We start from the raw sequence: 71,017 nt of genomic DNA, 5'->3' as shown, positions 1-71,017 counted from the left end.
GACAATGACCCCAAAGACAAGGGGTTTTTCTCTTTTATTATTCCAGATGGGGCTATGTGCTCTAGATAAAAGAAAATAGAGTAATAGGGTAGAAAGTGATGGGGCAGTGAAGAGAAAGTTACTGAGTCGAGGCCTAAAAATAATAATGAATCAGCCAGGAAGATATCTGGAGCAAGAATGTTCCTGGCAGAGGGGACAATAAACAGAAGGGCCCTGAGCCAAGGACAAACTTAGGAAGGGTCAAGAGCAGCGCGATGGTCACAGTGGCTGGAACATGGGGAAGGAGGGGCAGGTGGTGGAAGAGGAGGGAACCAAGGTCAGCAGAAGCAAGAGCCTGGTAAAGCTCAGAAGTCCTGGGAAGCTGGCTGGCTTTTAGAAGGAGCCATGCAATCTGAGACTGTGGATGAGAAACGGACCAGAGCCCTGGGCCTCAGTCCACGCTCTGTGTTGTAAGGACAATCAGCCCTCACCTTTGGTCTCTGGCACTGGCCCCTGTTGGAAACAAGAGCTGACCGGGGCCCCTGGTGAACCCTAGTCAAAGTGCGAGCTCACGGTGATGGCAAATGCACCCCCCCCCCCAAGCCCTCGACGCTGCCCTGGCAGGACCCAGCCGCCTCACATGGTCTTTCCTCTCTGCAGTGCCCCTGACTCACCCGACAGCTCTTTGGCCAAGGCCATTCCCTCTTTGAAATCATTCCTGGCCGGGAGGCTTTCATGCTTCTCCCGGTGGAACACTTAAGGTGAAGATCAGTTCATGCAATCTCAAAACCCTCTAATAAATTTCCAGCAACATAAGACCACCAGATAATCATTTTGGTCCCCAGGGTCACTCAGAATTTGCAGCTCAGTTCCCTTAATTAGCATTTCTTTTTATGTGGGGACCACTGTATAGGCGTGAAGAGCCCCAGTGACAATATTTTACCTGTTTCAGCTTTAAAAGAAGGCTCTAGATACAATCAGGTACTCAGGCTGCTTGCACAGGAGCTAATAATACCAGCAAGGGCGTGAGCGTCCCATGCTTTCACAGTACAGCTACCTACTTGGCTCATTTGAAGGTAAAAGTATACCTTTGATTCACCCCCCTTTATCTACTTACAATAGTAGCTCCTCCTCCTCCTCCTTCACCTCTCCCTTCATCATCGTCTTCATCATCATCATCTAACCCTTTATTGGAAAGCACTTAGCTCACCAACAGTAATTAATACTTCCCTCACAATGTGCAAATATGTGCTTCTGTTTCACCTCATTTTAGACATTATTCAGAGAACAATTCCCAGTGTGGCTCTCTTCCAAACCATGCTCTTGAAGCACCGGTTCTTTATCTACATCCTTAGAGACCTTGAGAGGGGCTGGGAACACCCTGAAATTCAATGCACAAGTTTACATCAGGGAGTTTCATCAGCTACCCAACGTGTTCTCTAACGCCTCACCCTCCAAATGAAGAACTATTGTTTTAAAGATCAACCGTTGGCAGTTCTCAAAGGGAAACTCAATTCTAATTTAAAACATTGTGTCATTTATTTACTATGAGTTAGATGGACTGTGGGGAACCCTTCAGACCACTGACTTTGCATTCAATAGTTCAAACTACTTGTTAGCACCTCCTCCCAGTAGTTTGCCTCACCCCTACTGACCTAATTGTTCTTCTCCCTCTCGTGGACCATCCCTACCTCCTCTCTCTCAGCCAAGTGAACCCCTGTTGCCCCGCTAGTCTTTTGCTTTATATGTAATTAGAAAGGTGAATGTTGGTGGGATTGGAACTGGGGAAACTTATTCTAAAAGATGACATGTGTTAGGATCCATGGAACAAGTGGGGTTGGTAGCCACTTCATATGAACCACTCCTTTCAGATGACCTGAATGTCTTAAACTCTGCTGATGACTACAACTCTTCTATAGCACCCACTTTGTTCCAGGCAGTGCTTCGGTGCCTTATGTATTTTAACCCCTAATCGTCGTAACAACCCTAAAAAGTGGGTGCTCTTATTTAGCCTTGTTTCCAGATGAGGAAACTGAGGCATAGAGAGATTCAAACCACAGATGGAATCTGCACTCAACATTTCAAGGTACTTAGCAGTGATAGATAATGTACCTTGTCAGGCTGCAAATCATAGACCAGTCTAATAATCACATTGGACATGCCTGAGGGGTGTCTGTGTTGTAATCCTGATGTATTTGTCTAGTTGGGAACAGGATTCCTACTGGTGTCACACTGGTTTTGTCAATCAGAATAGTTTAGCAGGTCACAGGAAGCCAACTGACAATTCTGCTTAATTAGAATTTTGCTAAGAGTCACTGTGGGTTAGATAATTGGTAGAAAAATTCACTAGTGTAACTACCAAGAAATTGCACTGTTTACAAGGGTCAGTCAAAAAAGTATTGCCGCAAATTCACAGAAACCTGTATTACATAAAAAGAGCAACATGTGAAGCTATCGTTTCTCCATCAAGATCCTAGGCTTCTGAAGGCGGCTTCTCCAGCTCTCTGATAAACACCACACCAACATGGCAGCCTGAGCATTCTTGAGGGCCTCAAGCACTGTTTTTGGTTTTTTTAAGTCCTTTGAGTTTGAAGAGCTAAAGAAGGATGAAGGGGCAAGATCACAGCTTTAGGGTGCAAGGGGTAAAGGGTCTTAATAAAATCCCGTAGGACAGGCTTTGTTATCCTTTAAGAATGAATGGGTATGTTGTCGTGCTAGGAAAAGAGAGTGAGTTCTCAGTACAACTTTCCTGGCCTTTCCTCCCAGATGCAGTTTTCAACTTCCTTGTCATAATGCCCCATGATTGTCCTGGGTCCTTTAAGAACATCGGTGAAAACGACCCCTTTGGATTTGTAATTGTAAAATAATTTTGATAATGAGAGAAAGCATTTCACTATCTCTTAAGCACAATTACGTGTGCAACAGGAACGGGGAGAGGTATACATTTCCCTATCTGATTGACGAATGGGATCCATGATCCAAGCAGCCAGTACCATACCAAAATGGGGCTAAAAGAGGCATTATGCCAGGTGGTCCTCTACCATCTGGGTTCAGGTAGGCTTCTGCATGAGGCTCTCTACTCCTATAAACATATACTGTCTCAGAACCCCTACATAGGGTCACTGTGACTTGGAATCAACTTAATGGTAGTGGGTAAATATATTTTATTATAGTCAACTTTCATCTGTGGAGGTCATCTTTTAAATTTATTTCAAATATTTGATGGAATAACATGAAATTCCATTCAAATATTTTATGGAAAAACATGAAATTCCATAAAATATTTAGAAACATTTGGGCTAAAGTCACAGTCTACTGTTCTATTCTTATTCAATGTTGTGTTAGACCAAATAATTTAGATAATTGGAAACTGGCTTATAGAACACTCTGTTTTGGAAATCTCTCCTTTTGTGTAATCTGCATGTCAAAGGATAGCGAGACCGTTATAAGGTGTCTATTCAGAACACCCATGGGGTTCCATTTTCAAAAAAGAAAATATTCATTTTCTATCATGTAGTGGAGAGTCATAAAACTAAATTTCTTTTAAAATATTGTCAAAATGAGCCTGAATTGACCTTAGATTGCTGTTTCTCATGATTAGACTTAACGAGGGCCTACTTTACTCTGAACAAATTAGAAAAAAAAACTCTAAGTGGAAAGTAATACTACTTTTCTTTATTCTCTTCATGAAAATTCATTCCTTTTTGACAAAGATTGACTCAACAGGTGAAAGCAAATAAGCAAAACCAGCAGTCTGTCTGCAGGCAGGTCTAGCGTTCCCATTGCAGTTCACCCTCGCGCCTTCTTGCTGGTCCATTGCCTGGCAGATCTCGCTTCCCTTGTTCTTGGTATGCAGCTCGGCTCCATGGGGCTCACCACCCACTGCACTGCGGGTCTCCACTGACCATCTGGACCCCTATTCTCGCTGGGATGTCTGCTCTTCTCATGACCATGCCCGAAGGACACGAGGCATGGGAAACCTGCTTTCTACTTTTTGTCAAACTGGGATACATGCTTTCAGCATGACCTACTCAGCCTGGGTCTCCCAAATCCTTCAGTTCCCACTTCCCCCCTTGGATTCACTTTCTGTTCCTAAAGTTGGTCTAGTGCTCTTGAAAGTTTTAATGGCCTCTCCCACTCCTCTCAATTAATTTGTGAGTTAATCAGGCCTGATAGTTCAACCTTCAACACATAGATTTCAGTATCTGTTGTATGTAAGACACTATTAGGTGCTAGGGATACAGGGAGAAGGGAATGGGAGAGCGACGTTAGAGGGAAAGGCTGACATTAAATGACTCATTCTCTAATGAAGCATTCCACCATGCACATGATTAAGTCACACGAGGGAGAAGCAGGTAACAAGGGGCCTGCCTTTGCCTGAAGGACCATAAAAGGTTTCATCAAGCGAGGATTCTGAAGCATGGGCTGCATGAATGAAATGGGGCATGGTGGAGACCATTTCAGGCAGAGGGACAGCACACACATGGGAAGGTCAACTCCTGACCTTCTTGGGAAGCTCAGGGGGAGATGAGGATGGTGAGAGTGCCCAGGTAAGGAGAGATGGTGCCAGGCCTTCGAGGCCACGTTAAAGATTTTAGTCTCCCTCCTATCAGCCATAAGGAATGGCTGGAGTAATTTTAACTAGCTGGAGTGGGCATGAGGTAGGAGGAAGAGGAGGGATTGATGTGTTTGACATAATCCGTGTTGCAGTTTTCAAATGTTTATCTCGACTGTGGTGAAGGGCGATGTTTGGGCGGATGGTGAGTGCTAGGAGACAGCATGAGGAACCAGGTATACCAGGTAAATCTATACCTGTTAGAACAGGCAAGTGGTGGCAGCTCAGGTCAGAATGGATAAGGGGGTAGAAAGAGAGATGAGTGGATGATGGATTTCAAAACAGCAACATGGGCAGGCATTCGTGTTGCAGTGGACATGGAATAAGTAAAGTATGCCTCTTCAGTTCCTGACCTGTGTAAGGAGAGAGTATGCAGTAGGATGGAGGATGGCCTGGTGCCAGTAAAGGGTGCCAAGAAAAAAACATTCAGGGAGGTAGAAGGAAGTCTGAGGTTGGGAACGCTGAGGAAAGGCCTTGCTCCCTCTCCCACAGAGCTCAACAAGCCATCCTCCAATGCCCTAACCCACCACCAGCAAGTCCATTGCAACTCACAGAAACCCCACAGGACAGAGTAGGCCCTATTCCATAGGGTACCCAAGACCCTACACCTTTCGGGGAGCGGACAGCTTCATCTTTCTCTCAAAAGCAGCGGTTGAATTTCAATCATCAGCCTTGTGGTTAACAGTCAACACATAATAAACCACACCATCAGAGCTCCAAACAAGCCCCCAGGACCCAATCCTCTGACATCGGTAGGAAAGTTCTGGTGGGTGGAGTCTGTGCACGCACAGTCTAGTTCACGTGAGGATCCCTCTTCTAGAAGAGAACATGTCTTATTTTCACATCAGACCAGCCAGCACCTCAGCTCCACATCTCATTTGGGGGCAGTGTCTGCCAAGAAGCAACAGGGATTTTTCAGGGCAATGGTTTTAAGCAGTATTTAGCGCTCTCTCTCTCTCTCTCTCTCTCTCTCTCTCTCTCTCTCTCATTCACTCCTGTGGAGTCCATGCTGACTCATAGTGACTCCCTGTGGGTTTCCCAGACTGTTTTCAGGACTTGAAAGTCTAGTCTTTCTCCTGAGCAGCAGCTGGTGAACTGCTGGCCAAGTGGATAGTAGCCCAATGGGTAGCCACTATATTACCAGGCCGCCATAAGCAATATTTAGGAAGAAAGAAAAAAGTTTTCTTAAGAGGAATATAGTCGAAATTCTGGGTACAACAGACTAGCTGCTAGGATGTCATGCAAAAACAGATGACCTTCTCTTTCTCTCATGGAGTGACCGGTGGGTTTAAACCACTGACCTTGCAAGTAGCACCCTAATGCTTCCTCCACAGCGCTAGCAGGACTCCTATACCACCACTAGGGCTGCTCTTGGATTTTTAGAAGCTTCTAAATCTCTCAATTCCAGACGAGGACCTTTGCTTTACCCTAGCCCAACCAGAAGCTTCACGGAGGAGGCTCTGGTGGTGGAAAGAGTGCTCATAAATGCTTCCTTCTATTGTTGGGATACGTGACGGAATAACACTTGCTTATCCACTTGGGTGTGTAAACCTTCATAACAAAAATTAGTGTGTTACAGGGGTGACAGGCGTGATGGGTGGGTGAAGAGCCATTACGCAGTTCACCACATGCTCTTTTTCTGGCTGCCACCATCAAAGCATTGTGTTAGGGGGACTGTCTAGCACCCTATAAACCCCATCATCTTGGGGTCCATTCTGACTCCTTGCGACCCTCTGGGATAGGGTCAAACAGTCCCAGAGGGTCTCCCAAGCAGAATCAGAGGGTCCTATCTTTTCTTTGCCAGATGGCCGGCAGTCGCCTGCATTTGACATGTTGCGTGCATGAGAAATAAACATTATTGTTTTAAGACCCTGAGGGGCTTGTTGCTGCATCCCAACCTAGCCCATCCTGACATTGGGCACCATGCGATACACACCCCAGGTAAGGGAAGGAATGGGCCTGGCACGGGATCAGGTAGTCCGGGCTGGCCTCTGTCAGGTGAAGCAGCTTAACAGTGGCCTGCTTGTGGGAAGCAACGAGCCTGAAAGAGCCCCGAGCAGACCTTTCTGAGAAGGAACAACGTGTACCAAAGCCCCATGGGAGGCAGAGAGCTGACGAAAGGCCAGCGTGCACTGGGGCCAAGGAAGTCAGGGGGCAGGGGCAGGGTGGAGCGTGGAGCCAAAGTGCAACGTTTGGAAAGAGAAAAATAAAATTATGATCTGTGTCCAAAGTATCCGGGAGCAATTTAAGAACACACTCGTCTGCAAAGACAAGAGGAAGGTAAATCTGACCGCAAAGCCGGTCTCTGGACTTGGGCACCCAGGAAGGAGCAGAAAGTGGGCAGGGGTTTGGGAGCTGCAGTGTACACAGGGCTCTGGCCAGAACCAATCACAGCAGGGGGTCAGGGTCAGAGGCATGTGAGCCTGAGCTTCAAATACCGTTGATGGAGCACTTGCCGGGTGCCAGGGAGAAAGACGGGGCTCTGCCGTCTGAGAAACTCACCCAGGAAGCTCTACCCTGTCCTACAGGGTCACTATGCGTCGGAATGGACTCAGTGGTAGTGATTTTGGTTGGGGGTTTTTACGGTGTGCCAAGCACTATTCTAAACAAGCATGAGCTCAGGGAATCCTCTCTCTCTGGGCGGCCAGGAGAGTAAAGAAATTCAGTCCCCACGGTCTCCCACTCATTTTCAACTCATGGCCTCTCCCCGGGTGTTCGAGTGGAAATGCGGCCGTCAGGTTTTCTTGACTTTAATCTCCGTGGAAGCAGTTAGCTGGGACTTTCTTCCGTCGCTCCACTGGCTGGGTTTGGGCCCTCCACCTTTAGGTTTGCTTTAGAGCATGTGGAGCTCCGTGGACTGGGGTTGAACTGTCGACTCCGGAAGACCACCTTTGACAGTCTGTCCCGGCCCCTCCTCCCTGCAAGGACTGTCCAGCTGCAAGGCCCTGCTCAGCTTGGAATTCCAGGCAGAAGCGGCCCCCTCTGAACCCCGGTGAGCCAGGGGTGGCTCCCACTTTCTTCTCAGACAACTTCTCCCACCCACCCTATCCAACTTGATTCCAAAGGAAGAAGACCCGAGACAGGCAGCTTCTCTCATTTTTAGTTTTTTTTTTTGGGGGGTGCTCAATAACAAAAAGGTTCATAATTGTAATTACTCGGCCTCCCTAAAGGGCTTAGGAAAACTCGATTCAAAACAGAGCCAGCTACACTCTTGGGAGAAGGGGGAAAAAAACCTCTTTTCTTTCTTTATATTGAGATAACACTTAAAAAAAGACATGCTAGCCAATTTCTTAATTACCTTGCTCAACTAGTTATCCAGGTAGAACTGGTACCCTGCTCTGAGGCACAGCTGGTGGCCCAAAGTCTGAATGCCTACCTGTGTCTTGTCAGCCTGCCTTCCTGGTGCCTTGTGTTTTCCCTGTCCCCTGTCCCAAGGGGAGGCCAGCTCAGACCTCCCAGAAGCTGGCCTGCCTCCTCCTTGGCGTTGGTGTCTTGGATGACCATGCTGAGGACCATTGGTCTAGCTCCCCTTGTCACATGGACCCTGCTGGTCGCAGTAGATATTGGGGTTGGGCATGCGCTTGAAGCACTCTTTGGAGATTGTGTCTCACGATTACTGGCTTTGGTATCCATGGATGTTTCTTCATCTGCATTCCATTGGGCTCTTCCCAACTCAGTCTCCCCACTAAGCTGAGTACGAAGTTTATACCACGATAAGACATGAGGTTTGGTCCCAGTTTGGTCCTCTTTAAGACTTGGAAGCAAGAGAAGAATAACACATATTTCAGCTTCGGACCAATAGCTTGGGTCTAAGGAAATAGCTGTTTGAGCTGGGTCCTTTGGTCAAGAAGCATTCCACATTCTCTAGTAATGTAGGCAAGCGATTTCAAAAAGTTCATGGCAAATGGAATTAAACAGATGCGTTCCACAAACTTTTAGAAGGGCCCTCTTATGCAACGGACAATGTTACTTTGGCGATCTGAAATGTCAGGTGCAGGTAAGGGCATTTCCAGCTAGCATCACACTTGAATGCCAACCATTCTTTGATGTTTCTTAGTTGAAACTTCCAGTGTGATCTACTGGTGAAAGAATTTTCAGGCAAATTGAAGTTCTTTGTCTGCTCCAAGTGGAGAAAAGCAAGTCAGAGATTCCATTCTCTCCTGGCGCAAGGGCTTTTCCAAATGGCAAGATCAAGGTCATTTTCATTGCCATTGACATTGTTGGGGCCAAGTTCTCTTGGTTCTTATATCTTTTTGAGTTATTCTAGCAGCTCAATCTGTGCTCAGAATGAAATATGAATCAGGAATGCACTTGAATACCAGTGAGAGAAAACACGTCTATAGTGTTTAAACAGATAAAGTTTTAATACCAAGTTCAATGTATGTGATTGATCTTGAGATTAAAGCAAAACATAAACGACTACCAAAGCCTATTGTTGTGTGTGTCAGCAAGTTGATTCTGACTCAGAGGGACCCTATAGGACTGAGTAGAGCCGTCCCGTAGGGGTTTTTAATGATAGAAATATAGATGCCAATGGTCACACATTTCTTCCCTGAAGCAGCCGGTGGCCTCGAACCACTGAGTTATGTTAGTAGCCAAGAGCTGAACCACTGCATTACTATGGCTCCTTGGAATTGAGCATCAAGTTCTGATTGAAGACAGAACTGATAGAGAAAAAAGAAGTAATTCTGGTGGACTTATTCCTATTTATCTGGAAAGCACAGCTTCTCCAGAAGTTCTTGAAGTAATATATTTTTTAATTCTCATTACCCAGAGCTAGGTCATATGGTTACCTTGGCTGCGAGGGTAATTGGAATAGTAGGGAATAATATTTTAATGATTGGAATAGATACCTTGACTCACTCTTGCTCAAGGTGGGGTAAGAATCACCCTGAACAGTCGGGTTTCTGTGAACCAGGAACAAAAGGGGAGGAGATATTGGGAGATTAGATCCCGTGCCCCCTCCTTGTCATTTGAACAAATACAGAAACCCACAGGTCAATAAACTTAAGGTATTTTTGAAACTTTGGGGGATTGATTACAGTGAAGCCTGTAACTTGATAGGACTGCCTTGTTTTTCCAGTTCTTGCAAGCTCTCTGCCAATGGCAAGGTGTAGCATTTCTATTTTTCTATCGCTCACTTGAGTGGAAACCATTTAAATGTTCCTTCTCTGTCATGTTTCTACCTTAGGTAGGTCCCACTGTCCACAGGTTGCACTGCATTAAGCAGGGGTGTTATAAACTCCCTACACCGAATGCTCCAAGGAAAAAGGTCTCATGTCTTCTAGCTCAATGGTGTATCTATCGCAGAGCCTGGAATGTAGTGGGACTTGTGCTTTTGATTTTTAAACTTTTTCTTGTAAATTGGGTGAAGGGTTACATACAGATGACCCATAAGTCATACACATTTGTCTCCTGTCACCGATTGTAAGCCCTTCAATGCACCACGACACGACAGTCCAGCTCCATTCCTCATTTCTGTTTCAGTTCCCCATGCCCAACCTCCCACCTAACCCTCTGCACTGTGCTCTGGGCTAAATGCTGCGTCCTTGATTGCAAAAGTACTATTCTAAGGTGTGTGGGTACCTTAGTAGTGTTTTGTCCCTCCTGTAGACCTAGACCTCTCTGTTATTTGGCTGAAAAACTGAGCCACGCGGTGAGTTCAGTTCTAGATCTGAAGGGTCACAACAGGCCACAATCTTGGGGCAGGGAGGGAGGCGGGGCATCTCACTTGTCTCCATACAATCAATGAGCCAGGTCTCTTTTAGGATTTTGAGTTTTGTTCAGCATTCTACTTCCGCTCTATCCAGGACTTTCTCATGTAATCCCTTTCAGAGGCGTTGGGAGGGGAAGCCTGGCTCCATCTGGTCTCCAAGCTGTAGCGAGTGATGGTCCCTTGTTCAATGAGTCCAGTGGATGGATTTCTCCTGTGTACCTTTCACTTTTTATTCACCCATCTTTCCTCTGACTGGGGGAGGCTAATAGTTTCACCTGCTCAGCAGTTTGCCTCCTCCTCTTCTTCTTTTTGAGTTTTTTCATTGTGAATTAGGTGAAGGTTTACAGAGCAGATCATATGTTTTACATGGAACCATTTGTACACATTTTGTTTCAACCCATACATTGCAATCTCCACAAGGACCATCACTTATCCCATGCCGCCCTCTGTTTCCATTCCTCCCCCTTTCTTAACAGGTGGAACATTGTGGGCAAACGCTGCCCCTTTCAACTTACATAGCTGATTATTCTAAGATGCAAGTGAATTCAGTTCCAGACTTGAAGGGTGACCAAGAGCCATAGTCTTGTGGATCCTACCCATCTCTATCCAACTAGTAAATCTGGCCTCTTCTAGGAGATATATATATATATATATAATTGCGATCTAATCCACATATCATACAATTTGATAGTTCAAACACTGAATCATATCAAGAAGACATATAGTAATTACCACAATCAATTTGAGAACCATCCCCCCATCTCCCATGCTTAAATCGCCTTTAAAATGAGTAGTACCACCCTCCCCCCAAATTCCACATTTTTTTTCTCCCATTTTATCCAGATCCTTCTAATGTATCCCATTCAGCACAGTTGGTAGTGGTAACCTGGAACCATTTAGTTGCCTTGTATCTTATCAGGCATAGAGCATGCCGGGACCTCAGCTTAGTGGGGAGACTGAGTTGGGAAGAGCCCAATGGATGCAGATGAAGAAACATCCATGGATACCAAAGCCAGTAATCGTGAGACACAATCTCCAAAGAGTGCTTCAAGCGCATGCCCAACCCCAATATCTACTGCGACCAGTAGGGTCCAAGTGACAAGGTGAGCTAGCCCAATGGTCCTCAGCATGGTCATCCAAGACACCAATGCCAATGAGGAGGCAGGCCGGCTTCTGGGAGGTGTGAGCTGGCTTCCCCTCGGGACAAGGGACAGGGCAAACACAAGGCACCAGGAAGGCAGGCTGACAAGACACAGGTAGGCATTCAGACTTTGGGCCACCAGCTGTGCCTCAGAGCAGGGTACCAGTTCTACCTGGATAACTAGTTGAGCAAGGTAATTAAGAAATTGGCTAGCATGTCTTTTTTATTTTCTAAGTGTTATCTCAATATAAAGAAATAAAAGTTATCCTTCAGTTCTTATTCTCTCAAGGGGATGGAGAGTGATATTTATTTATGTGTCCACTGGATTAATTGTTCCTGTATGTCTTGATTTTATCCACTCTTCCTTACTCTGGACAGGGAGAGATCAATAGTTACACCTGGGGTGGCTGGCCTTGAACTTCTAAGATCCCAGTTGTAACTCACTGAAGGAGGCTTTAGAACTTTGTCTTTATGGTCTGTGTCATGCTACTTGACCTTGGCGTTACCTGAGACTATGGTCCCAAGCACCCAAGCATAGGGATTCATTCTCTCAGGGTGTTTGTATATATGTTTACAAAGTTGTCATGCCTTGGCCCCTTGGGGACTGCACCACCTTCATGGAAATAATTGTAACAAAGGTAAATATACTCACAAATAACCCCTGCCAGATTTATATCAATATATGTGTATATATTTATGGGTATATTCCTCCTACACCTGAACGCAGCTTGTATGTCTATCCTCGGATCTACTCCTATCGCAGTTTAAACAACCACTAACTTCCCCTCTGGACCCCTTCCAACCCTGGTAACCACAAAAATATAGTTCTTTCTTTACTTCATTTTTCCAATAGTGGATTCATACAGTGTTTGACTTTTGTAATTGACTAATTTCACTCAGCACAATATCCTCCAAGGTTCATCCAAGTTATGCAGTACTTCACAGAGTCATTGATAATACTAAATTGCATAATATTCCATTGTACATATGTATCATAGTCTATACGACGGGGTACCCCACAAAAAACCTGGCTTCCACCCCCAGAGCTATGTATTTAGTTTCTTTTACAGAACAACATTATAACCCACAAAGTATTCTCCATTATACTTAATAGCTTTGTCAAATCTACGATTCCATTCTTGGAAACATTTTTCAGACTCATCAGTTTAGATGGCTGACACACCTCCCTCGTGTTTTTCTTCACCTCTTCTAAGTCGTCAAATCACTGTCCTTTCATGCCCCTCTTCATTCACAGAAACCAAAAGAAGTCGCGCAGAGCAAGGTCAGGGGAGTCAGGTGTGTGGGACAAGAGAGAGATGCTGTGTTTTGCCAAAACCTGGCACACTGGGATGGCTGCGTGAGCAGGTGCATCGTGGGGGCAGTCGGCCATCTGCACCCTGTTAGGCAATCTGTGCAGACCCTCTAAATACAAAGCTTGATTAACAGGCTCACGGGGGTGGAACAAACTCCAACTGCACTAGGAGGCAATATTTTAGTCCATTCGGGAAGTTGACAGACCTCCAGAATGAGATTTGTCATCAATCGACATTTCACCCTTTTAAAATGAGAAAACCACTGGTACACTTGAGTTTTTCCCCACAGCACTGTATTGTGAGCTGTGTTCAACATCACAATAGTTTCTACAGCATTTTCCCCGAGCAGGCAAAAAAAATTTCAGCGCATGCTATTCTCTTAAATTGGCCATCACAAAAAATGAGGTTCAAGCGAAACTGCTTTGATGAAAAAATTCACTGTGACCAGGGAGAACCTTCCCAGGCAATGCCACTGGGTGCACTAACTCGAGCGAGTTGCTCAATGCTCGCCTAGTAGGGAAAAGTGAATATTATGAAAGTTCCACTTGGCTCAGCATAATGCCAGTTTGAGGGGGGGGTACCCCTCATAAATCCATTCTTCCACTGATGGGCACTTAGGCGGCTTCCGCCTTTTTGCTACTGTGAATAGTGCTGGCATGACGATGGATGTGCACACATGTATTTGTAACTCAGCTCTTATTTCTCTAAGATGTATACCATGTAGAGCTATTAGGGAGTGTCTATTTCCAACCTTCTGAAGAAATGGCATACCCTACCCACAGCAGTGGTGCCATTTTACATCCTTGTCAGTAGCGTCTGAAGATGCCGGTCTCACCATACCCTAACCAGCATTGTTTTTTTTTTCCTATTTAACTTTGCCACGAATGCTGCAATGAGATGATACATCATTGCTGTTTCGATGTGTATCATTGCACCAGCTCATGATTGTATTTCTTCATTTCTTGGCTGTGTGAATGTTGGATTATCTGTCAAGGCACTTTTGCAATTGAATGTTACTGCCGTTTAGTCCACTGCCGAATGCAGTCTGAAGGAAAAAATGAAGATTAGGAAACAGAAGGCAGTTAGAAGGAGTCAAGTCAGAACTGTAAGGTACCCTGAATGAGAAGTATAAGCAGAAGCACTATTGTGATGAGAAAGAACTCTCTCATGAAGTTTCCCCAGCATTATTTTATTGTTTGTTTGTTTGGTGTTATTTTGTTTTTAACGAAAGCTTTGGCTAACTGTCTCAAAATACTCTCATAAGAAGCAGATGTTATCCTTCTTTGGCCCTGCAGAACACCCACGAGAGCAAGCCTGAAGCAAACTTCCACAGGGACTTTTCCCTGGCTTTCCCTTTGCCTGGACCGCATCCACCCTTGGTAGTCGCTGCTTTGTCTTCAGGATTGTCTGGATGAAGCCATGTTTCATCTCCCGTTACAATTCTTGCAAGAAATCCTCTAGGATCTTGATCCCACTGTTTTGAAATTTCCATTTGTAAACCCTGCTTTTACCTACAGCTTCTCTGGGTGCTACCTTTTGGGCTCCCATTAGGGAGAACAACCTCCCCACCCCCCGCCCCGGTAAGTTGAACTGTTGGAGATGTCTCTGGCGTCAGCTGCTGCCCCCGTGCTGAATTGTCCTGTTCCAGTGGGTCACAGACAAGATGGATTTGATTTTCTCTCAAATTGATGTGACTGATCTGTTGTTGTGGGCTTCATTTTTAATTGTCTTGCCCCTTTTAAAAACGAGCTCTCCACTTTCAAGCTGCTAATGTCTTTAGGGGGCGCTGTCTCCAGGAACTATTGGGAAAGCAGCAATGATCTCAGCATTCTCCAATGCAAGTTTCACCAGAAGTTGGATGGTTTCCCTCCTTTAAAATTCAGCGTGGCATTCTGGTTGGGGTTTCTTTTCGAATGAATGGCTTTCCCTTTCTCGGTGCCTCAAACTCCCGACCAAATCAAACCAAACCGAACTCGCCACCATCGAGCCAATTCTGATTCACAGTGACCCTATCGGATAGGTAGAGCTGCCCCCGTGGGTTTCTGAGACCTTAACTGCTTAAGGGAGTAGAGAGCCTCGCCATTCTTCTGCAGAGCGGCTGATGGTTTTGAACTGCTGACTTTGCTGTTAGCAGCCCAACAAATGAGATTTGTTATTAAAAATTAGTATACTTTTGTTTTGGGGTAATTTAAAAAACATCCAGGTACAGCTCTTAAAAATGCATTTTCTAGAAACGGTAGCAATTTGAACACATGTATCCCCATAGGTTTTGACAAATGAATATGGGCCACTGCCAAGGGAAACCTGTAGGTGGCAGAGCAAGGACCTGGGGTGTTAGTGGGATACACTGGGTGGTTAGCTTCAAGGTCAGCCATTGGAAACCACCAGTCCCTCTGAGGCAACAAGATGAGACTTTCTGTTCCCATGAAAAGATTTACAGGCTCAGAAACTCACAAAGGCTGTTCAACTCTGTCCTTCAGAGACTGTAGGAGACAACACTCACTGGGATGGCAGCGAGGGCAGCGGAAGGAGCGTGTGTTCTTTGTGTGAATGTGGGTGTGATATAGGAACAACCTGGGTTCAAATCGGTTCTATTCAACCTGCTATCTGGGTGATTTGGGCAAAACATTTACTTTCTCTGAGTCTTGGTGGTGCAGTAGTTATGCATTGGGCTGCTAACTGAAAGGTCAACAGTGTGAAGCTGCACTGTAGGAGACTTACTATAGGGGGCTTGCTACTCCAGTTAAGGGTATGGTCTTGGAAACTCACAGGGGACAAGTTCTACTCTCTCCTACAGGGTCAATATGTGTCGAAATGGATTCATTGGCAGTGAGTTTGTTTTTGTTTGAATGTCTCTTATGTGTAAATTGAAGCTGTTCGTGTTTCGCATATCATGAAAAAGCATGTTAAGAGAGTAGGACTGCCCCGATGGAGGATGACTGAAAAACAAAGATTGAAAAAGGTCTTGAAAGCCTGAAGCGTGGGAGGGGGAAGTGAATGAAACAAAGCACAGTGTAAAGTGTATGGAGAGTAACAGAAGAAGCCAGGACTTCCGGAAGCTTCGGTGCTGGGCAGTCAGCAGAACCGGCTTGTCACAGGGTACAGACTCAGACGTAGTCTCATCTTGAACATGATCGGACATCTGTCACTCCCCAACAACAGACAGCTAGTCTGGACCTGGGCAGGCTGGCGCACTGTACACGTTCCGTTTGCAGGGATGTCCGGCGTGTCACTTTGGCCATTCCTGAAACTGCTGTGTTCTCTCCTTTTCCAGACCGATCTGGCTTTTCGGTTTTATTTCCTCTGAGGATGAGCTTTTAGTTCACATGCATTGCTTTCCAAATGCTTTTTCACTTTGAATTAATTTCTACCCTTCATTATTTGTTCTCTTTTGTTTTGGCTTACTTTGGGTCCAACCTTTTCTTATTCGTTTCTTAAGGGGATGATTTCAGAAATGTTTCTTAATAGGTGTTTTTGGCCAATAAATTTCCCTCTAAATATTACTTAAACTTTATCCCTGATATTTTTATGTATTGTATTGTCATTATTATTCAGTTTTTTTTCTTCTTTTGTATTTTTACTCATTTTATTGGGGGCTCATACAACTCTTATCACAATCCATCCATCCATCATCCATTATGCCAAGCACATTTGTACATTTGTTGCCATCATCATTTTCAAAACATTTTCTTTCTACTTGAGCCTTTGGTGTCAGCTCTTCATTTTTTCCCTCCCTGCTTCATGAACCCTTGAAACTTTATAAATTACTATTATTATTTCATGTCTTATACTGGCCGATGTCTCCCTTCACCCACTTTTCTGTTATCTGTCCCCCTGGGAGGGGGTTCTAGGTAGATCATTGTGTTCAGTTCTCTATACTTTCTAATTTCCATTTCTTTTTAAAACTCTGCTTTATTTAGAAGTGTATTCAAACTTAGACCCACTGCCACTGATTTGACTCCAATTGACAGAGATCCTGTAATACCGAGGAAAACTGCCCCCCCGGGGGGGGGGGTTTCTGAGGCTGTACCTCTTCTTCCCTGGAGCAGAAAGCCTCTTCTCCCTCCCACCCTCCCTCAGCGTGGCTGCTAGTTTTATGGCACTGACCTTGTTAGCAGCCCAGTGCCAAACCACTGCCCCATGAGGGCTCCTGGAAGTATGTTACTTTCTAAATATTTAGGGATATTTCAAATACCTTTAAGTTCTTGGTTTCTAATTCCCATTGGGGTCAGCTGCAGCATTCGAAGGGAATATTTTTCATATAATTTGAATATTTTAAATTTTATTGAGCTGTGTTTTATGGTCTAGTTTCGTAAGCGTGTATACTTGAAATTAATATGTATTTTCTTGTTGTTAAATGGAATGTTCTATAAATGTCAGGTTGATTGTTATTAAGATGGACAAGTCTTGTGCACCCTTACTAAGTCTCTGCCTGCTTGTTCTGTTCGGTTTGGGGCGGGGGGGGGGGGGGGGTGCTGACAACGCTGGCCAGGCGTGTGCATTTTTGTACTTCTCCTCGGAGGTCGGTTAGCTTTTGATTCATGCACTTCGAAATACCGTTCTTAGATAAATGCATTGCTGTGTCCTCTTGATGAATGAGCTCCTTCATCACTCTGAGATGCTCTTCCTGGTACTGGCAAGATTTTGTGTCCTGAAATCTGCTTTCGCTGATACTTACGTAACCATCCCGGCTGGAGGGGCAGCGAGAGGGAGGGAATCCCTGCCCAAGACGGACTGACACAATGGGTTAGAGCATGAGACGGACGGTGAGGACGGCACGGGACCGGGCAGTGTTCCTTCTGTTGTATGCACTATTAGTATGAGCTTCTGCTTGTAAGCTTGGACATTTAACCTCTCTGTGTACTTCAGGTGGGTTTCTTGTAGGTTTATAAGCTACACAGATAATCTCAGATCATTTGAAAATATATATTTCTTGGGGACGCATACAGCTCTCATCACAGCCCATCCATCCATCCATCGTGCCAAGCACATTTGTTGCCATCATCATTCTCAAAACACGTTCTTTCTACTGGAGCCCTTGGCACCGGCGGCTTTCTCATCAGGGCGATCACTGGTTGGATGTACAGCTGTCATTTTAAAGTTGTACCCCATCGGCTCTTTCGCTCCATTTTCCTCATTCACGGTCTTCTTTTGGATTGGGGACTTTTTCTAATTCTGTCTTCTTGTGTTGCTGTCGTCGTCGTGCCAGCTTCAACTCTTGGTTTTGCTGATTGTGGCTGTGGAACACAGGTCTCTGAGTCAGAGCAGCCATTGGTACGCTACCACCATTTCCATTCCGCTCAATCACGCTACTGCACGTGTAGGATGAGGGTCTTATAACAGAGCAACGCCTTCCTTTGGGGAGATCATGCCACATAGTTTATTTAGGCATGTTATAAACCCCACAAAACACTGCTATTCCTTTTTCAGTAATACATCAATTTTTGAAGGGTTTTTGAAAACAAGAACACATTTTTGAGTCAGAATTGACTCAAAGCAGTGAGACAACATATTTATGCTTTCTTGTGCCCCTAATTCTCTTCTGTTCCCACCATCCAGCATTTTTCTTTCTGCATCTGGGACTTCCTCTAACATGTCTAGCATGTGGGGTCTGCTGGTAATAGAGTCTGTCAGCTTTTGTATGTAAAAAAAAATGAAGCACCTAATTTCACTTTTGTTTTGAAACACACACATAGATAGATATGTGGGAGCTTCAACAAAGTCATAGAAAAATTTCACTCTTTTAATTCCATTTTCCATACATTTTTTTCCAGCTCGTGTGTGTGTCTGTACATGTGCGTTTGCACATGAAGGAACTTCAAAAGGTACATGGAAAGTGGAGTCTCATGTATGTGTGTGTCCATACAGACAGTGCCCCCCACCTCCCAGTCTTTTCAAGATGCTACATCACTCTGGCTCGCACTTTCCTCACGAGAAACCAGCTCTCATTCTTGTTCATCCTTCGCATCTTTTCTTTGTGATTGTTTTTAGGATTTTCTCTGATCGCTTGTTTGAATCAATTTGATTATGATGTGTTTTGGTATAGTTTTCTTCCTATATCTACTTGTTGGCAATTCTGGGATTTGTTAGTTTATGGTTTTCATCAAAATTGGAAAGTGGACAGCCACTATTTTTCTCAAATTATGTCCTTCCTGTCCCTGTCATCTCTTGCAAACCCTTTAGGGATGTCAATTGCAGGTATATTACCTCGCCGATGCTCTTTGTCTTCTAGGTTTTATTCTGGAGAGTTTGAACTGCAATGCCATTAACGCTCTTAAATCTGTTCAAACAGCATACTGATTGTTTTATAAATCTAGCTGTGTGTTTTTTTCCCCCATCTCTATGCAAGGAGCTCACAGGATGGAGGGGATGGGGAGCTGGGAAGTGTAGTCTTAGATTAAGTTCCTGCTGACCTACCTACTGTCTGAGTGTAGACACTTGATCTGGAAGTGTTTCATGCAGGTCCTGATGTTGGCTGAGGTCAGGCTGCTTGTTCTCAGAAAGGAACTCTGGCAGGCCCAAAGGACAGCTGGGGGCAAGGAGGCGACTATGGAAGGAACTCTTGCCTGCCCAGGCTAGCTGGTGACCGGCTGCTTCTCCAGCACGGAGTTTCCACTGTTCCGATGAAGCAGTGTGCATGTGCTTCCAGCGTGGTGGGGTGCACCAGGAGCTGATCCACAAGGATACAACTCTGACCTCAGGCAGAACCCGGTCTGTACAGGGAGCTTGGACCTGGCTGCTGGGTGGGTGCTGACCACGCCTCTGGTCATCAGGAGGCTGTGAGGGATCAGGGAGGATGCAACCCTCGTGTCATCCTCACAAGTGTGAGTGCTTATGCTGCTCTTGAGCAAACAGAGCTGAGGACGGCCAGACCACATCAGGCCCATCTTGCTAACCCACTCTCCACTGTGGCCAGCTTCTTCTCCTTCCCAGTACTCCATCCCTTTCTCCATCCTTTCCTCTGAAGCTCAGGGCTCTAGATTTCTCATTCATATCTGCTTCCCGGTCTCTCGGCTCCTTGTTGTAAAGGATCTGCGTCTGCCTGGTCTTCTATCATGCCGGAAGTCTGACTGCCTATCAATATTGCCTTATTTCATTCTGGGGCACAGTGAAGGTACTTGGAAACACCTGGATCCTTTTGAGCAGGGGTCCTAAATTTTTTAAAGCAGGGGGCCAGTTCACTGCCCCTCAGATTGTTGGAGGGCCGGACTATAGTTAAAAAAAAACACAAGCTATGAACAAATTCCTATGCACACTGCACGTATCTTATTCTGAAGTAAAAAATCAAAATGGGCAAAACACCCGGCAGGCCGGATAAATGACCTTGGCGGGCCGCATGTGGCCTGCGGGCCAGCTGTAGTTTGAAAACCTCTACTTTTGAGGCTCTTTTACCCTTTGTTGGTCAAGCCCAGAGCAGCATTTACTTATGGACAAATTTTGCCTCTACCCAATGCCCATGAATTAGGTGACTTTCCATTCCGGGTGTGGGGATCAGGAATAATGGTCGGTTCTGTATGATCACTGGTTACCTGTCCACTGTGGTTGGTGGGAGGAGAATCACTCTTCTACTCTCGGCAAGTGGCAGCGATTGTTCTCTCTGTTCTTCCCGGGCAGATCTCCTCAGGCCTTGGCACTTTCCTCCCACGCATGTGCTGATTGGTACACCGCCGAAGACTGGTGTGATAGTCTCCCTGCAGACACTCTCTGCTCTACACAAGCCCACCTTCCCACTTTAGTGACCTTGGCTCCTTGGTCTTCTGTTTCCACCCTCGCTCAAGCTGTCTAGCTAACTCCTGCTGGGGGACCATTCTTCTTACTGCAGTCTGGCAGGTCCCTCCAGGCAGTACAATGAGGCAACGATAGGGTCTAATGCGACCCTATTCTGATGATTAAATAGACCCTTGTTTATTTCCCCTCCCTCCAGGACCACTGTGCTGTGCCGCGGCCTGAGGTCCCAGGACTGAAAGCCTTTGTTTCAGCGACTGGGACTGTTTTAAGTCATTTTCGATGGGAGGGTAGACCCAGGTCTGATTGCTTCACCTTGGCTGGCTAGACTGGATACATGACTATGGTTCTGTTGATCAAACAGATAGCTAAGGGTGTCACCTGTTTCCCAAACCACTGTCCTTTAGCAATCTGAAATACTCCTCACTGCTATCTCTGTCCGCACCAGGTGCGGCAGCTCTTGCGCAATGGCTGTTACAGCAGAGCTGCCTGCAAAAGAGAGCTCTTCAGAAGACCAACTGATTCCGTACTCTGGCCTCCACGCTGAGGGTGAAGACACCCGTAGCCTCCGCTGTTGCATTTCTCATGAATTTCCCATCCCAGTGGCTGCCTCCCCTAGGACCCTCCCCCCTTTTCTCTCTTCTTTCTTCCCCACTCTATGTCAGGGACCAGTGATCTGTTCATGGGATTCATCTCCTAGAGCTTCGGGATGAGGCTTTCCCCTTGCTAGCTGGCTTATATTAGGTCTGGGGTTGGAGCTCAAAGGGCTTCGTGTGTGGAACAAAGACAGGACCCATGACTTCAAGGAAATGAAAAAGTGTTTTATCTGCACCACCAGTCCTGCTGTTTTATATGGCCAACCACTCCGCATGTTTCAAAAGAGGAGAATTTGCGAACAGAAGTGGAAAACTGCAGGGAAGGAATTGTTTTTCTTGCTGCTCTTCAGCTTCTTCGAGCGTTGATGGAGTGCTTCCCGTAATTAAGGCCAGGCAGTCTTCCTTAGGAAACAGACCAGCCAATGACAGCCAGTGGGTTGATACTTTTGTGGACGACTGACACAGATTGATGCATAGTGAAGGTGCCCACTGGCAGGGACTCTTTTAGACATCGCAGGAAGATGACTACTGAGGGCTGGAGAGTTTAGGGAAGGGTCCGGGAAGGAATATGGAACTGAAGAGAAAGATCCATGCGCAGAATTAGGGGTATGAGGGCTTGTGGCTTCTCTAGCAATAACCCGAGAGGCACTGAAGGGATTCTGGTACAGAATCATGGGTGAGAAGTTGAGCCCTATCTATGGGACAGTCCTGTGCCAGTCTAAGGCATCTGGAATGTGGGGAGCTATGGGGAGCTTTTGGTGGGATGCACACATACAAGGATTTATTTGGAATAGGCAGGATGAGGGTCAGTGTATAGAGAAGGGCCAGAGATGGTCTCTTATCTGTCTCTGAATTCCATTAGCCCGGTTCCGGCTTAAGGAAACCTGCTGGGGCTGGTGGACAATGTGCTGGACTGCTAACTACGGGGTGCAGGGCTCACACCTGCCAACTGCCCGGCGGGTAGAGGCAGATGAAGCGATCTATTCCTGTAAACACGTACAACCTCGATTTCAGCGGGTTTGAGGTTTTAGTTCATTCGCGGGTCCTCTGCACCACGGTGGGCCGTGCCAGGGGCATGAATGCCTATTTTAAAGATCCACTTCGTGCTGAGGTCTGAAGGCAGACCCAAGCTTTGTGGCTTTCCTTTTGAATGCCTCCTTTTCCAGCTCATAGGAGAAGGTACTAAGCCACCTTTGCTGAACTGACACATGATTATTATCAGTCCCTCCCTATCCTGAATAAATTCCGAATTGGCCTACCAATCTCCTAAAAAGACCCCACATCCCCAACAGAGCATGGCAGAGATGGCACAGCGCACACACTGCAGATTTAAGTGTTCTGTCTGACACGCGCACGCACGCACGCGGCTGGTGGCGTGGGCACTTGCAGGAGTGCGTGCGGGCATGGGCCAACTAGACCCTCCGCGGTGGCACCTCCAGCAGCCGCGGGGCCCCGCGCCTAGGCCCCGCCCAGAGGCCCCACCCCTCTCCTGGAGCACTCCACTCCCACCCCTCCACCCCCGCCCCCCCGCCATCCCGGCCCTCTCCAACCGCAGGGCTCGGCGGCGCCGGCGTGTCACCGCCGCGCCGTTTGGGCATTTGCGTCATCAGGGCGCGACCTTGCAGCAGGCGCCGGCGGGCGGCGGAGCCTTGAAGTGTGAGCCGCTGCTGCAGCCGCAGGAGGAGGCAGCCTGCGGAGCGAGCCGCGGGCGGCGCGGGCGCGGGAGCGGGCACGGGCGGCTGCTGGGGGCCCGCAGCGCCAGGACAGGTGCGTGCTTGCTCACCCTTCCCCGCAGGACGTGGGCGCGACTCCTGCTAGTCGCCCGCGCTGTCCCTGTCCCCCTGTCCTTACTCCGGAGCAATGCTCCCCCAGCCCCTCTCCCCCAGCACTGGGTCTGCTAGTGCCGGAGTCGGGGGCCCGGGTTGGCCACTCCTCGGGGAGCTCCGGCTGGGGCTCCGATGTCCCCTGGGGAGGAGGGCAGGCTTGGGGACTCAGTAGCCTAAGCACCTCAAGGTGCCGGTGCCCCTCACTCCGGGTCCTCGAGGCATGGGTTTTGGGCATTAAGGCGGCAGGGGTGCTCGGTGAGGTGCTGGCACTGGGTGCCATCCCAAAACGACAGCCACCACGAGTTGGATTGGGCGCTCGCTGTGTTCCCCACTCTGTGCTGGGCGCTCTGTGTGTATGCATTCTTCCCAGCAACTCTGGAGGGAAAAAAAAAAATCTATCCGATTCCCATTTTCCAGACGGAAACCAGGCATAAGAAGTTGGCCAACTTGCCTTCAGTCGCGCAGCTGGCCTGTGGCGGTGGACTGGTCGGATCTCTCCCTGTCCCTTTCAGAACTCACCCTTGTCTCACCGCAGCCCACGCTGCCTGGCTCCCCGGAGTTTTTAATCTTTTTTTTTTTTTTACTCCTTGACCTTGGGTAAACTCTGTGGGTAGAGGGGCGGAGCCAAGCTTGGACTTCCCATTGGTAGTCTTTTCCCCCGCCCCCTCCCTCCAATCTCCCTGGGCCCTGCTTTCCGCAGCAGCGGGCTCCCTCTGTCGTGGGGACGTTTGCCTGCACTGGAGAGGGAGGGGTGAGTGCTGAGGTTTTCCTTCAGGATCTAGCAGGACTTTGGAGCCAGGTGTAATGCTTTGCCGTTCTGTCACTGCAAAGCAGTGAGATTGCGCACGTAAGGTTGTCTGTGGTTACGCAGGTGAAGTTGTCAAGGGTGGGTAAGTTCTGCTGCTTCAGAACAGTCGCTGCTGGCCAATCTGCAAAGAATCCGAATAAACGAGCCAGGGGGCTCTTCATCTGGACGGGAACCTTTTGGAATTACAAAAAAGGTAACTGAAGATCATCAGAGGATTGAGGAAAACGCACAACAACAATGCGACCATAGAGGTTATGTTAGAAAGCATTTTGATTTTAGGTTACGACCTGCCCTCTTCAGGGGGATTCGCGATGAGTGAACATTTTCCTTAGGAAAATAGAGGATTTACTGGAAATGGTTCTAAGTACCTTATCACTGAAGATCGTATGCTTTTGCTTTGGAGCTTTAAGGACTGCATTGAAAGTATAGTGTTTCAATGAAACATTGTTATTTTCTATGCCAATTGAGAGCTTAATTCCGTTTGAGAGGGAAACTTTAGAGGAGCCTTAGTTGCCTTGGCTCATTTTGCAGAAAGAGACCCTGAAAAGGATCTGCTTTTGTGCCTCGTATGTGATATGTGCTCATTTCAGGAAACACATTCCCTTATTTCCCATGGAGCCATCAGCTGGTAACACAAATGAAGAACATCCTTCAGCATCGGCCCCAAATAAACCATTATTCACAGTTGCAATCTCTGGGGCAGTGCAGATGGCTAACACTCTTGACTGCTAGCCAAAAGGCTGTAGGTTCCAGTCCATTCAGAAGTGCCGTGGAAGAAAGGCTTGGCGATCTACTTCCCGAACCAAGCCGGCCACTGACAACTCTATGGAATCAGCTCAAAGGCACCTGGTGTTTGCACTGGTGCCCTTGCAAATGATGATCACTAGCTACTTTGTTTGTTTAATCTCTGTTCCGGAAGCTGAAGGCTACAAATATCTACTTAGTTTTCCATTTGGTTCAGGGCAATGTAAGTACATCAAAGCCAGTGTTTACACTTGGACTGCATATTGTGGAAGTTCACTTAATTACCTCCTGTGGAATAAAATTATGTAGAGCTTACTTAGAAATCCAAGATTTATCCCACTGGGCGACACCATTAATTTCAGGGGTGTCCTTTTTTTTTCTTTTGTAGCACACGATTTGGGAGTTACAGTTTGTGACATGGACGAATCTGCACTGACTCTTGGCGCCATTGATGTTTCTTACCTGCCAAATTCATCCGAGTACAGTGTTGGTCGGTGTAAGCACACAAGCGAGGAATGGGTGAGTTGAGTGTAAAGTGTTACAAGCCTGGACAGATGTTAATTTAAATGTTGCTCTTGCAGGTGCAACATTGTATCAGAGTTTAGGAACTATAGAACGGGTGGGCATTGCATCCCATTTAAAAAATTCATTTGCTGTGTGGGCAGAGTTCCAAAAAACCTCACCATCGAGGCAATTCTGACTCATAGCAACCCTAGAGGACAGAGTCAACTGCCTCTGGGTTTCTGAGGCTGTGAATCGCCACTGGAGCAGACAGCCTCCTCTTTCTCCCACGGATCGGTTGGTAGTTTCGAACTACCGGTCTTAAAGTTTAGAGCCTATCAAGTAATGCACTATGCCAGCATGGAAAAGGTAGGACATTTCAGTCTGGTACTTGTGTTGGAAAGCAGGACACTATTGCTTATGGCATCGGGGGAGGGGCAAAGCCAAACCAACCACCCAGGATGCTGCTAGTAACTGTTTCTAATGGTTGTTGTCCAACTCCCAGGAACCCTGAGCTTCACCCAATGAAACACTGCCTGCATTCCTTCCAGCCGCAGAATTGTTCCTAAGTTGGAGCCCATCGTTGCAGCCAATGTGCCCATCCATTGGGCTGCTCTTAGGTCGTCTGATGATTAGGCAACTTCCCCCCTTTTTTCTCTCAGTATTTAGTTTTCTTCGGGTTTTTCTTTCTTTTAAACAAGCAAGGATTTTGTAATGGAAATCAATGTTATTTCAGCTCGCAAGTCGTAAAAGCATATCAAAAGGCCAACGAATTAAAAACAATTTTCAAAGAAGTAAATAAAAAGTAGTCAGTTGTAAAAATCGAACAAAATTCCAGTCGATAGAAAAAAGAGTACATGACAAGTTGGAATCACTGCAGAAAACAGGCATGTATTGTCTCCCCTGTTCCGGGATAACGAAAGAGCAGCTTCAAAAATTCTTGGAAAAAAAATGGAATTAAAGGAGACCGTCACTTCTCCGGGAACATTTTGAAGTGCCCTCACCTGGGACATGCTTTAACCATTAGAGATGTTCTGCTTGGTCTAAAAAACCAAGATGGTGTGGTGGTTGCCCTGGCTTGTGCTTGAGGAGCTTGTCTCAGTGGGGTCTGAGCCGCCGAGGAGCAGGAAGTTAAGAGAAAGATTCAGAGTGTAGAGCAGGGTGTGACTCGAAGTGGACAGTGGCAGCTAGTGTTTCAATCCAGCCAGAAGCTGCCCTGGTGAGATCAAGCCCTGTTCTTGGTATTTATATTCCCCTGGGTTTTTATCGAAAGTGAACTATTTTGGGCGGCTCAGGACATCAGAGCTTGGTAGTTCCATCATGGGGACCTAGCAGGGAGGAAGGTTGACTCTCAGCACCAGGAGTTAGTCATCCTGCTACAGCCGGGGGGGTGTCGTGGCTGAGAGATGGAGTGGGCCAAACTCACCAATCACTCTGGGAGAAAGAGGAGATTGTCTGCTCTGTAGAGATTTAAAGTCTTGGAAACCCAAAGGGGCAATTCTGCTCAGTCCTATCAGGTTGCTATGGTCAAGGTCCACTTGCTAACAGTGGGGTTGGTTTTGGGTGACCACAAGTCTGTGTGACCTTTACAATACTTGTTAAAGCTTTGAGTGCTGTTTTGAATGTGCAGTTGTTATGAGCAGGTCACACCTCTGTTAAAGGGGGAAGTGGCTACATGCTAGGCTGCTAACCACAAGGTCAGCAGTTCAAAACCATCCGTGTTCCCTGGGAGAAAGGCTTTCTACTCCTGTATAGATTTACAGTCTCACAAACCCCCAGGGCAGTTAGACCCTGGCCTGTCGGATTGGTGTGAGTTACAACTGAGTCGGTGGCAATGATGGATGATGAGGTCCCTTTCTTAAACCCCAAATCCACTGCCATTGAGTCAGTGCTGACTCATAGCAACCCTATCCAGGGTTTCTGTGCTCGTGGCTCTGCATGGGAACAGATAAGCACATCTTTCCCCTGGGAGTGGATCCCGACTTTGTGGTGACCAGTCCAGCACCTAGGTCTCCATGCCCCCAGTAGGCACTCATGTTTTGGCTGAAGTGCCAGGCTCTGTTCTAAATGGTGAGTCTCCTGAATGACACAACCAGTTATCCAGATGTCACCAAGAGAACACCGATGTAGCACGCTTCCCGCCGCCCTGACACACCTTTGTCTCCATGCTCAACTGTATGCTTGCCGTTGAGACCCTTTTTTTTTTCTCTCCTTTTTTTTAAAAATTAGGGTGAGTGTAATTTCAGACCCACAGTCTTCAGATCTGCAACTTTAAAATGGAAGGAAAGCTTCATGGGGCGGAAGCGGCCCTTCGTCGGCCGCTGCTGCTACGTCTGCACCCCGCAGAGCTGGGTAAGGCTGCTGCTGCTTTCGACTTGCGCCAGTCCCCGGGACTGCGGGGCCGTCCTTCAGACGCTGCACCTTTGTTACTGCGCCCCTCAAGGGACTTACTTCGTGTTTAGAAGCGAGGCCTGTTAGAATCCATATCCTGCAAGTCAAGATGATCTCTTTCTGCTTCCCTCCATTCGCTTGTTCAGTCACTATTGGGTCCTGGAGCTGACGCGAGGGACGAGGCTGGCTCCCGTTTAGCTCTGGTGTAGCTCTAGGGGACAGTGGATTGTACGTTTAGTTCCCTTCCCCAGAGCTGGCGGGGACCTGCCAGGTTACTTCCAGATGTGGGACAGCGTTAGCACTTCCCATCAGGATCCCAGCAGGATGGCGAGGACCAACTGGATGGCAAAGCATGGAAGACGGTGGCATGGCTTTGCTCTTCCTGCTCCAAAGTTCCCTTCCTGGGGGTGTCGGCTGACTATGTGGTAGCAAAGGCTGGCCACTGACATGTTAGGTGAAGGTTTGCTGCAGAATATGTGTGTGTGTGTGTGTGTGTGTGTGTGTGTGTGAGAGAGAGAGAGAGAGAGAGAGAGAGAGAGAGAGAGAGAGAGAGAGAGAGAGAATGTGTTGTGTACGTGACTTGTATTTTGGTCAAACAAACATAGAAGACAAGCCATGCCAGCACTTCCATGTATCGCTTTGAGAAGCATGGACTGAAAGCTGAGTGTGCCGTTGAGGATGGTTCAGGAGAGGAATGAGTGCAGAGTCCTGACCCAAGGTTCACCTGAACTGTACAAAGGTTACCTGTGATCTGTAAGAACAGCTGGTGGTTCTGCCTGGATTTTTCTCCTCAGGCTTGGCTTGGCAGTGGGCAGACTCTTTACCTGGTATAAAGGGATTTACCTACGTGGGAAAGATTGGTCCAGAACCCAAGCAGTCCATGTGGAATGGCCAGCTCTGCCCAAGAGTGCCTTGACAAAAATAAGCATGCCTTCTTGTGAGACGTCGGTTGCTTTGAGGGCTCATGGCAGTTTCTAGTCTAGGAGCCAGGCCAGTTCAGAGGAAAAGGACAATGGAAAGAAGGACTTAAATAGTAGGTCATGTGGCTCTTCATTTTAGACCTGACCTTTCACTGAATTCTAATTTTGAAGGGTGTAAACAACCGAAAGAAGACTGCATCAACTCTAAAGGGTTCTTAAGTCGAAAGAGAGAAGGCGAGATTATTGGTGGTGGTGGTTCGGAGTGAAGTGGGTGGTTAGTAGAATAGATAACTGAGTTTGGCTTGTGAAAATAGGATTTGTTCTTAAATTTCTTCAGTGGCTGTTCATAGAAAATAGTTTGTACCAGCAAATATTCTAATTATTAACTTAAAAATGGAAAAAAAATAGCTTCTAGTGTATGGAAATCCTACAGGCAAAACAAATGGGAATAGTGATTTTTAGAAATATTTTGTTGCCCTTGCTTTGAAAGCCTGTGTTTTTCTTCTTTAAAGAGAGTTCCTTAAGTCATTTTACACTTTTATTGAGGGCACCCAAGGCTGTCTCAGCATTGATCTGTGGCCCTCTGAGCCTGCTGCCCACCTGGACAGCTGTAGGCTTTCTCTTTCCGCAGCACTCTCAGATTCTTGTTCAAGGTTACAGGGAGAGAGGGTGACCTTTAGCCAGCCCCATAATCTTGTGCGGCAGGATCATTGGGGGAGTGATAATCTCATGATAAATCTATGGCTTTTAGCATAGGGCCTGCTATTGTGGGAATGCTACCATCTCCAACATTCCCACCACGGACTTAGTGCTCCCTGTAAGTTCAATGCTTCCAAGCTTGGCCAAAGGGCAAGAAGGGGAATGCCCTCTAGCTCCTGTAAAGGGCTTTAGGATTCATTTTGATTTGTGACTTTTATGAAAGGGTAAAGAGTACTTTTTAATTAAAAACACAACAGCACATCCCCCCCCACCCCCAAATCACTTAGGTTGGTGGAGCACCATTGAATTTTGTGTTGTGTGTTTTCAGAGCCATCGAAGAACTGGTACGCTAGCTCTCTGTTACTAATTCAGCTGTATGCTTCCATCTTTTTTTTTTTTTGGTGTGTTTTGTAGGAGAAGTTCTTCAACCCCAGCATCCCGGCATTGGGCCTGCGGAATGTTATCTATATCAATGAAACGCACACGAGGTAAAAGGCATTTCTATATGTTAATCTGTCTCAAAGGACATACTGCACGATAGGCCATCCACACACTGGGAGATACGTTTCCTTTATTTCTTAAAAGTTACACGCATAGGAGCTGTTGACTCGATCGAGGCTCTGTATGAAGGAGCCACCTGAGGGCCCGATGACTGTTATGCTGTAGTTATTTCACACAGACGTTCCTAACAATGCAGCTTTTGCTCGCAGTTTGAATTTAGTCACGCGTGCATCGGTTATGCATCTGATACATATGCCAAAATGTGGTAACGATTTGTGGGGAAAGAGATGTGAGCTTGAATGTCTTGTGACCTACAAATGGTTGTCTTATCCGTAAAGAAATGTGTAAGTGATTTATGTCTGCCAAATCTACATGCAGGGTGTTAGAAAATGTTGTCTTCTCTTGAGCACATGTGCCTTCACTTACAACTTCCTCCAGGAGCCCTGGTAGTGTAATGCCGACGCGTGGGGCTGTTAACCACAAGGTCAGCAGTTTGCAACCCTCAGCTGCTCCACAGGAGAAAAATGAGGCTTTCTACAGACTTGGAAACCCACAGGGGCAGTTCTACCCTGTCCGGTAGAGTCACCAGGAGTCAGCATTCAACTCGATAGCAATGAGTGAAGTTTTTGAAGGTTTCCTAGGAATTCTTCCTTCTACCTTCCTTGTTTATGGGGACCAGGGCAGTTGGCCCCAGAGTGAACTGCAAACAGGCCTAAGAAAGAGCGTAGGGAGGCTGTGTGTAATCTCTGGCAAGACCACCGACTGGTAGTCTAGTCCCTTTGTGTCTAAGAGATGCTTTCAGGAGGTAATGAATAGGCTAAAGTGATGAACAATACTAGAAATTCGCTGAAAAAAATTGGACCCAAGAAATCAAATACTTAAATTGAAGTCCTTTCTGATGTCGCCTCTTTGCTTTCCGGGGATACTGCTGCTGTTATGAGGTGCCATTGGGTCATTTTAGACTCAGGATCTCATATTACAGAGCTGAGCTGCCCCCAGGATGGGCTTCACTTTTCCCTGGAGCAGATCTGCAGGCCTTTTCCTCAGGGAACAGCTGGGTGCACCCAGCACCCTTTCTGTGTCAGCCGGGCACTTCATCATGTGTACCAGTCTCCCTCTTGGTTTTGATGACAGAAGGTGGTGGATGAGTGTTATGATACCTGCACGTATAGCATGAGTTAACTGGCTTTGGCTTTTATCCAACCAATAAATACACTTTTGCCTTCCTTTCTAGGCTACCTTTGTCTCACTTGTTCACTTTCTCTTTGAACTTTGACACTGAAAGAGGAGACTGTCTCATTGATTCTCCCGCCACCCTCCTTGTTCTGGGGTGATCTGAGTACAATGCTCAGAAAAGGGGTCCCAGAAAGTGTCTTCTTTTTTACATAAAAAGACACTTTACATATAAAGCCATAGGGTTCCTTTGTTGCCTGCCTTGGGCAAAGAGCACCCGCTACCTTGATCAGGCAGCCGGAACCTACCGTGCTGGTGAGTGGGCTGCACAAGGCAAAGCCTAGACATTTATACAATCTCTCTCTCTCTCTCTCTCTCTCTCTCTCTCTCTCTCTCTCTCTCTCTCTCTCTCACACACACACACACACACACACACACACACACACACCCCTTTAGTCTTCCATTGCAAAGGGACTCTATCGAGAGCTTGGCCTTCGTACATTCTAGTGTTTGTTCTGAACATAGAACGAAGTGCCGACAGTATGAGAGAGTAACAGGAAGGAGAGTCAAAGGAACAAGTTGTTCTTCCAAAGCACTTCTCCTCCAGTGAGGGCCCTTGCCTCTTTCCCGAACCAGTGACTTTTTCTTAGCAGGTCTTGGTCAGAGAATGAGAATGAAGCTTCCGTGATTTTCCCTCGGGGTTTCAAATGATTACGTGAGGAGGGGCGGCAGCATTCTCATGCCTATTTTGACATCTACTCCCCAGACCCTCATCTAGATTTCTCAAGACACCACGTACCTGCTGTCACCAGGGAATAGGTATTGTCCCTGAGCGATGTTCAATGTGTTTCAAACTAGGAAAAAAATGCCAGAAAGACTTCCTGGAGCCAGGTGCTAACTAGCCAGATCTCCGGCTAGTCCTGGGCTTGTCTCCCAGCTGATCGAGAACCTCAGAGACCGAGAGGAGTTTTTCATAAGGGAACAATCAGACCTTCATGCTAGGGAAAAAACTCAAACCAAGAAACCAAGCTCACTGCCATCGAGTTGCGATTGACTCTTAGTGACCCCACAGGGCAGGGTAGAACTGGCCCTGGGGGTTTCTGAGACTGAAACTCTCTACCGAGCAGAAAGCCTCATCTTTCTCCCCAGGAGTGGCTAATAGTTCCGATCTGCTGGCCTTGTTGTCAGCAGCCCAAATGGGTAACCCCTCAGCCACCAGGGTTTCTTGCCGTGCTAGGACAAGAGTTCTAGACTTGATCTTTGGAGGCTGCAGTACACACTCTACCCGCCTTTGCCATGGCGTTAACAAAGCCAGCGCACAGTCTTCCTTGTGTTTTTACATTAGGGCCGTTATTTGCCAAACACCTCTATTCATGTGTGAAACCACCGATCTCAGGTGTGAATTCCGTGCACGTGGAGTGAAACTGTAGGAGCAGTGAGGGGGTGGCTGCTGCAGGACCCCAGCCCTCAGGAAGAGGGGAGTAGGCTTCACTCCTACGGAGGGAGAGCCCGGTGTAAGTGCACAGCGGGCTGTGGGTGACCTGACAGTACGTCTTTGCTGAACCGTTTTCTCTTTGCAGACACCGAGGATGGCTCGCGAGACGTCTTTCTTACGTGCTTTTTGTCCAGGAGCGAGATGTCCATAAGGGCATGTTCGCCACCAACGTGACGGAGAATGTTTTGAACAGCAGCAGGTAAGGGGGCGGATGCCGTCGTAAAGGGCAGGTGGCGGGACCTGGGTGGTGGGCATAGGGGAGGGTAGGATCCTTTTATTAATTTTTTATTTCTCTGGGCCTCTGGCTCTAGTTGGTTTCTGTTTTCTAGCAGGGGAGGAAGGAGAGCCTGTGCATGGCTCTGGTGAACAGGCTGGGGAGCAGCTGTCTTATTTCCTCAGCTAACAATGGAATACATTTCTAATACAGGAAAAGTGAGAGGAAGCTCCAAGGTGCACCAATTTCCAGGGTTCTTTGTTCCGTTTTCTATAATACAACTGCTTGGCCTGAAATAAATGCTACCTCCAGCGATGGGCTTGGGGTGTTACCTATTCCCTGTGGAGTTTGCCTTTTTGTGTGTTGACATAGCACCTGGCATTGTGGAGTTTTGCTGTACTTCAGAGTCTAAACTCCGAAGCTGACAGAAGGGAGGAAGCAAGTTATTTGAAACCCCCTGGGATGTGTATAGATGCTCTTTTCTTGGTCAACAACAAAAACCACCCTTCAGTATGTTTCTTTCTATCCAGATAGGTTGCCGAGTAGCCGGGCTCATCAGAGGTGGTGCTTTATCTCTGACACCAGATGAAAGGTTTATACAACTGGATTAAACCTTCCCATTTACCTCACGAGGAGCCCTGGTGGGTTATGCATTGGCCTGTGAACCACAAAGTCAGCAGTTTGAAACCCCTAGTCAGCCTGAGAGAAAGATGAGGCTTTTGCTCCCACTAGGAGTTACAGTCTTGGAAACCCACCGGGGCAGTTCTGCACTCTCCTAGTGGGTCGTTATGAGTCAGCATCTACCTGCCGGCAGTGAGTTTGTTTGTTTTTAACCTCACGACTTATTTGTATATGCCGATTTCGAGTTTGATCTCGCTTGGAAAACTTGACACCAGTAGTTCTCAGCTTTCCTAATGCCGCAACCCTTTAATACAGGTCCTCATGTTGTGGTGACCCCCCCAATCATAAAATTATTTTCATTGCTACTTCATCACTGTCGTTTTGCTACTGTTATGAAGTGGGTGACCCCTGTGAAAGGGTCGTTCGACCCCCAAAGGGGTCTTGACTCACAGGTTGAGAACTGCTGCTTTTTTTTTTTAAGATTATAAGTGCCTGTTATTTATTTTTTTATTTTTAAAATCGTTTTACTGGGGGCTCATACAGCTCTGATCACAATCCTTACATACGTCAATTGTGTAAAGTACTTTTGTACATTCATTGACCTCACCATTCTCAAAAGATTTGCTCTCCACCTAAGCCCCTGGCATCAGCTGCTCATTTTTATTCTCCCTCCCTGTTCCCCCTCCCTCATGAACCCTTAATAATTTATAAATTATTATTTTGTCATGTCTTTCCCTGTCCAACATCTCCCTTTACCCACTTTTTGTTGTCTGTCCCCCAGGGAGGAGGTCACATGTAGATCCTTGTAACCAGTTCCCCCTTTCCAACCCACTTTTCCTCTACCCTCCCAGTATTGCCACTTACACTAGTAGTCCTGAAGGGATCATCCTTCCTTGATTCCCTGTGTTTCCAGTTCCTATCTGTATACCAGTGTACTTCCTCTGGTCTAGCCAGATTTGTAAGGCAGAATTGGGATCATGATAATGGGGGAGGAGGAAGCATTTAGGAACTAGAGGGAAGTTGTACATTTCATTGTTGCTACATTGCACCTGACTGGCTCATCTCCTCCCCATGCCCTTCTGTAAGGGGATGTCCAAATGTGCTTTGGGTCTCCACCCTGCACTCCCCTGCTCATTCACTATGATACGATTTTTTGTTCTGATGATGCCTGATACCGGATCCCGTCAACACCTTGTGATCACACAGGCTGGTGTGCTTCTTCCATGTGGGCTTTGTTGCTTCTGAGCTAGATGGCTGCTTGTTTACCTTCAAGTCTTTAAGACCCCAGACACTATATCTTTTGACAGCTGGGCACCATCAGCTTTCTTCACCACATTTGGTTGTTCACCCTCTTTGTATTCAGGGGTTGTGTCGGGAAGGTGAGCATCATAGAATGCCAATTTAATAGAAGAAAGTATTCTTGCATTGAGGGAGCACTTGAGTGGAGGCCCATTGTCCTTCTGCTACCTTAATACTAACCCTATAAATATATGCACATAGATCTATTTCCCCATCCTCATATATAAATATATTTGCATATGTACATGCCTTTATCTAGACTTCTGTAAATGATCTTTGCCTCCTAGCTCTTTCCTCTATTTCCTTTGACTTTCCTGTTGTCCCACTATCATGTTCAGTCTCCACCTTGGTTTCAGCAATTCTTCTTGGTTACATTTCCCTTGATCATGCCCTACCAGGCCTCCCACACCTTTCTCACCACCGAATTGGATCACTTGTTGTTCCATTGTCCCTGGGCTTGTTAACACCACTACCTTTCCTCCCACCTCCCCCCGTAACTGTTATTCCCACTTTTTTCTTCTCCAGATTGTTCATCCAGCCTATCTTATTTAGACAGACCTGCAGAGATACTAACATGCACAAAAACAAGACAGAGAAAAACCAAGCAACAATATGCAACAAACAGCAACAACAACAAACCAATGACAAAAAACAAAACACATCAAGAAAGAAAAGCTTGTAGTTAGATCAAGGATTGTTTGTTGGCCTTTAGGAGTCTTTTCCAGTCCACCTTCAACATTCCCTGGGGACCTCGTCCCTCTGTTCCCTTGCTGTTCTGTTGCACCCCCTTAGTGTTTTGCCTCAGTATGGTGCGATCAGATCGGGTGCAATTCCCACACTGTATCTCCAGTGTTGTCCCCTGTAGGGCTATAGGTCAGTGAGGGGCGTCATGTCTCATAGTGGGGCCGGCCACTGTGGTCCTCTCTGTGGACTGGCTGCTCTAATTGGGGTCATCGTCCTCAAGGCCTGGTGGGCCAGGATGTGCTCCACTCTCTCCTCCTCCCCATTCATCTGCTCCCCTGTGCTTGGATCAGAAATGTCCCTCTCCCGGAGCTGCAGATTCAATGCCGTCCTTTGAAATAACTTCTTCTTGGGGGGAGAGGCAGGTGTCCATGTAGTAGTGGGGACTTGGGACGGTCCCCCAGACATCTCCACAGGAGAACCGCTGCTTTACAGGGTGTTCTATTCAGTGTCACACTGCACATCAAACGTAAATGAGCTCTTCAAAAGAAAAAGATCATCCCCCGTTAGCAGTGGGCTACGAGTACTTCTGGCTTTTATGTTTAAAGCAATTAACTAGGAACCCAGGGCTCTCCAGCCCATTCCAATTCTTAAGGAGAGCCTTTAGGCCCAGACTGCTGCTCTCTGAGTGTCTGAGAGATACCTCTTCATGGAACACACCAGGGAGTTTCAAATCACCAACCTTTCAGTTAGCAGGCCAGTGTTTAACTCGCTGTGCCACCAAGGCACCTTGCTTAAAGGGAGATCCTTCTTTTTCTCTAATCCCTCACGCCTAGCTGTCTCCCAGGTCATTTGAGTTACCTTCTGAAGTCGGTCTCCTGGATGCCTCAGGGAGTCATTGATCTAGGAGTAGGAGATCCATAATGTTTAATAGCTGCCCAGAAAAGGCCCTTCCTGCCCGAAGCTCGTTCTCTCCCGCCACCGCAAGCGAGAGGGAAGACACATCTTGTTTTATGGCCGGCGGCTGTGGTTTGGGAGCTGCTGAGTGCAGGGGCAACCCCGAGCCCGTGATGTCATCTCTCTCCCTCTCCGTTTCCAACCCAGAGTCCAAGAGGCGATCGCAGAGGTGGCTGCCGAGTTAAACCCTGACGGCTCGGCTCAGCAGCAATCGAAAGCCATCAGCAAGGTGAAGAAGAGAGCCAAGAAGATCCTACAGGAAATGGTGGCCACCGTCTCCCCAGCAATGATCAGGTAGTCACCGGCAAGGGGACGTGCTCTCCACAAGAGCCATCCGTCCCGAAGCCTCGCACCTTCCTTTCCTATCACAGTGGCCTTTGCCCAACAGAGGTCTCAGCAAATTCCGATGTCCAAGGCAGCCTCCCCTTTACATCCATGTTCAGCGTCTCGGGAAGAAGCAAGTGCTGTGGTGGCTAGTACTCCCCTTCTGCCCACGGTGGGGGGGGGGGGGGGGAACATTGTGTCGCTACAGCTTTCTGCTCCCTGAGAGCAGCCAGAGCCCCACTGTCCCTCATCCACGGCCTGGGGGTCAAGGACTTGTTCTGCGGCCTCGCCGTCCACTCGCTCTTTGGCTTTGGAGCCACTCAAGCGAAATGTTGATTGTGATCTCAAGTAAGAAACATCTATGAATGGGGTCTAGGTAAAGTCAGCTTTTTGAATCCAGACGTTAAATAACTCGCTCACACACGCTCAGTCCCATCAAAAGCCTCTTAGAGTCAAGAAGCGTATGTCACCTGTACCCGCGCACGTGACAGCAAACCGCGTCCTTTCTTGCAGACTGACGGGGTGGGTGCTGCTGAAACTGTTCAACAGCTTCTTCTGGAACATTCAGATCCACAAGGGGCAGCTCGAGATGGTCAAAGCTGCAACCGAGGCAAGGATTTCTGAGACCCTCTCCCTCCTTCCCCCGCCTGTTTTACAAGGGTCTTGTGGGATGTCCTGAACTGGGGTGCATTTCAAGCCAGTTGGGAGGTTGTCCCCACCTGTGGTAACGGCAAGCCAGTGTGTATTGTGGAGGAGGAATTAGCAGCTCTGTGCGGGCTCCCTTCTAAGTTGCTCGGCAGCAGCCTGGCACGTCAGGTAGAAGCATGCCTGTTGTGTAGAAGAGAAAATGGAAGCGCAGCTCTCTAAAGAAATGGTCCCAGGTCACAACAGACACGTGACTTTTGGCCTGACCCCCACACCTCCGTGCTCATCCCTTGGCTCCTCCCTCTCCTGGCTTGTGTTGTCTTTTGCTTCAGCTTTCAGTAGAGTCATTTCTAAGTTTAGGGACATTCATATTACTAACAAGGAGCTCTGGTGGCAGAGTGGTTACGTGTTGGGCTGCTAAACTCAAGGCCAGCAGTTCAAAACCACCAGCCGCTTTATGAGAGAAAGATGAGGCTTTCTACTCCCTTAAAGCAGTCCAGTCTCTGTTCATTTTACCTTGTCGTCTAGGGCCGCTCTGAGTCAGAATCGACTCGGTGGCATTGAGCTGTTACAGGGAAATGTTTTTGAAGGGTTACTGACTAGCCAGTGTCTGAGTGGTCCTAACAGTCAAAGCCGGCTGTGGTGGCCGATTAGTTTCTGCGTTTGCATTGTGACCTTGGCGTTTTCCCCTCTGCTAGATGAACCTGCCGCTTATATTCCTGCCGGTCCATAGGTCCCACATCGACTACCTGCTGCTCACCTTCACACTCTTCTGCCACAACATCAAAGCCCCGTACATCGCCTCGGGCAATAACCTCAACATTCCCATCTTCAGGTAAGGCCAGCTCATTTTGAAATCAAAGCTAGGAGAAAGATTGTGTTTTGGAATTTTGCTATCATGGGGGTGGGGATGGGAGGGAGGGAGTGGGGTTTTCAAAGAGTCCATGAAAAATGGCAGGAAAAGATCATGGACAATTTCCACGCGCTTCCTGATGCTCCTTCTGATCCGTGCTATTGTAAAGATGGCACAAGCCTCACCCCCGCACCCCACTTTCATTATTAAAATAGTAATGTACGTGTATTGTGAAAAATACCACACAATCCTAAGATTATCATTGTTACTTCTGCATTTTATAGGAGCTATGTGGTGAATCATGAACCCATACACTTTACAGGCAATATTTGTCAAATGGATGAAAGTCCACAAGCAAGACATGATAGCAAATTATTGTGCTGGGCTAAGACATGGGGAGGTGGCATTGGGATTGATGGTGGTATGTCAAGTCAGAATTCACATACACTCGGACGGTAGCTCACCATTTAATAGTGTTAGACACACATAATGTTTGCAGTAGAATGTGTACCTGTCTTTTAGGACACGTGGGCATTCCCGTTATAACGCAGAGTGTGTGCGAGGATTCGAGAGCACGGTGTGGCTGGGAGCTGGCTGATGACTTGGTCAGGGTGGAAAGTAGGCTCCACGAGGAAGGGCCAGTCAGAGGCAGGAGGTGGGGACTGCATAGTGGATAGAGTTAATTCACAGGAATCGTTTCACCTTGGGTTGAGTAGCTCAAGGAAGAACCTGGAGTCTGCCCTTGGGAGCATTGAGTTCAGCTTTGCTTGTCACCAGGTCATTCATTCTGTCTTTAAAGGCATTTGATTTCAGCTCTATTACAATCATTCAGGCCAAAAAGAATGGCGAAGGCTTACATTGAAGCTCTGGTAGTGGTCTTAGAGCAGAAGGTGGCGACTGGAAAAGTACTTAGTAAGACGAATTTGCTGGTTGCATAGTGGTTACAGCTTGGACTGCTCAGCACAAGGTCAGCAGTTTGAACCCACCAGCCGCTCTGAAGGAGAGAGTCTAAGCCATGGCGAGCTGACATCTCAGGCAAACAAACTCCTTTGGAATTGAAGGGGACTGTCGGGCTTCACTCGATGCAGGGACATGCTGAGGGTCAGGGAATAATGCTTATGGCAGAACCGTCCCTCATACAGGAAAGGGAAAATGGCTCCACGGATCCAGTCGGTGGTCCCAACACCACTCCTGGTCTACCACCACCTGCCAAATGTCTTATGGCACCTTTGGATTGTACTGCTCTGTTTACATTTTTCCTCGCACCTCATTAATCTGTGCCTTCTTGAACCTACAGTACCTTGATCCATAAGCTTGGGGGCTTTTTCATCCGACGGAGGCTAGATGAAACCCCGGATGGACAGAAGGATGTTCTCTATAGAGCGCTGCTCCACGGGGTACGTACACGCTCATTAGCCTCCCGGGCCATTGTGTCCGCCCTCACAGCAGAAGGAGGAAAAGAGACTTAGCTGCAATTTAGTAACCACCTTGTTACCTGAGCGCTTTGCTTAGCAACGGGTTTGAGCCCTGTGCTTTGTCTATCACCGAAAGGCAGCCTGGGAGGAGCGGCCTCGCTCACTGGACAAGGAACTCCAGCGTTTGGCCCGTGCTGTTTGGGGTGGTTGGAGTTTAAGAGTTGACCTTGCCGAGGGTGTTCTGAGGCAGGCCGGGCGGTGCTCCACGGCCTTCTGTCCCCTTCTGCGTTCCAGCACATTGTTGAACTCCTGCGACAGCAGCAGTTCCTGGAGATCTTCCTGGAAGGGACGCGCTCCCGGAGTGGCAAAACCTCCTGTGCCCGGGCGGGCCTTTTGTCAGTGGTGGTGGACACCCTGTCCACCAACACCATCCCGGACATCCTGGTCATACCCGTTGGCATCTCCTACGACCGCATAATTGAAGGACACTACAATGGCGAACAACTGGTAAGAGGCCGGGCTGCACGGAAGGCCGCCTTGTCCTCAAGGCTGCTGCTTTTCCATCGGCGCTGTCAGCATCCACGCAGCTGGAGATTTGGCTTCTCCCTGGGTTTACGGGCCCGTGCGAAACAAGTTAGGGTGACCACGGTGGGTTGCTCTCATCTCCTAGGTCAACCTGACTGACCAGTGAGTGTGGTGCTTTCCTGCCCTTAAAGAGACCACCCAAACTGAAAACCAAGCCCCCTGCCCTGAGTCGATTGTTAACACGTGCAACCCTACATGACAGGACAGGGCTTCCCCATGGGGGTTTCAACCTGTACATCCGTATGGAAGCGGACAGCCCATCCTTTTCCCTCAATGTGGGGGGTTTCAACCTGTACATCCGTATGGAAGCCGACGGCCCATCCTTCTCCCTCAATGTGGGGGGTTTCAACCTGTACATCCGTATGGAAGCCGACGGCCCATCCTTCTCCCTCAATGTGGGGGGTTTCAACCTGTACATCCGTATGGAAGCCGACGGCCCATCCTTCTCCCTCAATGTGGGGGGTTTCAACCTGTACATCCGTATGGAAGCAGACGGCCCCATCCTTCTCCCTCAATGAGGAGCTGAGTCCTTAACCCCTGCAACCCCGAGGCCCCCTGTTGGGGGAAGCACATGACTTGATTTATCAGTACTGGCTTGGGTCCTGGGCTCAGGAGATAGACGCGCACTGGCCACTGTGCTGCTGTCTCCATACTGGAGGGATATGGGGTTTTGCTTTCTCAGGACTGCTATGGAAGAGGTGGGGGTGGGGTGGGGGGTAGTGGTGTGTAGATAAGCACTGGACTTCAAATCCACCAGCCGCTCCTCGGCTGCGTGGGGTCCTGTGAGTCGGAGTCAGCTGGAGGGCAGCGGGACTGCTTCGGTGCCGTTTTACAGTTGGGCCCAGAGCTCTGGCAGGACTCTGTCAGCAAAGCAACCCCAGATTGATGTGAGGAGGGTTGGTTCTTTTTATAGTAAATGTTGGTTGAACTAATCGGTATGGAAGTGTGCAGAAATCATAAGTGGGTAGCCTGACTTTTCAGGGTGAAGTGGAAGTGCCCCCCACATCAAGGTGCAGTGTCACCGGGACCCTGGGAGCCCCCTTTGAACCTATCACCATCCCCTCAAGGGCCCCACACTAGCCTTATGTTGAACTTCATAGGCTAATTTTGTTCATTTTTTACCTCCACTGAAATGGAATCGGAGCCTCGGTGGCATGGTGCCTTTAACATTGGGCTGCTAACCATGAGGCCAGGGGTTCAAACCCACCAGCCCTACTGTAGAATTGTCTGCTCCTGTAGCCCAGTTTACTTATTGAGTTGCTCACTGGGAGTTCAGCAGTTCAAAAGCACCCCCAGGTGCTCCTCGGGAGAAAGATGAGGCTTTCTCCTCTCATAAAGAGTCACCGTCTTGGAAACTCGACACTGTCCTAAAAGGTTGCTATAGTCGACTCGACGGCAGTGAGTTTTTGGTGTGATGACGTGTGCAAAGTCTGGGACACCTTAAGAAGCAGTTCTGTTCTGCCCTATAGGGTCACTGAGTCAGAATGCACTCGATGGTCTTGGTGGATACAAACAGAATAATGCAGTGTGTGTGTGTGCGCGTGTGCGTGTGCGCCTGGCTGACGTCTTTGGCTCATGCGATTCCCCGGTGCTGTTGTACATAGTTGCAGTTCCTTCCCTTTGCACAGCTGCACAGAATCCCCGTGTATAAAGAAGCCACAATGTACCCATCCTGCTGTCCCCATGAGTCGGTATTGCCTCAGTGGCCGTGGGTTTAGTGTTTGGTACTGCTGAGAAGAAAATTTCATTTGCTTCCAGTTTGGGCAATGATCGTTCTTCCTATGTGTCTGGATGACCCGGCGGATGCATGTTGTTGGCGTGCTCCTAGGTGTGGAAGGGATGGGTCAGAAAGTGTATGTATGTTTACCTCGGTACACACTTCCAGACCGTTGTCTCAAGTGGTTGTACCAGTTTCCCTCTCCCACCCGCTAGCGGCACCATATTGGGGGGCAGATTTAGATGCCTCCTTATCTAGGGCAGGAGGCTTGGGCGAGACATTTGTTAGACTTATTGTCCAAACAAGGGCACTTTGAAATTGGTCGCCCTATGAACTAAGGGATAAGGCTGGCTTCTCAGCTGCATCTCTGGCAGGAGACTTGGCACATGTCTCTCTGGGTTGAAAGCGTCTCTCCTCAGGGTGTACCGTGCTCACCCTGACTGTCCTAGGAATTCAGCATAAGGCTGCCATCGTGTCTCTTACATATCAGATCTCCGATACAGGGTTAATCAAGGAGGAACCAACTCCGAAGTCACTGTGCTGTTCACTTGATAGGCGCTTGGACCCTGGTGTTGATCAGACCTCAGAAGTGGCTTCTTTGACAACATTTGATTTTTATCTGACAAGCAGGTTAGGGCATTGGAGCCTTCCTTCATTTGCCACTGCAATTTTTTTTTTCCGTGATGGGAATGTCCCCCTTAAAGGAATGCCTGTGAGATGCTGAGCTTTACCTTGACTGAACCCCTTTGATGACGTAGCTGCCTGTCTTAGTACCTTTAGCATCTAAAAAATTCTTTGTAATAAAGAACGTTTGTGTGTGTGCCTGGGTGACCTTGATTTCTCAGCGCGTTGATCTTTCAAAATTGGGTTTCAGGGCAAGCCTAAGAAGAACGAAAGCCTCTGGAGCGTTGCACGAGGTGTGATCCGAATGTTACGGAAAAACTATGGCTGCGTCCGAGTGGATTTTGCCCAGCCGTTTTCCTTAAAGGTGAGTCCTGCGGCGGAGAATGGGGCTGAAGTCCGGAGACGTGCTGCTGTCCTGGATCCCACCACCTTTCCACGGCCCCGCCTCTTCACTCCTTTCCCTGGAATCCAGGACTCTTCCAAGAGTACGGCAATGGACCAAGGAGCATGGACTGATCACTCTTGGGAAGTGCTAGGCTCAACGTCTCTTGCTGTTTTCATTTCTAAGTCGCAAGAATTTTGAACTTAGATCAAGGTGGCCCCTGTTGTGTCTGAAAATTGCTTCTAATGGGGGGGGGGAGAATCATAAATATTTCCCTTTGAACAGTGGTTCAAAACCTTCCTAATGCTGGGATTCTTTAATTCAGTTCCTCGTGTTGTGGTGACCCCCCCTACCCCAGCCATAAAATTATTTTTGTTGATACTTCACCTTGCTACTGTTATAAATCAGGTGACCCCTGTGAGAGGCTCATTCGACCCCCAAAGGGGCGTGACCCCTAGGTTGAGAACCGCTGCCTTCAGAACTTGGGGTAACACTGACAATCTAGAACGATGCCCGAGCTGGTTTTGTGGCATCCAGTACGTATTGCCCCTGGACTGATGCTGGTTCTTATCGAAAAACTCGGGAGTGCCGGTCTCTGAGGTCCTTAAACATTCAGGTTTTTGTCAACTCTCCCTGCCATCAGGGCAGTGCTGACTCCGAGAGAAGCCCTGTGGCATCTGAGACTGTACCGGTCACAGTCTTTTTCCTGCGGAGCTGCTGCTGGCTTTGAATTGCCGACCATGCAGATCACAGCCCAGCGTGAAAACACCACACCAGTGGGGCTCCCCACGCCAGGTTTAAGATCTCCTCATTGATTAAGAAGAGAAATAGGGGGCTGGATGAGAGGGGTGGGAGTCCAGGGATAAGGAAGAGAGCCTGCTTCTCCTTCAGCTTGCCTTCTTGGATGTATATCACCTGATTCTAGCTTTCTAGCTCTGTGCACCAGGCTTTCTGACCTTGGGTGCTTTAAGCTTTTAAGAACCTCATTTCTCACCATTTAAAAATTAAAAAAAATAAAAACAAGAACCATTGTACAGCTTCTCAGTGCTATTAAGGTTTACTTTTCAATTGAGGGTACTTTGAACGTGATGCTACTCCTGGGCTGCCGGTTTCTTTATGAAACTGTAACTGGGTTGATGATCATTGCCACAAGTATTTGGGTTGCCAGACGAGTTGTTCATGAAGATGTGAGACATGTTAAACTTTCCCCCTGAATTTTAAATCAAGAATATCCTGTTACTTACATTTACATAAGTAGTACATAGACTGAATGCTTATTAACAGTCTATGAATCACTTTTTACTTCTCTAGTTAATCTTTAGGATGCAGGAACATGCTTCTGGTGCTTCATCATCTATATTGCATTTTATAAAAGGTCTTTTTAAAATTTTACTTTTGATGATGGAGTCATAATTTATATGTTGATATGAAAGTGTGAGTAAATGGTCCCGTTCCAATTTTCCCACCAGGAGTATTTAGAAAGCCAAAGTCAGAAACCGGTGAGTGCGCCCCTTTCTTTGGATCAAGCCCTGCTGCCGGCTATATTTCCCTCAAGGTAAGGTTCCTGGACATTTTGATGCCTAGCTCAACTAGAAAACAGTGTGTGTGTGTGTGTGTGTGTGTGTGTGTGTGTGTGTGTGTGAAACAGAAAAACAGCTTCACTTTACAAAGAATGTGCATTTTATGAGTTCCCTTCCTCACTTTGTTAGACTTTTAATTTTTGTCTCAAAAACTATTGAAATGTTTCATATTAGCCTAGAGAATTTTGATTATTTGTGACTATCATGTAATAATTTTCATATAATCAAACCAATGTCATATAAAATACCACTTATATTTACATATTTGATCATAATTATAAATTATTATTATACAATCATTTCTCATTTCACTTATGCTGCTCAATGTTTTGAACAGCTTTGGGCAGGATTTCAGTTATACATGTTTTATATAAAGGAGCACATAAAATAGTCTCTTTATCTGAATTTTTCAGAATTCAAATAGAACTATTAGAGAAGTACAATAGTAGACTCTTCTTTAATATGTATAGAAACATTGAGTTTTTAGAAATATTATAAAGTGCATCTCTCACTTGATACATTCTTCCTGTGTAAAGCAGGGCACCGTGCCTTTAAAATGTCCGCAAACACGATTCATTTATACTAGCTAACATGGATTTTAGAACAGGATTCAGAGGAAGACATCATGCTTGGTGAAGCTGAGGGACAGCCACAAAAGAGGAAGGCTCTGGGCAGGATCGAGTGACACCATGACTGCAATGGTGGGCTCAAACAGCAGAATCACTGTGAGCATGGTGCAGGACCGGGGTGGTTCCTTCTCTTGTACATAGGCCTGCTGGGAGTCAGAACTGACTCCGCGGCACCTAGAAACAATAGCAACGGGAAAGCTACACCCAGGAGAGCCTGTGGAAGGCACACAGACACAACCTATTTCTGGGCTGCATTTAGAACATGTGTGCATTGCACATATACCCGAGTCCCGTATAGTTTGATGTGTGCAAGGAGGGCTTGTAGATGTCCGAGCCTTGTTATTTTTTAGACCCAATGATGCTGCTGATGAAGGTACAGACACTTCCATTAATGAATCCAGAAATGCAATCGATGAATCATTCCGAAGAAGGCTGATCGCAAACCTGGCGGAGCACATACTGTTTAGTAAGTTGAATCACCCGTTCTATGCCCGCAGTGCCGATTCAGGCTGGTGTTCAGGGCAGGCAGGCTGTACAGGCTTCGGAACACAGGCAGATTGGTTTGATCGCTTCCTGGGCTTATCACCTGAAAGTGGGTGGTGATGTGTAGGGATTAGAAAAGCAGACGCCCTTGTCGAGACTTCAAATAATGGGTCAGCCCCAACTCAGTGCCATCTAGTGTGAAGAAAATAATCAGCATCCGTCACCCAGTAGGCACTTGTGTAGTGCTTCCATTTTAAAAGTTCTGTTTTCTTTGTTTCTCACAAGGGTATTGCCAAAATGATTCCTGGCCCCTTTTTTTTTTTTTTTTGCTCACGAGCTTGTTTCGTTGAACTCGCTGGTGTGACAGGGTCTAGGCCAGTGGTTCCATACTTCATTCCCCACTCATCCCAGGCTTATTTTAATGTCACGAATGTAGGTATGAAACTTTTGTCTCATCTATGGGGAAATCCAGATTGCATAATGAATGGCTCCTTCCTCCAAAAGTTCTGCTCCTGTCGGGGCCCTTTAGGTACCAGGAGCTCAGGTGGCAGTGCCCTGCAGTGAGTGAGCTGATTACAGAACTGGTCTTCAGCTTGCAGTGCAGTGCTGTGAGAGAGGGAAAGCCCACAGCAACAGAGCCGGCCCAAGCTGAGCCCAGGCAGGCAGGGCCTCCTGTCCCTCCCCATGACTGTCCCTGTGTGCTTCAGACACTCAACACCCCTTCCTCTCCTCCCCCGTGGAGTTGCTATCTCTCTCAGCTCCTCTGAAAACCTAGATTCCCAAAAGAACCTGTTCTCAGCATTGAAGAATTGGAAAAGGACACGAAATGTAGATCAAAATCCCCCCTCTGCCGCGGTCCAGCTGCAGCGGGTTCGGGTCCCCTGCTAGGTGGGTAAAGCTTCGACGAGTGGGAGACAGAAATCTTACAACTCAAAGGCTTCAGTGACTGTTCCAATTTTATTCATGCAAAGCTTCAACTTATATATTCTTTTTCTTGGCTTAAAGCTTATGGTTTGAGATCATACATTAGGAAATTCTCAGGCCACAAGACCGTAACAAGTTACATCAATCACATCATAATTCTTGGTTAAAAATTAGTACATCTTGAAACTAAAACTTTCTCTTACAAGGGTGATAGACATAAACCTTCTAACAATAACTGAGCACACTTCATCCAACTAGGGCGCATTGTTCTAACTATGAAATCAATAACGCATTAATACATTTCATTATCAAAAATTACTTGACAGGCTTTGGCTGTTCTTTCTGTTCTTTCTTAGGCTGTTCCTCTAAGGCTTTCATTTCTTGTTCTTACTTTTCCACTAGGTTCTCATAAATTAAACTCCCAAAAGTCTTTCTGTACCAAGGTATGAGTTGCCTCACAATAGGTAGCTTTGCTTCAGTGGACTTCAAATATCACGGAGGCCCTCCTCTTGCTGACCTTTCCATAAAACTTAAACTACTAAAAGGAACTTGTACACCTTCTTTGTTAACTATTCTTATGCCATTTTCATTGTAAGCCCTCGTATAAGGTAAATCAGGGCCAGGAACTCTATTTCTCTTTGGGTTATTTCCTGGAGGGGGATGCCGTATTCTGCCCCCTATGCGGTAACCAAGATAAGGAAAGGGAAAAACCGTGGGAAGAGGATGATAAACTTTTTTAGAATCTTGCCCCAAAGCACTCCAAATAATTACGGCAAGGCCAATCAAACAAGTCCAAATACATATCGAGAGTGGGTTTGGGCAGCCAACTCCCACCGTCCAGCTCCTTTGAAGCCAGGCCAGGCGTCGTTCGACTCTGTCTTCGATGTCACGCGGCAGGACTGGTCTCCTCACCCCTCCAGCTCCCAGTACCGAGGATTGTTGCAGCCTCGTTTCTAAAAGCATTCGAAGCAGTTTTGATGAAAAGGTGTCTAACCGAAGCCTGTTTCTCCCGTGCAGCTGCTAGCAAATCCTGTGCCATTATGTCTACACACATCGTGGCCTGCCTGCTCCTCTACAGGCACAGGCAGGTATGTCTGCGGGGCCCCGGAGGTCAGTGGGGAGCGCGAGGGTGTTCCGTCAGCCAAGGAAATGGTCAGAACCCTCAGGTGTAAAGAGTAGCAGATGGAAAGGACCCTGCCCACAGGAGTCTGAAACTCCACATTTGAAAAAGACACCACCCCCGCTAAAAAAGAGAGCCTGCTTACTAGCCCGTGGGGCCATAAGACAATCACTGGGGAGGGCAGCTAATGTTAAAAAGGCCCATTCATTGGCACGTTTTGAGTGCCCTGCGAGCTAATAGCTGCCCAGCTGTTTGCTGTGTGAGGTCGGATCTACTCTCTGCCCTCCCACCACACGCTTCCCGAGAAAGACTGGCTGTCATGTTCACAGTCTCAAGCCCAAGCACCGTGTCAACAGGAGGGGGCCTCTAACAGTTTGTGGAAAATTCCATTCTCTTTTCATTCCATTTTTCCATGAACCTGGGAACCCCCCCTCGGAAACAGACCCCACGTAAGGATTTGTCAAGTCAGCATGCAAAATGAGGGCAATTCTACCCCCAAACTCAGCACCCCGACTTGTCCTTGAGCTCTTCGGTGCCCACCGCATGCACGATGGCTAGCGTGCCCTCTGGTACGGGAACACCTCCTGGGACATCGCTGGTGACTCGCCCTACATTCGGGTCCCGGTCCCGGTCCCGGTTCTGAAGGTGCCAAGCACGAGCTACAGGCCGTATTCTGAGAATGCTGGCCTTTTGGGAAAGGGTGTCTTCCGCCATCCCGAGCCCACTTCTGCCCCTCTCTCTAGGGAATCGATCTGTCCACGTTGGTCGAAGACTTCTTCGTGATGAAGGAGGAGGTCCTGGCGCGGGATTTTGACTTGGGCTTCTCGGGCAACTCCGAAGACGTGGTCATGCATGCCATCCAGCTGCTGGGGAACTGCGTCACCATCACCCACACCAGCCGGAGCGACGAGTTCTTCATCACCCCGAACACCACCGTGCCGTGCGTCTTCGAGCTCAACTTCTACAGCAACGGCGTGCTCCACGTCTTTATCATGGAGGCCATCATGGGTAGGTTGGGCCCCGGAAGTGCTTCACGTGTGTGGGGTGGATGGGGTGTGTGGGATAGAGCCACATGGAATCCTGAGAAAGGAGCATTGAGGGTGTTTTGGCTTCAATTTCCTCCTGCCCCTGAAGCTCGTCTTTCATGCGTTAGAACTTGGTTCGAATAATCCACGGTGTCTGCACCCGCTGGAGCTTTTTCTCGGAGAGCGAGAGCCGAGGGGCCTCACTGCTTTTATATCCACAGCCTGCAGCTTGTATGCCATTCTGAACAAGCGGTGCTCCCCCAGGGGGCCTGCCGGCGCCCCTCCCAGCTTGATCAGCCAGGAGCAGCTGGTGCAGAAGGCCACCAGCCTGTGCTACCTGCTCTCGAACGAAGGCACCATCTCGCTCGTAAGTGGCGCCCCTTTGTGCTGCTTCTTGCTGTCCTTCCAGCCTCTTCTTTGCTGGACGGCACAAGCCCCATCATGGTCTTTTCCTTGTCGATTTTGAAGCTTTACAGCTTCAGTGGCCACCAGGCCAGTGGTGGCACCGCTGGGTGGGGGCCATGGATTACCTCTTTCGGTTTGCTATCTGGATCTCTGCCTCAGGTCGCCTTTCATGGGAGGGAACCGGAGGGGAGCCCCACGACAGATGACTTAATGTTATCAACCCGATCCACTGGCCGATAAATTAGTGGTCACAAGGCCCTGGGTCGAAGGCTAGCAAAGAGTTTCCATGCTCGACGACGTGTGAGATGTGTTAGTTTGGGTAGACCAGAGAAACAAATGCATGACACATACATTTGTGTATAAGAAAGAGGTTTATATACAAGAGAAATTGAACATTGAGAAAACAGCCCAGTCCTGTCCAGATCAAGTCCATAAGTCCGTACTAGCCCATATGTTTGATATCAATTTATAAAGTCCACTTCAGACTCATGAAACACATGTAATGATGCCGAAAGTAGAAGATCACAGGCCAGTGGGTAGAAAGTCCTTGGATCCAGTGTCGTTGGAAACATCTCAGCACTGGCAGGGGTCTCTGCATCAGGGTGGGTGCATGTGTCTTGTCAGCTGCTATGTCTCCCAGGGCATGAGCAGAGTCTCCCATCTCCAAGGAAGAAGTACTGGATTTCTCAGAATTCTCAGGAGCAGGCCATGCCACACAGAGGCCTCATTGACTATGATCTGATTGACAAGCTAGAATCCACCCTACACTCTTAATTCTTAAATTGGCAAACAATTATATATCTACCACAGAAGATAAGAGTCAGGAAGAGCCTTACAAACCCTGCCCCCCCCCCATTTTACAAGCGAGGAAGTTGACAGCCACCGTCAGCACGCGAAGTTTAACCCTAATATGAACCCCACGTTTTGTTTTTAACTTCCCTTTTATGACTGCTACGGGAGCCCCAGTGGCAGAGTGGTTTTGAGTTGGGCTTCGAGGGTCAGCAGTTGGAGACTACCAGCCGCCCCACAAGAGAGAGGCGGGGCTTCCTACAGTTAATAGTGTGGGGAACCGGCAGGGGTAGTTCTCCTGTGAGTCCCGTAGGATGGCTGTGAGCTGGCATCGACTCCGTGCCAGCGGGTTGTCTGACTGATCCCTCACTGGCTTCTGTTGCCATCTGCATGAGCCTTCATCGGGAAGGAAGTCAGTCATGCACACGAGGCAGAAGAGGGCTAGTTCCCAGCTTCTCCCCCGCTCAGCCACTAGAATTCAGATATCATTTGAATTCTGATTTATGTGCTCGTCTGTTGGGACGTATTAGAATACCTGTATCCTGGGCCCTGCCTGGGGAATTGGTTTTGCATAGACACAAGGTGGCAGTGTGGAGAGGGGGATGGGCTCACTTAGGACTGCCTAGATCAGGGGTTCTCAACCTGTGGGTCGAGATTCCTTTGGGGGTCAAACGTCCCTTTCACAGATGTCCCCTGAGACCATCAGAAAACACATATTTCCTATGGTCTTAGGAACTAAGACACCGCTCCTCTATCCATCTCCAGGCGAGTCCGCCCCCATGCAGATACACCCCCCTACGAATACCCGGAGTGAAGACGGCTACCCCCATGCTACACCATGCTTCAAGACAAATTTTCATTTATTTGTACTTAGAAATATATATTTCACAATATTTAATTACATACTGTTTTTGTGATGAATCACTATGCTTTAATTATGTTCAATTTGTAACAATGAAAATAAATCCTGCCTGTCAGATATTTACATGACGATTCATACAGTAGCAAAATGCCTGATATGAAGTAGCAACGAACATGATGTTATGGTTGGGGGTCACCACCACATGAGGAACTGTATGAAAGGGTGGTGGCATGAGGAAGGTGGAGAACCACTGCCCTAGATGGACGAGTCCTTGTCCTGGATCTCCTGTGGGTATGGTGATTACCAGCAATGGCTCCTGCTGGGGTCTGGCCCTACAAAGAAAAGGCAGGGAGTGCCGGGGCCTGACGGGCAGCCAGCAGCGCCCGGCTCCCTGTGGCAGAGAGACTCGAGCTTGGACACCCTGGGTAGGGGCTGGTGCTCCAGGTGCTCCGTCCTGCAGTGAGGTGGGTTCTGCCAGGAGAGAGTCATGGTGCTTGGATGGGAGCATTTGGCAGCTACCTTGCACACCTGGGCTTCCACAAAACAGCGGCTTGATCCCTGATGTTTTCATGCCAATGCCTCTTCTCAGCCCTGCCAGACATTTTACCAAGTTTGCCACGACACGGTCGGCAAGTTCATCCAGTACGGCATCCTCACCGTGGCGGAGGTAAGAGGACCGGTAGTGCCCTTCATTCCCTTTTCTGTGGAGTCCTGGTCTTCCCCTGCCCACCTTCGCCGACTTCCCATTTGGCCGGGCAGTCAGGGTCCGATGGAGACGGGAGGAAGGGAACAGCTCTGCTTGCGGCCCACATGCACGGAGCTTTCTCCTTAGCTGGAACGTAGGTCCGAACGGATACATTGTTACTCAGTCAAGTCCATGGCTTACTTTCTGCTCACTGCGGGGCGCCGCCCCCAGGGTCCCGTGGGTGTTCACAGCGCACCAAGACCGTGTCACTCGGAATGGTTCTGCTGCCCTCTTCAGACCCCCGCTCCCCCACCCCTTCCTCCCTGCTCCTGGAATGCGCGAGGCTGGGCCCCTGGGCAGGAGCTGGGACAGGCTGGGCTGAGGGGGGCGCAGGGCAGGGGCCTGTTCATTACCCTCGGTCATCTCCTTGGCATAGCAAGATGACCAGGAAGACATTAGTCCTGGTCTCGCTGAGCAGCAGTGGGACAAGAAGCTTCCGGAACCTATGTCTTGGAGAAGTGATGAGGAAGATGAAGACAGCGATTTCGGGGAAGAGCAGCGAGATTGCTACCTGAAGGTACTCAGCGGCGGCGCCGGGCGGGGTGTGGGGTGGGGGCGGGGCTGTGCATCTGTGCAGGGTTCTTTTGCCGCAAAATCAGGAGGTTTTCATAAACTGGGACAGCGGTGACTTCTAAGCTGCTGGAGGTCAGCGAGCCGCTCAGATGCTGACGCAGTCTGGGTAAAGGAGGACGGAAACCGGGGTCTGCACTTATGAATGGGGGCACCAGTGTGACGTCACTGACCCTTGGAACAGACGGCAGGAACATGTGGGGCTGAGAGACGTTCATGGGGAAAATTCCCTTTTGCTGCGAACTTCGGGAAGCCCCCTCTTAGATACCTGCTCCCTCACACGGGCCCCCGCTCCTAGCCAGGCAGTCTCCGTTTCATCACCAACAAAGCTGGAGGTGGTGAAACGGAGGGACAACAGAGACCGAGACCAGGGACAACAGTGAAGAGGGTGCTGCTGCCATCGGCCTGGCGGTGCGCACCGCCCCTTGGCTGCTCTCTGAACGTTCTCAGCCCCTGCCCCGCCCCTCACCCCGCCCCTGTCCACCTGCCCAAATTTCATACTTTCTGCTTTCATGTCAGAAATCCATTTGCAGGGGGCGGAAGTGGGGTTTTAAAAAAATCGATTTCCCCCGATTCAGAAAGTGAGCTAATTTGCAATCTTCAGAAATTAGTATTGATGAGCCCTACAGAGCGCAAGCCAGGGTCCATCCGTGGATGGCGCTCTGCAGTGGGGCAGAGGTTCCCAATGGTGTTTAGGAACTCTTTTTCCTATTTCGGGTGTGATGATGCTTAGCTTTGGGATTGGGGCTGGACTGAACTGTGTTGTGGTTGGGGCAAGACCCTCCCCCACAGTGCTGGACTGGGAGCTGAAGGCCCCAGGGTGTGGGCCATGGGGGCTGGGGGAGAATGGAGTTGATTGCAGGGGTTCAGGCCCATGGTGTGGAGCCCGGGAGTGACTGTTGAAACCAGGTTTCAAAGCCTGTCTGTCTAGCCTCTGCATCAGCCACCTCCGTGACTGCAATAGGTTACTGTGTTGCCATTCCATTCTGGAAGTTTCTTCTCAGCCGTTGTAGGACCCTGAGCCTCACAGACTGTAAAAGCATGCTTCTGCTGCTCTCTTTGGATCTGGGTTAGAGCAACGCCTTCCTGAGTCCCGGGGTGGGGGCAGGGCCGGGGGCTTTGTTCCAGCGTCCCTTCCTGGGGACTTCATCGCCTCTCCTGTCTTCCCCAGGTGAGCCAATCCAAGGAGCACCAGCAGTTCATCACCTTCTTACAGAGGCTGCTCGGGCCTCTGCTGGAGGCCTACAGCTCCGCTGCCGTCTTTGTTCACAACTTCAGCGGCCCCGTGCCGGAACCCGAGTATCTGCAGAAGTTGCACAAATACATGATCACCAGAACAGAAAGAAACGTGGCTGTGTACGGTACGTTAGTCACCACCTCCTTTTTTTTTTTTAATAACTGTTCTTTTGATAGCAGAAACCTGCTCACTGTAGAACACTGGAAAGACACAGAGTCATCCTACCCTCTAACACGATTGTGGTGTGGTGAAGAGTCATTGGGTCGCTTTTGACCCACAGCAACTCCGTGGAACAGAGTAGAACCGCCCCACAGCCGTTTCAGAGCTGTGGTCTTTAAGGACATAGTTCGATCTCCGGGTCTTTTTCAGCAGGGCAGCTGGGTGGGTTTGAACTGCTAACCTTGCGGTTATAGCTGAGTACTTAACTGCTGCACCACCAGGGCTCCTTTCTAACCCGATAACTGATGTTTGATGCCTGCTTCTTGTGTGTTCTATAGATTGTATACCACATTGGCTAGCTAAGGGACACTGGACTCAGTTCTGAACGCATGTGGACCTCTCCCCCCCACTTTCACGTAGCCACTGCTTGTGGGACTCCTTCGTGTTGTTGCGTGTCCTTGTAGCGTATTCATTCTTGCCAGTCTTCAGCCCCACTCCATTGGTTAACTGTGGGCCACGTTGTAGGTATTCATTCTCTTCATGGATCTTTGGGTCCTGGTGGTGTGGAGCTGCTATGGCTGGTGCTGCTATGAATTGCTGAACTGTGTCTCTGCTTGAACCTACGTATGCACTCACTTCTGTTGGAGATATATCTGTGCGTGGAACTGCCAGCTCCCGGGGACAAGAACTTTGAAGGCGTTGTATCCGTTGATTACTCCATCCAGCAGTGTGGAAACATTTCAGGGCAGCACTTGGTGCTGTTTTGTTGCAATCACCTGACCATAAAGAGGAGAGGACTTGTGTCATTGAGCTAGTTAATGTTCACACCTGGGATTAGATTTCATCAGATCTCTCAGGGTGGATGTTTCATGCAGTTCCCTTCTCTCCTCCTTCCTTCTTGCTCTCCCATTTCTTCTTTTTCTATTCTTTTTCTCCCTCTCTTTATTCTTAATAGAAGATAAAATAGGTTTAAGACTCAAATGCACTGCCATGCGTTGGATTCGACTCATTGTTGTTCTGACCCCAAGTACAAGAGAATGAAACCCAGCCTGGCCTGCACCAGCCTCATGATTGTTCTGAGTCAATAGCAACCCTATAAGAACCAAACCATAGCCACTGCCAGGGAGTCCAGTCCCACTGGGGCCCCTTACAGAGCGCCTGGGACTGTAGATCGTGACAGGAGCAGTCGGCCTCATCTTCCTAGGACTGGCTGGTAGGTTTGAACTACTGATGTCACTGTTAGTAGTCTAAAGCCTAAGCACCACTAGGGCGCCTTAGCCACCCCCACAGGACCAGACAGGTAAAACTGCTGCCCATCTTTCACCCTAACGGACTGCCTCATCTTTTCCTCAAGAAGCGGTTGATGAATTCGAACTACCTAGGTTTTGGTTAGCAATGTAACCCACTGCAGCCCCGAGGCTCCTTACAGTAGGCTTGAAGCAGCAGCAGAAGTAGTTTGAGCCCTCGCTGCGGCCTGCGCTAACCCTCTTCCGGCCTCCCATACTGTGGCCATGGGGATCCCTGTGTTTCGCTGACCCAGACTCGCGACAGACTCTTTCTCTGTCTCTGCAGCTGAGAGTGCCACGTATTGCCTGGTGAAGAACGCCGTGAAGATGTTTAAGGATATTGGGGTAGGTACCGAACACTTTGGGCATCAAAGCTTGTATCCACTGTGTCTGTCTACTGCTTGAGCCACCTTTGTGACGAGGTGGCCTCTGGGGGAAGGGAAGCAGGGTCTGCCCGGTCAGCCAGTCTCCAAGCCCATTTTGCGGGTTGGAGGGAGGGGAGATTGCAGGAGAAGCCCACTCAATCCAGATTCACTTGAAGGTTTCTGAATTCTCTGGTTTCCCAGCTGTTGGTCTAGGGCAGCAGTTCTCAAAGGGTCTTGACCCCTTTGGGGGTGGAACGACCCTTTCCTAGGGGTCGCCCGATTCATAACAGTAGCAAAATGACAGTTATGATGTAGCAATGAAAATAATTTTATGGTTGGGGGGGTGTCACCACCATATGAGGAACTGTAGGAAAGGGTCGTGGCATGAGGAAGGTTGAGATCCACTGGTCTAGAGCAAGGGCCAGTGTGTGCAGCGGGCTGTTGTGGCTTTGGCAGAGGTGTGGGTGACTCCGGGCAGTTCTCAGTGGTTGTCTTGCACTGCCCACTATTACTAGGAGTCACCTCAGAGGTCATTGACCTGTCATGACCTACCCTTGGGACCGAGTGTCACTGAGGGCCTTGCGGCTCTTGGAAGGCACCCTTGTGATTTCATGTTCACGTGCAACTGAAAATGCAGCACCGTCACCTGAATTATTCCCCACCAAAATACAGCCCATCCCTACACTCATAAAGCCCCGCCACACTCAACACCACCCAGGCATAGACTTCAAGCCGGGGACACGGCGCCCCTGCTGTCTCAGGGTTGGCGGCAGGAATCTACCATTTCATCACCCAGGTCGTAATCATCTCAACTTTCTCCGTAGGTTTTCAAAGAAACCAAGCAGAAGCGCGTGTCTGTGTTAGAACTAAGCAGCACCTTCCTACCTCAGTGCCACCGGCAAAAGCTCCTGGAATACATTCTGAGTTTCGCGGTGCTGTAGGTGGCCCCGGGCACCTCCGCAAGCCAAGGACGCAGGACGCGTGCCTCGAAGGCACTGGCCTCCAACTGAGGGTTGAAGGTGCCGACTGGGCAGGCCCAGCCCGGCCCTACCTGACCTCTGGGAAGACAAGTGCCTTCTCCCCTGGGCGGCTCTGTGAGTGTCCCAGCTCGGCAATGACACAGCCGCCTACTAATAACACTCGGCTCTCTCGCCACCCCCAGCCACCCCCTCCCCACGCGCCTCCATGTGCAAATCATAATCTGCCGATGGCCAGGTGAGGGCTCCATAAATTATTTGGGGGGTTATTAAAGATTTCCACTTTAAGTATGACGTTCAAGGACTAATTACTGTGATGGACACAGTATGCTGGCCCTGACAACTCACACACCAGATCGTGTGCTGTGCCAGCCACTTCCTGCGACCCACTCCCGATGAATGGTTAGTGCTTCCTTTGGAAAAACCATCCGGTCACTGCGGTTTTTGCTCTTGGTTTCTCAACTTGGCTTTTCCCAGCTTTCCTTTTGCCAATAGTTACTGCTGTGTTTTACACAGGAGCACCTTCCACCCCAATGTGCTCTCTAGTCTAGCCACGTGTGGGCTGGGGTGTGCCATCCCCCAGCCCCGTGTGCTGCCCTCTGCCTTCGGTCTAGGAAGTGTCTTTGAAGAGTTGCAGGACAGCAGGCAGCATGAGTTTAGGTCAGAAAGAAAGACCTGGTGACCAAACAGCTCTCAGTGGGAAGTACATTTGGCTGGCCAGAGTCAAGGTCAGTTTTTGCCAGAGAGCGGGCCTTAGAAACCTTTGCTCTCCCAGAGAAGTGCCACTGAGTTTTAAATGACCAGCAAGTATTCAGAGACCCCCTCCCGCACTCCTGTTTCCTGTCTGTGTCCCCTGCCAGCCCCTGGGCCAACTCAAGTGTTAACTCTCCCAGGAGCCAGCTGTGTCCTGGAAATCACCCACCTGCAGAGCCACTGTCCTGGCTTGATGAGCTTGGCTGATAGACTGTTAGCTGCCCTCGCTCTGGCCCTAGGCGCCCGACCTGGGGGTGCCAGCCTCGGTACTTGGTTTGCGCTGGCTCCCCAGTCTGGGTGCCCTGGTGCCCATACCTGTCGTGCAGCACACATCCTGTGCGCCATACACAGTGGTCCGGCTGGCCGGCAAGTGGTCAGATTTCTGGAGTTTTAACTTTGATGGAAAATCACGGTTCTTTAAAAAAAAATCTTGTAGGTTATGTACCTAAATCCAGTGCCCCAGAGTGGCAAATAATTATGAAAAAAGAGAAGTGTTCATAACAGGTAGGTGCCTTTCTGTGAGCAAGGAGCATAATTATTACTGCATTGTGGTAATCATGGTGATTTCTTCAGGATCTTGTAATGTGAAAATGTTCTCGTAACAGTTGTCTCTTAACTCCATGCCGTTGTGGAATTCAGAATTGCCCCCGATGAATGTTGCATATCGTCTTGGGATTTAATCTAGGTGTACCGAGGATGAAATCTGTTCTTTGCTAAGCTTGGGTTTGAACTACTAACAGTATCGCCTAAGTAGACCAGCTAGTGCTGCGGAGAGGAAGGGTTAGTGGTGGGGACTGCATGTGGAATGAAATGACGCACATGAGCCTCGGAGCAATAATGCTGTACCCCTGTGATCATCTCCTGCCTGGCTCCAATCCTCTGTCTGAAATACCATCCACGGCCTCCACACAGGGCCTCGAGGCATGACCCAGGAATTACTGTGTCCAAGCAGCCTTGACTGGACCTGGGGTCTTCTCCCCTCACCAGCCCATGTTCCCAGGTTTCCAGCAAGAGTGGAAAACCACTGCTCTAGGCTGGAGCCCTGCCTTTGGGGATTTCCTCCCCAGGGTGCTCCTTTCTCGGGAAGCCGATCTCCCAGAGGCCCCCACTGCCCTGCCTCTCCTTCCAGAGCTGCTGCTGTGCTGGCCCGAGCTGAGGCGCAATGGCTTCTCTGGCGCCGGCTAGTTTGCCAGCGCTCTCGTGGGATGCTTCGGGACGCAGTGGCCGGCTCCCTAGCTCCCTAGCTCTCCCACCTCTCTTAAGTCACTGTGAGCATCAATATGCACGCTTTTTCTAACGAACTGGTGCTTCGAAAACCGTTTTTTAAGGAAGAACAATCTCAACCAAAGTTATGCTCACCCAGACCAGCTGACCCTGACATTAATTCTCGCACGGCTCGCCCGCCGGTGCCGCATGACTGAGCAGACGTGTGTCACACCCCGAGGTGGCCCGGTTGCCACCTGGTTTGGCTCCTGGAGCTCTTCTTTGCTAACAGATCATTTCCTCCCAAAGCGGATGGCTTTTCTGTAAGAGTAACCAGACTAGGTGCTTGTCAACCACGTACGATAGTTTACTGTCTTCCCTTTCTGGCAAATGGAGATGCCTGCCTTCCAGGGAGAGGAACTGTGATTCCAATAGAAAAGAAGAACAAAAAACTAACACAACTAATAAGCAATGTGAAACGACACTCTGGTGGGTTTTGTTTGTTTGTTTGTTTTAATGAGAATGTCCTAAGTCATCTGGGAGAGGGGCCGGAAGTCTGGCTCTCTTCAGAGGTAAGGCGAAGCAAAGGTGGAGACCCAGCGGGGGCAGGAGTGTAGAACTGTCCCCACAAAGCCCCCGAGCCTGCCTTTGCGGAGCCGTTCACTCCCCCGAAGTCACAGGGCCAGTGGAGAATGGGTACTTGGGGATTGCAAACCGCAAGCTCGGATGGTGCAATTTTCAAAGACCTGGAGGAAGAAAAACTTTCCCATCGTGCCCCAGGGGACACCAGTGCCCTGGGGGGTGGAGGTGGGTGGCAGTTGTCAGGTGGTCACAGAGTTTGGTAGTGAAAGTGTTGCCCAGGAGTCTGCTTCCTGAAAACTCCCAGGGATCGAGGGCCACATCAAGGGCTCCGGGTGCCTGGTGAGGAGCCTGGTGAAGCTGGCCTTTCATAAGGCTGGGCCGGGACCCAGGACATGTCCTCTCTCTCCCTGGTGCTCCATGGACAGTGTTAGGAAACACCATATTAACCCCAGGGCACTGAGCAATAGCAGACAGGTGGCACCGAGGCAGAGTTCATGTAGCATCAAATGGCAAGCATGTTGAGCAGATGCCTGCTGCTTCCTGGGAGCCAGAAAGCACGGGAGTGTGGTAACACAGGTGGCCAGAGCCCTTCCCTTTCCCGTTGATGGGAACATTGGCCAGCCAGGGTCCTGGGGTTTCGCTACAGGGAGCAGAAGCACCCCAAGGATTAGCTACAGCAAAGAATGAGGGTTTGAATTCAGGCACAGGCGAAGCCTGCACATCGCTGACGGCAGAGTTTGACCCACAGACAGTCCTAGTGTTTAGAAATGAAAGGTCTCCATCACTGAGGTTTCGGAGATGTAATCTGGGGTTCTTGGGGAATTCTATCAGTCTGAAAACACTGCTGAAGAACTGGAGACTTGCTGTCTGACTGCTTCGTTTCATATAAACTAATGATTGTATTTGAAAGAACACTTTGATCTTTCTAAGCAGCTACAGAGCTAGCATGTCTCCATGGAAACTGTTCAAGCTGCTGGCCCACTGTACAGAGAGACGCGCGGTTGCTGTAACAAGGATGACTGTACAGTACTGTAAAATACGCTGTGGGATTCTGTGAGCGAAACCTCTTTGGAAATGTCGGCTGATTCTTGTGCCTGTTGTATGTATTGTGCGAACCACAGAAGTGTAGTTTTATTTTAATAAACCAAAAAAAAATGAAAAGACTTGTGACATCTCGCATTTGTTGTTAACCTGCGCCCCACACACGAGTCATTAGAAAAGCAATGGTTCTCCATTGACTTTACATTAAACTTCATTCGAATGCTTACAAGAAATAACCTTGGAGAAGTTCACCACCCAGCACTGCAGGCTTCTACTCCTGATGGAGACTCACTCCCCTCAAGTTGATTCTGACTCAGCGACCCTACACGACAGGGTCGATCTCCCTGTGTGAGTTTCTAAGACTCATAGTCTGAGCATGGGGCTAGACAGTCATGTCTTTCTCCTGAGGAACAACAGGTGGTTTAGAACTACTGACCATGTGGTTACCAACGTGTAACTAGTACACCACCAGGGCTGCTATGACTGCCCCCACCTCGCTGAGCATTTGAGCAGTCAGAGATGGACATGTCAACATACTTCCACATGGCTGCCCTTTGAGCTAACAAGTCCTGACGCTACAGGTAGTCTTTGAACCTCTGGAGTGCCCTTGTTTTTTGTCATAGTTTTACATTCTTAAGTTTAGCAAAGTATGCACTGAGGTGTTTGAAAAAAATTCCCACTTGTTCTAATGAAAAACCTCCAACCCAAACTCACTGTCATCCTCGATGGAGGGTGGATTTCTGAGGTCATGAATCTTGATGGGATTTACTCATGTTTCTCCCGAGTGGCTGGTGGGTTGGAACTGCTGACTGGTTCGAAGCCCCACAATGTATCCCACTGCCCCACCACAGCTACGCTACTTCTTAAGCTCCTTGTTCAAAAAAGGAGTAGTTTAAATTCTTTGGTAATTCAGTATTTATGTGATCAAAGTATGGATGCCATCAGTGAATCCTTCAGAAGCCCTCAAATTCAGCCTGAAAAGAGTGCACCCCTGGAACTGGTGGTAAGTTCAAGGGTGCCCATGCACTCTGAGTGCATGATTTGGCCATGAACCTGACTGACCCCCACAACCATTGTTTTCCCTGCTAGCTTCTCTGCTGCATCCGAATGTGCTTCATCCCTCTGGCTTCCTCTGAGGTGTTTTCCTCCTCGTGCCCTTGCTGGTGCACGTATCGTTCCCATCATCAACTCCTGCCGCCGCCACTGAACATTCCTTTCCCGGAACCACAGCAGACGACTTGTGAAGCCACTCAGTCTCTGGAAACCTCACTGCCATTGAGCCGGTGCTGACTCACAGTGACCCCAGGACAGAGGAGGACAGAGGAGAATTAGCCCAGTGGGCTTCTGAGACTAAATCTTCACAAGAGGAAAAAGACTCATTCCTGCCCCCAAGAAGCCACAGGTGGTTTCAAACTGCTGACCTTGTGGTTATCAACCCGACATGTAACGATTAAACCATGAGGGCTCCAGTCTCTAAGTGGATATTAATTGTGAAGCTCAGTTTTTGACATTTGGGATGAGGCAGTCTGATCCTAGAAAGCCTTAGCAGTCTGGGAAACGCTACTTAGGGTCACCATGGATCAGAATCGACTCGGCGAAGGGTGCTTTGTGTTGGGTCCCAAATTCACTAACGGTCCCTTTTAAACACCGTGCAGTTAAGGTTACGCAGTGGGTCTCCTTGGCAGCTAGAAAACATGTACTTCACTCCCGGCCACAAGGTCCGCAGCATGGACTCCGCTGCCTGGTCCCTCTCTTTGAAACAATTTCTTCTTTTTCTTCCCATGGCTCTCCTGTCTCCTCACTTCCTCCACTCCGTGCTTCTCCAGTCCTTTTATGCCTCCCACCCCTTAACGGGCCCAGCACTGTTGGCAGACCTCTGATTTGTTTTCCATCTGTCGTGCCTGCATTTTATATTGTGGAAGTGCTCACAGTTTACACATCACATGGAGCAAGTGAAACACTTCTGAACACATCTGAAGTATAAACCAGTGTATGATTACCACCCCTCCCCCCAAAAAAAACCCCTCAAAATTCACTGTCATCGGGTCAATGCCAACTCATAGAGACCCCATAGGATAGGGGAGAACTGCCCCTGTGGGTTTCCAAAGGTGTAATCCTCCTCTACCTCGCACTGAACGCCTGGTGTTTTCGAAATGCTGACCTTGTGGCTAGCAACTCAAAGCGTAACCACTACGCCACCAGGGCTCCAGTGCATGGCTCATGGCTTAGGAAAAAAGGGTGAGGACCGCACCCGTCCGAGGTACTCCTCCAGGAGCCGGAGGTAATCCTCCAGTTGGAGAAGGCTAACCTCACCCATCTGAGTTAAGCAGACTGAACTCCAAAGGGGTTTCCAGGCTGTGGGACCTTTCAGGAGCCCTGGTGGCCTAGTGGTTACACGGCTGCACTGCTCACCTTGAGGTCAGCAATGTAAAACCACCAGCCCCTCCGAGGGAGACAGACAAGGCTTTGTAGTCGGGAAAGAGTTAGTCTCTGAAACCTGCCGTGTCACGGCTGCCCTTTCTGATAGGGATGTGGTGTGTTGGCATTGACTCCATGGCGGTGAGTTTGGTCTGGTTTGCTGTGACCTCTCAGAGGAATGCCAGGCCTTTCTCCTGAGGCACCTCTGGTAAGCTGCAATATTTAGCCCACAGCACTCACACGCAGAGCCTTTTAAAACAATTTTAACATACCGTATATACTCAAGTATAATCTGACCAAATATTAGCCCAGGCACCTAAAATTTTTTTTTCAGTTTTTTGTTTTGTTTTAATCATTTTATTAGGGGGGCATACAACTCTTATCACAATCCATACATACATCAGTTGTGTAAGCACATCTGTGCATTCATTGCCCTCATCATTCTCAAAACATTTGCTCTCCACTTAAGCCCTTGGCATCAGGTCTCATTTTTCCCCCTCCCTCATGAGCCCTTGATAATTTATAAATTATTATTTTGTCATATCTTGCCCTGTCTGACGTCTCCCTTCCCCACTTTTCTGTTGTCCGTCCCCTAGGGAGAAGGTCACATGTAGATCCTTGTAATCAAGTCCCTCTTTCCAACCCACTCTCCCTCTACCCTCCCAGTATCCCCACTCACACCCCTGGTCCTGAAAGTATCATCCGCCTTGGATTCCCCAGTGTTTCCAGTTCCTATCTGTACCAGTGTACATCCTCTTGTCTAGAAAGACTTGCAAGGTAGAATTTGGATCATGATAGTGGGGGGGGGGGAGGGAGGAAGCATTTAGGAACTAGAGGAAAGTTGTATGTTTCATCGGTGCTACATCACACCTTGACTGGCTCGTCTCCTCCCCTAGACCCCTCTGCAAGGGGATCTCCAGTGCCTGCCAAATGGGCGTTGGGTCTCCACTTTGCACTCCCCCCTTCATTCACTTTGGTAAGATTTTTTTGTTGTTCTGATGTTGCCTTATATCTGATCCCTTTGACACCTCATGATCACACAGGCTGGTGTGCTTTTTCCATGTGGGCTTTGTTGCTTCTGAGCTAGACTGCCGCTTGTTTACCTTCAAGCCTTTAAGACCTCAGACCCTATACCTTTTGATAGCCAGGCACCATCAACTTTCTTCGCCACATTTGCTTATGCACCCGTTTGTCCTCAGCGATCATATCATGGAGGTGGAGGCACCTAATTTCACCACAAAAACGGTATTTTAAAATGTGCTGAAAACTTGGTTTATACACGAGCATATAGAGTATATGTATATTTGCTTTTAAGTAAAATTTTTTAAGCAGAAAGAAAATCTGGTTTGGGGATTGGAAAATCCAGACTTGTGTTCTGGCTCTATTGGAGACAGATCTGGATCAGGGCCTCCCAAAGTGGGTTCCCCTTGGGGAGCACCCTGGAACAATTCAGGGAGGGGCATGGCTGCAAAAGCAAGATACAATTAACCTCGACTGTGGTAGACACACAGCACAGTTTTGAATTGCCAACGGGGGTGCTGAGTAAAATTTTCTTTTCTTTCTGAAAATGGGCTGACAGGCCAAATAAGTCAGGAAATCTATGATTTCCCTCGTCTCAAATGATATTGGGGAACATTGTCTCCCCACCATATTCCAGTGTTCCTTTGAAAACGAAATCATGCATTTCTTAAGTTCAAAACTGTTATGCAACTGGCTGGGATTTGATTGCCCCCGTACTTACTTAGGACAGAAACATTTAACCCTGGCAGGAACATTAGGAATCTCCTACTAATTCTCAGCCACGCCTGGTATACAAGAGCGAGGCTTGCGCGGGCATGAAGAGTGAATTGATGAGAGAGTCTAGGTCAGAAACGCCAGCCGAACATGCACAAGTCAGTAACCTGATTGAGTTCTCCTCGCAAGAGGTAAAGCGCATCCGTGTGTTTGATGTGGAACTCGGCAAATTACTCCGCGCTGTGAAACTGGCAGGGAGTTAATTGGCTCCCCGCAAAACAAATAATGTGCTGGAAATATCTGCAACGTTATCTGTGCTTGTTTATAAGCGAGCACTTAGGTGCAGTAGTAAATGTTCTACACGCATCCTCCTCCCCCCGCCCCGTCCCCGCTGTGCCCCCCACCCCGCAAGTGCTTTGATCCCAATCTTACAAATAGAGAAACCGAGGTGCAGTGGTGAAGTGGTTGGCCAGGGAATTCTGCCCAGGCAGGGCGTACATTTGCTCTTGATCATTTCTGACGCGCTGCCTCAGAAACCCTCAGCAGCTTTGCAAACTGCCTTCAGGGACGACGGCGGCAGCAGGGGGCGCGGTCAGGCCAGAGGGCTGGCGCAGTCGCCCCCCTTAGGATGTGCGCTCGGCACAAACCACGGGGCACAGAAGGAAGGGGGACCTTTGTGCTGGAAATGCCTAGACATTGCTCCTTTTTTGTTTTCTCTTGTTATTATGGCACAGAGCTGAAACTCAGCCGATTAGCAGATGGCAGTATTGCTGTCGTCGTCGTCCCGTGCCTGGTACCCTGCTGATCATTTGACGGTAATCCTAAATAATCTGGAGAGGAGACCGAATATCAGCAAAGCCACGCCGCTGGCAAGTTGTGGGCCTCCTTCTCGGACTTGATCTTAAAACATGAGTTTCCTAATGGTCTTGGTGGAGGATTCAGCATCCCTGGGGGGACCGTGTCCCGAAGAGGGAAGGAATCACCCTAAACCGGACAGAGCTAGAGAAGATGTCTGTTTGGGAGGCGTTTTGTGTCACAGGGTCTGCTGAACAGCAGTAAGGAATCAACTATGAGAGTTTGAAAAAAAGAAAAGAGAAAAAGCCCGTGCTAAAATTGAATGCCAACTGTGTAACCAAGCATGACGTCCTTCTGCAGGGGCTCCTCTCTCCTGGCAGCATGGATGGTAAGTTCCGTGTGATATTATCAGTAATCAACATGGGCAGAGCCTCCAGAATTAGGAGAGGCTGGAGTCAGTATACAGAGTAGAAAGCATCGTTCTTGCCCTACAGGGGCTTCCAGTTTCCTGCAGGACACAGGGCTTTATTGGGAAAAAGTTAGCTAACAAGATTCTGATGAGGTGAGGAGTCCTGGTCACACAGTGGACTGTAAGCACAAGATCAGCAGTTCAAACCTACCAGCGGCTCCTTGGGAGAGAGATGAGACTCTTTAACTCCCGTTAAGGATTCCAATCTCAGAAACTCAGTCAGTTAGACTCTTATAATAGGGTCGCCATGAGTCATAATCAACTGGAAGGAGGAAGAGGCGAGGAGGGGTGGGAGGCTCTTCCTGGTCAAGTCAGTCTTTCATTGGGCATAGAAGTAAAGACCATAGAGCAGCGGTTCTCAACCTGTGGGTCCTGACCCCTTTGGGGATGGAACGACCCTTTCACAGTGGTTGTCTGATTCTTAACAGTAGCAAAATGACAGTGATGAAGTAGCAATGAAAGTAATTTTATGGCTGGGGTTCTCCACAACATGAGGAGCTGTATTCAAGGGTTGCGGCCTGAGGAAGGCTGAGAACCACTGTCACAGAGGAACAGGAATCTCTTAAGTTCCACCTGAACTTGAATTTAAGTAACCATGTGTAAGATATATGTATACCATCCAGGGACAGAGCACCCAGTCATCTAGGTAAGCACAGGCTTATTGTGCTTGCTCATTGACCAGTAGTGCATGATTTCACATGGCTTTTAGACAGCCCATGTGAAATCACTCACTATGGATTAGTGAGCAAGCACCAGTAAGCCTCTACCTACCTGGTTTATTCCATCCCCCAGAGATTATCAATTGGAAAGGAGGTTTTGCTGGTGAAGGAAGGTGCTGGGGGGCAGGGAGTGATACAGGTGGCAGCTTGACTTTGAACCTGCACCTTGGAGGAGGCGAAAAAGTATGAAACTGCCCATTGCAGATTCACAGATGAGCACACATCAGCCCGAGCCTGCCTTGCTTCTTGGCTTGGGTAATCCACACCGACACTGTCACATACCCAGGGACACCCATGACCTACAGGTACATTTCAATCCAGATCTCTGTCCGGCTTGTCAACTTTAAAATTTCAAAGAAAGGTAGCCAAACTTTAAAATGTCAGAAGATCGCCCCCCCTCCCCCTGTAAATTAGAACTTTTGTTAAAACTACAGGTAGGGGTGGGGTTTGGAGAAAAGCGATTGGGAGATCCAGACACCCTGGTTTGGTCTGCATCTGGGTCTGGCCATAGTGGGTGACGGATGGATGGAGGTGAGCTATTGGCTCTGCCAGCATTCTCCCTGCCCTGTCAGCCGAGGCGCTGGGCCCCAGTTCCTGGTGTTGTTAGGGGACATCCAGCTCTGACCCGCAGCGACCATAAGCACAACAAAACACAGCAAACACGGCATGGCCTGCTGCCATCCTCACAATTGCTCCTGTCTGAGCCCGTCGATGCAGTCGCTCCATCTCACCGAGGGCCTTTTCTTCGCTGCTTCTCCACTTTATCAAGCACGATGCCCTTCTCAGGGACTGGTCTCCCCAAACTGTGTGGTAAGCGCCCCCTCTCTCACCATCTCTGGGGTGGTAGGAGTAGGGAACAGGAGGGAAGAGGAGAGTGGTCCACTAGAATGTGCTAGCATCTTATTATCGTCACACACTGCGAGGGCTGGCCCCAGAAGGGAAACAGCCAATTCAGGACATTTGTGGGTGGACCAAGAGTAAGGTGACCGGACGTCCCGCTTTTGAACAATTTTTCCTGCATCCCGCGGCATTTTTTAAAAGTCCCGATTTTTGGAAAGAATGCACAAGCTAGGGTAGATGGTTTTCGGCTGCCATGTGGCTATTTCGCCAGGATCTGAGTTTTATCAATGGTGTCCTGCTGGTGTCCCGCTTTACCAGTGTTAAAATCTGGTCACTTTAAGAGGACCCCCTGATTGCAGGCAGGAGTGAAGACTGTCCTTCAGTGTGATGAGCTCTCACGTGGGGGCATCCAGGTGACTGGGTGGAAGCTGTGACTGGAAGGCCATGGATAAATCCACTCCAACTACTTTCTTCAGGGGCCGCATCCAGCTGTCAGCAGATGAGTTCTGATCAGCGGGGGCTGGAGCAGGTGTCTGGGGATAGTGTGTCTTTGCAATGGGGCTACGTGGAGACATGTTGGCTGTGTATCCCAGGGCTCAGCTAAGCCACCTTCCACCTCTATCTGGATGAGTCGCTTCCATCTGGTAGGGGGTAAAATGAAGTACAGGAAGTCCCCAGGTGTGAATGAGATCAGTTCCTAAGTATGTCTTAAGTAAAATTTGTAGATAGGTCAACACAGAATGCATCTGGTCCTTATTTAGTCTTTAATTCAAATTAAGCCGGGCTTCTAACAGGTTCAGCCTCCTGATGAGACACAAGGAATCAAATCAGAAGGAACACCCGGGGATCTTGCTAGATGGTAGATTCCTATTCATTATTTTCATTATGCCAGGGGCGGGAAGGCAGTCTCAGCAGGGGGTCAGACTAGACGCACCAGTTTGAAACCTTTCCCAAGCAGCAAAGAGTTCGCTGGTTCAATCCAGGGCTTCGAGGCGGTTGGAATTGGTTCAGCCACAGACAGAGGCGTGAAATTGTAACAGAACTGGATTGGTAGAGTGTGGATGAAGAGGAAGGGAAACGTCATGAGTTCCAGTACTGACCTGGCCGACTCCGAGAAGGCAGAGTGAGTTCTTTCAGGGGCCTGAGGGGGAAGATCGATCATGAGAAACAATGTGGAGAGCAACACACATTCAGGGTGGCGGGTTGGCCACCATCTTTGTTTCTGACTCTGCCAAGCAAGAGATTTGGTTGCTATGCAAGGTACACGCTGTCCTTGTTTTTGAAGGGGGAAGATCAACCTTCCAGTAGGGCATCTACCTGCAATTTCCCCCATTCTGATTCACCCACATTTTGTAAAGAGGAGTCCGTTCTGGTTTTCCTTCACGGGCAATGACTGGCTCAGAGAAGAGGCTCTCTGTTGCTTCAAAGTGAAGGCAAGTTTACATCACGTCAAAGGGCAAGAAAAGCTGTCCTGAAAGTTGATGTGTGCAAACTGGGGACTTACTCTCCTCCGAAGCACCGAGCCTGGCGCTGAGCGGATGCTCTGAAAGCAGTAACTGTGCTAGGGGCGCTGCCCCTTCCCAGTTGACTCAGCACAAGGCAGGCAGGACCCTCACTCTTGCTACCTCCACCTTCTCCCTTAGTTTACAGAATGACCTTCAGCTTACAGAATGACCGGCACTTGTAAATAGGGTGTCCTATACAGCCGATTCCGTCTTCTGGATTATCAGAGGTTTCTGGATGCTAATTTTCCTGAATCAGGCCGGTTCCATAAAGATGACAGACTTGCAAACCCTGTGGTGCATGACTCCCATTCACACGGGTTCGATTTACTCCTGTGTGATTTTACTTTGCGACCAGGATGCAGGGTGTGGATGTGCCGCACACCCCAGATCTGCCCCTAGGTGGCGCTGGAGCTTCACCAAGGGGAAAGCTAAGGCCCTTCCGCCCAGGGTTTGGGAGGCCCTTAGTGGCCTTTGCGGGACAGGGAGAGGCTCTTGGTGATGTGACTTCTCAGAGCGTACAGCCTGATGATGGGGCCGCAGAGGTGAAGAGTACTGACATTTTGAGGAAGTGTAGATTTGGGGGGCATATGAGTGCAAATGGGCTGAAGTGGGGCTTCCTTGTGGGGCCCCACTGCCTTTGGAGCCCCCACGAATGCCTACCGGAGACTGCAACAGGGACAAAGTGAGGGTAGCAGGTACAAAGCAGGTAGATTTATTCTTCGGCCCTGCTGCCTACTCCTCACCACCCCTACCCCCGCCCCATTGCCATCAGGTAGGTCCCGACTCACAGTGACTCTATATAGTGTTTCTGAGGCTGCAAATCTCGACAGAAGCAGCGGGAACTCTACAACACCCGCTTCTCACCACTGTGCCCTCAGCAGAGAGCGCCCTTGCCCGTTAGGGTCCACCTAGAGCAGTGGTTCTCAACCTTCCTCATGCCGCGACCCTTTCATACAGTTCCTCTTGTTGTGGTGACCACTCTCCTCATCACTGTCATTTTGCTACTGTTATGAATCAGGCGACCCCTGTGAAAGGGTTGTTCCATCCCCAAAGGGGTTGGGGCCCCACAGGTTGAGAACCGCTGATGTAGATAATTCTTTACCTGTGTTGTGAAAGATCAGATGCAAACAATTTCAGGAATCTTATGACCCACTTCCCTCACACAAGAACTCAGCGTGGCCTGCCCTGCCATCCAGGAACATTGGAGCGTGAACATTGGAGCTGCATATTCTTAAACACAAGACCAACCAACCAAACCCAACCTCTGCTCCTTGTCAAGCTGACTTCCTCTTGATAAAACGACTCTACCAAGGTTTACTGTTTATTGGCTCTATACAGTTCCCACCATGGTAAAACTGGGATATGGAGCAGGCCGGCCCAGGAGGAGGCAGGTGGGGAGAAGCTGAGCCTGTGTGTCTGGGGGCTGGGGGAGAGGGAGGAAACGCTGAGGAGGGGCAGAAGGAGGGAGCCTGCAGTTGGGAGGCACGTGCCTGCCACCTCTCAGCTTTGCCCAGGACCAGCCCCTCTGGAACCTTAGTCCTCACCTGGGCCCCAGGAAGGCGGGTGTTCCTCCAGGTGAAGGCTCCAGGAGGAACCTCCTTGACGATTGCTCTTGCAGCCACTAGAGGGCGCCAGCACCATGCGGTGGGCCCAGTCTGGGGGCAGTCTTGCAGGCGACTGGAGGGTGGCTTGGGGTGCCTAGGACCCCAGCAATGCACGGCTGCTTACAATCCACTGCCTCACACACCCTCGTCTCTGCCGGGCCCCAGGGGCTTTGGCGCTGTGTGACCATCAGAGGGACCCCAGGGGTTCCCTTGTGTGCCTCCCCCACCCTACCTGCAGGTTCTGTGGCCTGTCTCCAGAGGGCGAGTCTCCCAGGGGCAAGAGAATCCGGCTCTTTGGGGCATACTGGTCCCTGACCTTTGACCCTCCAGGCCAAGCCCCCACTAGCAGCTAGGAAACTTACAGGAACTAGGTGCCACCTGGGACGCTGCAGGGTGGGCTGGTAGGTGGCACATTGGTGGACCCCTGCTCCTGTGCCTGCAGAGAGGGGTGGCTCTTGGGACAAATGGAGGGGGTATAAGGTATGGGGATTTGGCCAGACATGGGTGGGGGCTTCTGGGGGTTCAGACAGGCATAGAGTGGGATGGGACGGGATTCTGACACACAGCGTGTGGAGTTGGGTGCCAGGCAGGCAGACAGGAGCAGCCACCAGAGGCAGGATTGGCCCCTGCAGCCTCCTGGGCCTGTCATGTCCCTAGAAACCAGCCCATGGCGGTCTCCTCCAGCCTGTTCTGGGCCCGAGCCCCTGGTGGCATGCACTTGATACCATCCTGGCTCTCTGGGTGGTGCCAGCGGCCAAGCCTGCTGAAGGAGCCAGGGGACTCTGTGCAACCGCCTCCCCGAGCAGGCCTGTCTTATCCTCCCATGGGCCCCGGCCAGAGCCCCTCCTCACGCAGGGAGTCACGCTGGCAGACGGTGGTGTTTCTGGTCGTGGCAGCTCTCTACATGGCAAGTCTGGATAAAGGGCTTTTTAGCCCCAACCCTTGAGTTATAGGCCTGTGAGCATTTGCCTCTAAAGGACCCGCAGGCCAGACTGCCTGTTCCTCTCCCAGCAGAGAAAGCTCCCGCCCTTCAGGCAGAGGGCAACACATCTTTTCTGGCCGCCAGCAGCCACTTTTCCCGAACATCCCTGGGCTGGTGGTGTGATGGGCTCATTGGCAGTGCTGACAGCCCTAGGAATTTGGCCCAACTGGAATGCAATGGCTTTGTGGACCAAAGGCTGTGTGGACCACAGGGAACTTAATGGCCAGTGGGGCGGGGATTCTCTGAGGCCAGAGGGGTTGAGCTTGGGTAGAGGGGGTTGCCGTAGAAACACAGGTTCGCCAGGAGCCATACTCGCCAGTGGGTTTGCCTCTGTTCTTATGATTGTGTGGATGTGATGGAGGATGGGCGCAGAGAGGTTAGGAGAGGGCAAGGTTCCTGAGGCTGATTCCTGCATCATAACTTTCAACATCTGCCTGGAAAACAGCACCCCAATGCTGGTCAAATGATGGGTGTTGGGTGAATCCCATTACCTGGCATCTATAGGCCATACAGGCTAGTCACCAGCCCATTTCAGTCCAAGAGGGATGGGTGTTCAAAAGTGGTGCAGCTCAGGCAGGGTGTCAGGGAGGACCGGGGGATAGGGCCACCTTGCTGCTGGATGATCAGGGAAGGCTTCTTGGAGGAAGTGGCATGTAGCTGATTGCTGCTGAAGGGTAATCCTTTCCTCTGAGGATACCCCCAGCAGTAGGGGGCAAGCCCAAACTAGTACCTCCCAGGGACGAGCACCTCTGTGCA

The 71,017-nt window shown here is 48.9% G+C and overlaps 1 protein-coding gene across 1 annotated transcript; it reads left to right on the top strand.

The window, feature by feature from the left end:
* Positions 1-22,700: 22,700 nt before the first annotated feature.
* On the top strand, positions 22,701-59,315 carry GPAM (glycerol-3-phosphate acyltransferase, mitochondrial). The gene is made up of 21 exons (XM_075533544.1): positions 22,701-22,852; positions 24,852-24,982; positions 27,194-27,316; positions 29,389-29,462; positions 32,229-32,342; positions 36,063-36,209; positions 36,753-36,849; positions 37,583-37,719; positions 39,035-39,134; positions 39,447-39,659; positions 42,329-42,442; positions 43,930-44,015; positions 45,020-45,135; positions 47,094-47,164; positions 47,940-48,204; positions 48,443-48,588; positions 50,867-50,944; positions 51,399-51,539; positions 52,764-52,953; positions 54,561-54,619; positions 55,464-59,315. The coding sequence occupies exons 2-21, from the start codon at positions 24,881-24,883 to the stop codon at positions 55,578-55,580; spliced, it is 2,490 nt and encodes an 829-aa protein (XP_075389659.1). The 5' UTR covers positions 22,701-22,852; positions 24,852-24,880; the 3' UTR covers positions 55,581-59,315.
* The last annotated feature ends 11,702 nt before the right edge of the window (positions 59,316-71,017 follow it).

This window comes from Tenrec ecaudatus, chromosome 16, assembly GCF_050624435.1.
Source record: "Tenrec ecaudatus isolate mTenEca1 chromosome 16, mTenEca1.hap1, whole genome shotgun sequence".
NCBI lineage: Eukaryota > Metazoa > Chordata > Mammalia > Afrosoricida > Tenrecidae > Tenrec > Tenrec ecaudatus.
This window is presented reverse-complemented; position numbering and strand designations above follow the sequence as displayed.

Bases quoted from the DNA above. Each gene is read 5' to 3' on its own strand.
- GPAM (XM_075533544.1), top strand. From the start codon at position 24,881: ATGGACGAATCTGCACTGACTCTTGGCGCCATTGATGTTTCTTACCTG. The intron at 36,210-36,752 runs GTAGTCACCGGC...CCTTTCTTGCAG, and splicing joins GTCTCCCCAGCAATGATCAG to ACTGACGGGGTGGGTGCTGC. The intron at 50,945-51,398 runs GTAAGAGGACCG...TCCTTGGCATAG, and splicing joins GCATCCTCACCGTGGCGGAG to CAAGATGACCAGGAAGACAT.